The sequence below is a fragment of the Cupressus sempervirens genome, chromosome 9 (genome assembly GCF_028749045.1).
Source record: "Cupressus sempervirens isolate cs-2001-9-10 chromosome 9, ASM2874904v1, whole genome shotgun sequence".
NCBI classification, from domain to species: domain Eukaryota; kingdom Viridiplantae; phylum Streptophyta; class Pinopsida; order Cupressales; family Cupressaceae; genus Cupressus; species Cupressus sempervirens.
The window spans coordinates 578,470,272-578,542,360 of NC_143126.1; the positions used below are offsets into that span (position 1 = coordinate 578,470,272).

At 34.3% G+C, this 72,089-nt stretch overlaps 1 protein-coding gene across 2 annotated transcripts; it reads right to left on the reverse strand.

Annotated features, from left to right (window-relative positions):
- Positions 1 to 36,144: 36,144 nt before the first annotated feature.
- LOC149539981 (uncharacterized) lies at positions 36,145 to 57,804 on the reverse strand. Of its 2 annotated transcripts, XR_016356331.1 has the most exons (3): positions 56,861 to 57,803; positions 55,994 to 56,200; positions 36,145 to 37,253 (listed from the first exon to the last, which is right to left on the reverse strand). XR_016356331.1 is itself a non-coding variant. In XM_089801196.1 (2 exons), exons 1-2 carry the CDS (start codon positions 57,524 to 57,526, stop codon positions 37,197 to 37,199), a joined length of 723 nt encoding a protein of 240 aa, XP_089657322.1. In that variant the 5' UTR covers positions 57,527 to 57,804; the 3' UTR covers positions 36,145 to 37,196. The 2 variants fall into 2 exon arrangements, 1 of the variants encoding a protein (XP_089657322.1); XM_089801196.1 differs by lacking the exon at positions 55,994 to 56,200 and having other exon boundaries at positions 56,861 to 57,804.
- Between the last annotated feature and the right edge of the window lie 14,285 nt (positions 57,805 to 72,089).

The window sequence follows — 72,089 nt, forward strand, 5'->3', positions numbered from 1 at the left end:
AAACCAGTCTAAAGGGTTAAAAATCATGAAATATGTCATCTGACACATTCGGTGGGTAACATATCCAGATACTTGTCCTACCTCACTAGGACAATTAGTTTAAGGGTTTGGGATTTGGACTTGAGAATTTATCTCCCTTCTCTTATCATTGAGATAGTATAATAGGGTATGCTCATCCTAGCAATTCAGGAAAGTCGATACCCGGTACCTGCAACTTGCAAAAAAACTATGCATGTACATACAATATATATAATGCTAAGCTAAACAGGCAATGACAGGAAGTGGTGCATCATGTAGATCCTGACTAAGCAGGTGACTACGACTCCCTTCCTTAACCACATCAGAAATGCCATACAATAAGAAAACACACACACCATACACATGCAAGTATGGGGTAAGTATCCATAATAAAACACATGAGATAATAAACCATCTAACTAATCATCAACAATAACTGAAAGCAATGTAATGATCATCATGCATACATGAAATGTAAAGTCTAAATGATCTCATCATATATCTACTGAATCCATAACATAATGTCTGATAATCTCAAAACAATACCACTAATCCATCATCATAAGGCTAGTCTAACATAGTCTGATAATAATATCAACAATGTCCAGAAAAGATGTAAATGAGGGCAGGCACTACAAGGCCCCCAAGTTGTTTAAGGATGCATCACCACTCCCATTTAATACAATGTCTTCTTTTTGATCCCATACAATTAGACTACAAAAAATCTCTTAGAATTTTTTCAAGTATATTAAACTGAAATTTAGCAAACAACAAGGTAGAAGAAAAGTACATGCGATGAAAAGAAAGGACTTTCTAAACAACTTGCACTCTCCTAGCTAGAGAGAGGGAATGATTTTCACATCTAATATGATTCCTATTAATCTTATTGAAAATCCACTCCCACATATTAGAAAGTGAAGGCTCTAGAGAAAATGGAATACCCAAGTATCTAGTAATAGTTTTAGACCTAGTCCATTTCCAACCCATCTTGGTTAAACAACTAGGAGGAAAATCCATCCATCCAAGAACATAAGACTTGTGGGGGGGCACTTTGGCTTTAGAAGCTAAACAAAAGAAGTTAAGTCTGCTGAGGGCCAAACAAAAGTTTTCCTCAGATGATTCGAAGTAAAGAGCAATATCACCAACAAATTAGGCATTAATCAAATCCTCTAAGTTGGGGAGAGTAATTCCTTGATGGGAGGTACCAAAGAGGCATTTCTTATAATGGAAAAGAGAGCATCAACAACAATCACAAAGAGGGAGGGGGCAATAGGGAAACCCTACCTAATAGATCTCTGAAGAACAATAGGATCTTATAACTCCCCATCCATATCAATAACAGTAGAAGAGTCTTGAAACAATATTTGGATCCACTTAAAAAAATAAGGAGGGAACCCAAAAGTTTTAAGCATTCCAATGACAAAGGGCCACTCAACTTTGTCATATGTTTTCTCAAAATCTAGAAGAATCATAACCACATTTCATCCTTCAACCTTTACCCAATTCATAGCTTCCCAACTAGTGATAAGGTTCTCCAAAATATATCTTCCCTTTATGAATCCAATTCGAGTGATTGATACAAGATTCTTAGTAATATCTACAACTCTTCTAGCCAAAACTTTTGCTATAATTTTATAGGATAGATTAAGTAAGGTGATAGGCCTTCAATTCTTGACTACGAATTTATTCCCAGTTTTGGGGAGCAATTTGATGACCCCTTTATTCACAATATTTCCAAGAGAGCCATAATCAAAAGTGTCATTATAAAACATCAGAAGTTCTTCATCAATCCACTCCAAATTTTCTTTATAAAATTCAACTAGCAGCCCATCAAGTCTTGGGGACTTGTCATTATCCATATCTTTGATGACTTCTTGAATCTCATCTATAGAAATGTTCCTTCTAAATTTCTCACTTTCCAATTCTGAAATCTTTTTTAGGAATAATATTCAAGCATTCATTCAAAGCCTTTTGTTGATTCTAACCAAATTCTAATGAAAATAGTTTAGAGTAGAAACTAGAAAAAGCTTCCCTAATTACATTAGGATCATTAGTTATTCCTCCCTCCACTTGGATATCCTCTATAATTTTTGCCTTTCACTTTTCCCTAATGATGTTTAAAAAAATCTAGAACATATATCCCCCTCTCTTAACCCGTTCATTTTGGCCCTGATTCTTTGCCCATGGATCTTATATCTTTGCAAATACCTCAATTGGTGCTTTATAGAGACCAATTCATGTTCAAGCATCTGATCACCCTATTTATTTTAAAGTGCATTTTTTTCTTCATTTACTCTAATTTGCAGATCATTCTCCTCCTTGTTCATATCCCTAGCATTCTCCTTTCCAACAATTTGATACATTTTCCTCCATGTATCCACTAGTTGATTCCATTGCTCAACCGACCTTTGAAACTGATTGCACATTTTGGACAAGATTATCATCATTCTTATAGCATCCTTAGTGTCAGAGTCCTTAAGCAGAGAAGTTTTCAACTTGAATACTTTGCTCCTAGAGTTAGAACTAATTTCATTCCCATTCTAATTGATAATAATCCTACTATAGATAGGAGAGTGATCCAATATAGAAGTAGGTGAAACAACTACTGGAGAATGGTCCTCATTGGCTTGAAAGGAGAAAAAAGAGGACTCACTATAAACCCTTTCAAGTCTGCAAAAAAATCTATTGTGTCATCCTTGATTATTACACCATGTAAACAAAATATGTTTGAAATTGTCCCTTTTATTTTCAAGAGGATCCACCAAGTTGAAACATCTTTTGAATTTTAACCAAAAATATTGTTCATTACCTTTCCATGACTGTTTCAAACCTCCCTACTTGTCACAACTATATTCCACCATGTTAAAATCCCCTGTAAAGATCTAATAAGCTTTAGGCAACTCTGAAGAACACCATTCCCATAGCTTAGCTCTCTCCTTATTGTCATTTGTGGCATAAATGTTGAATATCCCAATTAATTCTCCATAATGCTTGATGGTCACCCAGAGTGTTGTTTGACATGGTGAGCATCCATGCCAAATAATGGAATCAGCCTCTGTGGGGCTTACCAAAATGGCAGTACCCCCTTTTCCTTTATCATGCTCAAAATGAAATCCTAGGGCTTTGTCCTAGAGAAATTTGATCATACAAGATGCTTGAAAACCAAGTACTTCATTCTCTTGGAGACAAATAATGTCTTTGTCCTAGATCTTGTTTTGATTACATAAAAATAGGTTTTAAAGGACCCGAAACCTTTAACAAAATATTAGAGAAATAAGAACATAAAAGTTCAAAGAATAGAAGGCCTCAAAGCCAAAAGAGAACAGGTAGAATAAGCTAGAAAACAAGAGGCCAAAATACAACTATGTACTAAAAGAAAGCAAAAGAAAAGCAAAAAGACAACTCCTGGACAACTACAATGTCTTTAAAAGTTCCGATGCTTGGTCTGCTAGGATGTTCATATTTTATGTAGAAGATTTCATGTCATCCAACATTTTTTCTTCCATTCCTTCATTCTTCTTGGAATCATCCCCTGTGTGCTTGCTCAGACCATGGTCCTCATTCACAACATGGGAGTCTTGGCCTTTACTCTATTCCAACTTGTTCAATAGGGTGTTGAAGTTTTCAGCCAAAGTCTTCAAAATAATGTAGTTTTGATCTGCTAGTTTCTTGACTATTTTCTCCATGTTACTCACTCTAAAATCCAAACCATCCATCATTTTTTGAAGATCTTTTCCTAATTGATCTAAGTTTCCATTCTTAGTTTCAATTTTTGGCACATGCTTCATCAATTTCTTTACCTCTTCTGCATTGCCAATGACCTCAGAGAGTCTATTAATGTGCTGACCCAGTGTTCTCCCCCCCCCTTGTCTTCTTGCTGAGCTGATCAAAGTCCCTTGATATATCTTGCATATGTTGTTTTAGCGTACCAGTATCCTTCATCATTAACCCTGGGTTACCCATGATTCCCTTTAGGAACCCTTGGTAATCCTCTTTACTATTATGCTCAAAGTAGTCCTCATGCCCCCCCTATTTGTTCCTATCTAGGTCCACCTCCTTGATATTATTCTCATCACCCACATCCTAAGCAAGCTCCTTTTTTCTTTTTCTTTCTACCCTCTTAATTAAGAGTTCATCATTAGAGGGGACATAATCTCTTTCAACATTCTTTCCCCTATTTCTTGAAGCTTTTCTCAACATTCCTCTCTTCTCAGCCCCTTTTTTGCTCCTCCTCATAATCACTATCTTGTTTCGAATCACTCTCCTTTTCCTTCATTTTCTTCTTGGAGAGCTTCCAAGATCACCTTTCTTCCTCTTCTTTATATCATCCTCATCCACCTCATCCTCATCAAATTTCTCCTCAAAATCACTACCCTCAGTCTCATAATCAAGCAATTTTGTACTCTGCCTGTGCTTATCCACATTTTTTTACTTTAGAAGGTTCATTATTAAAACCATTAACCCCTCATGGTAGGTGTGATCTCCCTCAAGATCATTTTGAAAGGAAAGAATAGAATTATCCAGAGATTGTCTGAGGTAAAATGGAAAATTTATCATGACACTATGCCTAAAATGGTTAACCAACATGAAATGGTGACCATATATCTTAGTGAAACAACCATCTAAAGTAAGATACTCAATCACCACAAACATAAAAAATCTCTAGGGGTGCAAAATGGAACTGGGGCTAAAGTAGGAATTACCTATTTTCACCAGTTTGTTGTGTTCCTTAGCCGAGTCTACAAACTCATCAACCGCCCAATCTGAGAACTTCCTATCCTGATATAAGTTAATACCCTTCATATCAAGCCATATTGCTTTAGCTATGATATCTTTAGAAACCTCCATCCTCTAATTCCCCACCAAAACACTCCTACCTTTCCATGTTTTGATAAATTGTCAGGTAATTGCAAGGTTGCTTCCTTTCAATTTTTCCATTTAACCAATAGAATTCCTGTGCTCCAGTATGTACCATATCTCACTCTTCTTCCTCCACTCTTTGCAACTTGCCAGTTCAATTCTTTTTATCCTTCCTACCATCTTCTTGTCTCTAAAACAAAGATTCTCTCCTCTCAAAGATACCCTCAACAAAAAAAAAATTGGAGTCAAAATTGTAGCCAAGGAAATTTGTGGGAAAAAAGACCCATAATCTATGTGGTATTGAATGATAATACACTGTCCTTCTCATAATAGCCTGTCACTTCCGAATTCTGCCCATATAATAATTACTCCTTACTTGCATAATTATCATTAATAAAACATTTTTTCTTACTTCTAGATTTGTCATGCTTAATCAATAAACACCCCTCAATAGGGATGATATCATTGTGATTCAAAATTAACTTTTCATTACTCTTGCATGCCACAATAGCCACCCAGTCAGTGACTTGGTTCGTTTCTCTATAGTTGTGAGTGACAACACAAATTTCAAAGGAGTTGATAAGATCTATGGCCTTACCTATAATATTATTAATATTCCAAGAAGGATTATTAACTTTATTAAGACAATTAATTATATTAAGAGAGTCCCCCTCAAGCCGTATCTTATTCAAATTCAAGCTTTTAGAATGGCTAATACCATAGAGGGGTACACTTGCTTCTACCACATGGTTAGTTTGAGCTCCAATAGGAATGACCATTGCACCCACTCTATCCCCATTCATATTCCTAATGATGATACCACAACCAACAATTCTTGGATTTCCCTTCGAGGCCCCATCAAAATTTATCTTATACCAGTCCATTGGAGGATAATCCCATCTTGCTATATCCCTAAGGTTAGAACCATTTTGTACTAAACTAAGACCATTCAAATTCCAATTCTAAAACACTGATCTTGTTGCACCAATTTCTAACAATGTATTTTATGTCTGCCTTTTCTAATCCTCTAATATTCCAATTGTGTAGATTAATCATCACAAGGGGGGATTATTTGGAGGGAGGACTTTGATTCTTATAAATTCTATTAAAATAGTTTGGGATAACATTCTTGTTACCATCACTAGCAGAAATATACCTTTTTTCATAAGCCTTCCTCTTTTTTCTAACAACATCAGTGAATTGCCCCTCCAAATCTAATTTCAAGGCCCTTTGAGCCACAAGTAAGGAAACAATGATCTCCTTAGGATTAAAAATAACACTTATAAGACCATGGCCCTTCTCATTAATGGACCTAATGGCTAGTTGCTAAGCATTTAATTAAGTAGGGATCCCACCAAGGTTAGCCTCCTTAGGGTTTGTTGGTGCCACCATAGCAAGGGTCATGGGATGAGTCTCACAAGAAATACAATTAGATTGAGTAGCTGGGATCACCTCAAAATCTCTATCATAAAGAGGGTTATCTAAACAAACAAAACCATCACTATCATTTGTTTCAACCTCTGAAGAATTCTTCAAGGGATGAGAAGGGTTAGAATTATGACGGTTATTATTTTTGGCTAAGGATATCCCCTCCTCGGCCATGACCTCCTCCTTATTAACCAACTCAGGAGATGACTCTTTAGCACTATCAATATTAACTTTAACATTATTAAAATGTTCTTTAAGAGCCAGACAATGATTTTCAATATGTCCATTAAAATTAAAATGAAAGCATGCATGGAGGTTTCTTCGCAGAGAGACTTCCCATGAGAAATTTTCACCTTCTAAGTCAAGAGAGATAATATCTAGAAAAACAATATTAGGAGATAGGGAAACTAGAATATGAGCATTCAAATGTAACAGAGTAACCCTAGATTCTTCAATTTGTAAGACATATCCTAGGGTAATCAGAATATGAGAAATAAAGGGCCAAAACTCAGCTTGAAGATTCTTAATTTCTACCCAATTCATCGTGGATATTTCTATAAATTTATCAAAATTTAAATTTGGTGATCAAGCATCTGTCTAAATAAGGAATGATCAACATTCCAAAACCATTTTTTTAGGATTCTTTCTTGTACATTATGAATTTTCAAAAAAATAACAAAAGCCCTTTTTGTAACATTATGCAGAAATTAACATGTAAGCCAAATTTCTTTCCCCAAACATCATTCAACCATTCATCAAGAAATTTATGAGATAGAAAAGAATTAGTATCTAAGAAAATAAAAAATATAGTAATATTGTTTAATAAATTTTGTTATGCTCTAATTTCTTTAACCATATCTTCATTGGGAGACAAGGTTAGGGTTTTCAAACTAACATAAGGATTCCTACCATCTCTTTCTCCAGGTGCGGCTCATTATCCATGTCTAGGATCCAGTATATCTCCATTGGTTGGGGATCTTCTCACTCCATAAAAACAATCTAAAACCAAATTACTTTCAAATTTTCCCTCGAAACAAGAAGAAGCAAGACAAACTAGAACTAAATATTCAACAAGAACTACTTTATAGGATGGCTTTTCATTCTTATTATCAGGGCCTGATTTACCAATGATACCATCATCAAGGCTTTTCTTGCCATCATCATTTGAACCCTTTGGTTTATCATTACTTGAAATATTTGAGTAAGATTACATCTCATCATTAAAACACATTGCATCCTCACCCAGTGGATCACCTGAAACATTATTGGTATCCTCCATCAACTTCGGTTCACACGTGCAAGCCAGTGAAGGGGCTGAACAAACCTAACCAAATTGGCACAAAAAATATTTTTGAAGAAGGAAAAATAAACAAGAAATAAACTTCAATCACACCCAATGTAAAATAACAATGACATGACATGCATAAAAGAAAAGGGACAAAGCCAAACAATGATACAAGGAGCCAATGAGGCTAGTCAACAATACCGCATAAACTTAGATGACTTGCAGTCGTACGGGATTGCAGATGGCCCACCTCCAGATCAATCTTCACTTTTCCACAATATCTTCAAGAGTCATTATTTACTATTCTTTGGAAAAATATAATTAATAAATATTAGGAGTAAATATAATTATCTACTTATTAATATTATTATCTAATTGGACTTTTATATCCAATGTTGAATTAGATTGTGTGATTGGGAATTAATATTTTTTTTTTATTGATTCATAATGAAGTTGTAAATGAATACTTAGATAAACATATCAATTATGTACATTTAACTAGCTTTCGAAAATATAAATTTTGCTTCTTGGGGGTTTAGGAAACCAATTAAGAAAGTAAACTAGAGGTCTAAGTATGTTTATGTAGTTAATTATATATATTCAATTACTCACTTCATTGTGAATTTTAGGTCTTCGATCATTAATACCAACCTTTTTGCTAAGTGCATGATAAGTAAATTATTAGAATTCCTTTTGATGTTTTGTTCTGGAATCTTTTTAGAACTTACAGTTGGTTATTATGGAAATAAATTGATCATCAAAACTTTTGAGACTATCTCTTGAATCATGAACATAGGGTAGGTTATCTAGATGTATAGAGCGGGATTGGCTTATAATGAGGGCTAGCCCATTAAGTGGACAATAATGAAAACTCATTGAAATTTATTTAATATTTAAGTAACAACAAAAAACATTAATGGGGTTCAAAATGAACTTGAAATAGATATGTTCCTCACCTATGCCTCGAGTACTCATAAAGGGTAGGATGGGAGTGGTAGAAGATGATTTACAAATGTCTTGCATAGCTAGTGACCTGGTTCATATGAGAGGTTTATTGATGCCAAATAGAGTCATAAGGGGAAGGGGTCTAGAGAGACTATTAGGTTACCTTACAGTTTATTCATTTGATGGCACATCAACATATATATTTTAGGTTTCTTGCATTTGTTGTTACCTCTTGAAAATTAGAGTTAGTATCTTTATTGTCTTTGTATATCTATTCCATAGAAAGCTATCACATATCTCATACTTTGTTACTTGGATGTATCTTGTGGATTGATATCCAAGAAGGACCTAATCTTATCTCCTTAGCATGGTGGGAGTGGACCATTTAGGTTCATGAGGTCGAGTGCTAGTAGATTGCTTACCATATGAGTTCCTAACAGATTTGTACCTATGTTAGGAGATTACATGATTTATCTTCTTATTAATGCCCACCTTGATTGGAGACATGTTCCTTTCTCTTGATATATTTAATTCATGTATATTATTTAATTGAGATCCTTATGGATATTATATTCTATGTGTACTTGGATTATTCTAGCACCCCTAGTAGCTTGTGTAGTGGATGTCATGTTGGGATTATTATATGGAGTCAATTAATTATGTAATTATATGTTTATAATGGTTCATGCACTAAAATGATGCATTTATAATATTTATGGTTATGTAACAACATTCTTATAATTAACTTAAACACCTAATCAAACTTAATATTTGTGACTCCTTATTTAGGACCTTAGAGAAATGTAATCTTTGTTGGTAACATAATTTTGTGGATATAATATGTTATCAATGAATTGATTCCACATTTTTAAAAATGATATTGTACAAACTTTTAGAAAAATATGTTTAGTTAGCTTAGTGACTTTATTAGGTTAATGTCTCTGAGCTCCCATGTAGAAATTACATCTAGTATCAGAACCAAGTTTCAAAACTTTGGGAACATAATGTATCATTAAATAAAATTTAGCCAACAGGCAACAAACTTGAACAAAAAATTTAGGAAAAAAACTTGAAACTCTTTAACATTTTCAATTAAAACTTGAATTCTTCGACTATTCTTTATAACTCATTGCTTGTGATTGATTGGGATATTGTTCACTTGCTTGGATGTTGTAGTACTTATGGTCATTGAAACTAGAACTATTGCCAGATGTTGTAGTTTAAGATAAGGTAGGGGTCATAAGGGATGCAAACCTCAAATATAATCCATAGAGAAGAAGTTATGAAAGAACAAAGCATAGTGGGAAATACTAGATAGCAACATGTTGAATCCAAAGAACTCAACACTAGGCAATTGCTTTAGGAAATTATGGAATGTATACCTATACTCAAGAGAGTGGATCATGGAGCATCCCAAAATTTTGGAAATGAAGACATGGCTAGATCAAAAAGTCCTAAAGACATGGATATAGATGATAGATGTGAGTCTATCAAAGCTTCTCAAATGAAGGATCTTTTGAGAATTAATCCTCCTAAACTCAATGTTGTTGTAGTATGGTATAATGTGGAAAATTGGATTATAGCATTGGATACATATTTTTATATACAATATTTTGAATCTTATGTTAAAGAAAAATTTACCATTATACACCTAGAGGTGTTTGCCACTAATTAGTAGAAAATTGAGTTAGTGAATATTGGTTTATCTACGAAGAATTTCACATGAAAATACAAGAGTATGAGAGGAAGTTCTTCAAACTCAAGCCCTAGACTGGATATAATGATAGATCACCTCTAATGGTTCATCACTTTATTCGTGGAGGTATTTCAACCAAATACCCTTAAGGACACAATCCTTCAAGCTACTTTGGTAGAAGATAACCTTAAGATGGGACTCGTGGTTTTGTAGGAGCACCATCTATTGGACCTCCACCCTCAAGGTCCAGATGAAATGAGAAACAAGTAGATAAAAGTGGTAAGAAGCCCCCTTTATTTAAGGGTAATAAGGGGCAACTACAAAAGATATTTTTTTTCTCCAGCTCAAAATGGGGTTGGTGGTTCTCAATCTAAGAACTTTTGCTACTTTTAGTAAAACAAGTCCTATCAACTGAATCAACCTATACAAAGTACCCATTCAATCACAAGTAAAGTAAGTTCTCAATAGTCTAGTGCATCATAGTCAGGAAGGGGCTATGGTAGAGATACTAGGTATTTTTATGTGGATAGTTTGGGATCATTGCAGCCAACTTCCCTCAATGTACTTCATAGTATTCTAAACTCAAAAAAAAACATCTGAGCCTATAGTAGATGATGGTGGTAGATCTTATAAAGTCTTTGCAAGAATAGAGCTTCACCAAATAGAGTATCAAGGAACTAATTTTGAGACTTCAGGTGCTATGAGATATATTTATCTTTCTAGATTATTTGACTCAGAAGCTAAAAATTCATTCATATATCCTATTATAGTAGAGAAATGTGGGCCAGTAGCAGTAAAACAAGACATTGGTTGGAAATTGGAGTTAGCCTCGAGAGAAAAGGTAGCTACAAATTATGTAGTACACAAGTGTGAGTTGAACTTAGGAAAGTTCATCACTCTAGTAAATCTTCATGTGATCCCTCTTGGATCATATGAAATTGTCCTTCAAATGGATTGGCTTGGCTCTCATGGAACTAACATTGATTTTAGGAAAAGGAACATAAAATTTAAGGATGATAAGGAAAAAGACATTGAGATTTTGGGCATTCAACGATCTATATCTCTTCACATGATTTCTTCTATGCAACTTAAGAGAAACGTGAGAAAAAGGATGTTAGATATTTTCTATATCTATGAGTGGACTTGACAAAGAAGAATATAAGGAAAAGACTCTTGTTCACCCCATACTCCAGGAGTACATTGATGTCTTTCCTAGTGAGATTCTAGGAATTCCACTGAAGCAAGACATAAATTTTGGTATTGATCTTATTCTTGGAGCAAAGCTGATTTTAAGAGCTCCTTATTATACGCCTACTAAAGAGTTAAGTGAGTTGTAGCTTCAACTAGAGGACCTTTTTTCTAAGGGTTGTATTAGACAGAGTGTTCCCCATGAGAAGAACCTATACTCTTCATAAAGAAGAATGGTGGATCACTATGCTTGTGCATTGATTATAGATAATTAAACAAGGTAACAATAAAGAATAAGCGTCCTTTACCAAGGATTCATAATTTGTATGATCATATTAGGGGAGCCAATTTTTTCTCTCTCTCTCTAAAATTGATCTCAAATTAGGGTACTATCAGTTGCATATCCAAGATGCATATATTCATAAGACAATATTCTACACTCGGTTACTCATTATGAGTTTATAGTTTTCCAGTTTGGTTTGAAGATTGCTCCATTAGTTTTCATTCCTATGACAAATGGGATATTTTGTTCTTACCTTGACCTCTTTGTACTTGTGTTCTTGGATGATATTTTGATATATTCTAAATCCTAGGGAGGACATGAGGAACATCTAAGGTTGGTCTTACAATGCCTCAGAGAAATTAGTCATATGCTAATACTAAAAAGTGTGAATTCTTTTAGTCAGAGGTGCAATATTTGGGACATATGATCTAGGTGAGGGTATCAGTAGATCCCTCAAAGATTTAGGCTATTACATAGTGGAAAACACCCATGAATGTGTATGAAATTCATACTTTCATTGGTTTGATTGTATACTACTGTAGGTATATTTAGAACTTCTCAAAAGTTGCATATTCCATCACTTCTCTCCAAAGAAAAGGGAAGAAGTATGTTTGGACAGAGAAGTATGAAGAGGCTTTCTATAAGTTCAAGGAGCTTTTGACTAGCACAGCTATACTAGTTGTACCTGACCCATTGGTTGATTTCTTGGTGTGTATAGATGCTTCCTTAGAAGGGATTAGAGAATTCCTTATGTGGGAAGGACATGTGATTGCTAATGAGTCTCCAAGCTCAAGGATTATGAGGTGAATTATCCCATACATGATCTTGAGTTAGAAACAATTGTTCATGCCTAAGTTAGATGGAGACATTTTCTTTTGGGACATCTCTTTGAGCTTCATAGTAATCACCACAGTCTACGATATATCTTTACCCAACCTAATATAAATGTTAGGAAGAGAAAATGAATGGAATTTATTTGTGAATATGACTTTAAGGTCAAGTGTATCTAGGGTAAGGATAATTTAGTAGCTAACACTTTTAGTCCCAGAAAACATGTTATTTTAGCATTGACTCTTGGTGTGAATTTGAGTGAACCTATACTCTAGTCACTTCCTAAAAGTACTTGGTATCGAGAAGTGAGTGTAGAGCAATAAATTGATTTAGAATTTTTTTTAGAAGGAATATTCTTGGGGTATGTGTTGGAGTCATATGGTCTTTTGTGTCACATGGGATAGATTTATTTACCACCACTAGATGAGCATTGTACATTGATTTTATTTGAGGTACATCATACAACTTATTTGATACATCCAAGTGTCAAGAAGATGTATGCAGATCTTCAAAAAATGTTCTATCAGTTTGGTATGAAATGTAACATTTCTGATTGTGTGGTAAGATGTCTAGAGTATTAAAGAGTCAAGGAAGAATACCAACACCCTTCAAGAATCTTGTAGCCTAATCTCATCCCTTCATAGAAGTGGGACATCATATCTATGGATTTCATTATGGCGTTATCCATAAATCCTTGTAGACATGATCCTACCATGGTCATTGTTGATCGATTGACTAAGGTGGCACACTTTTCCCCTATGAGATCATCATGTATAGAAACTTTAGTAGCTAAAATATTTATGTGGGACATTGTGAGACTACATGGTATTCCAAAAAAAATATTATTTGAGTTAGGGATCTTGTATTTCCATTCTCATTTTGGACTTATTTACAGCATGACCTTGGGATACAACTAAATTTTAGCTTAGCTTATCAAACTCAGGATGATGGTCAAACAAAAAAGATTAATCACATGTTGAAAGATATGTTGAGGATGCATGTCATGGACAAATAGACTCATTAGGAGGAGTATTTATATTTTGTTGATTTTTCATTAACAATGGTTATCATAGCTTGATTGGCATGTCACCATTTCAAGAATTACATGGTCATCATTTTTGTACACCTCTAAGTTGGGATAGATTAGAGGATCACATTGGGTCTTGAGATGCTTAAAGATATAGAGCAATAGGTTGTGCACATCCAAGATAATTTGTCCAAAATAATGAATATACTGAAGAATTATGCAGATTCTCATAAGATTGATAAGTAGTTTGTAGTTGGGGATACAATTCTCCTTGAGAGTGCATCCATGAAAGAGTCTGATCCGTTATAGAAAGGGTTCAAAGCTAGCACCTTCATTTGTGGGATCATCTGAGATTCTTAAAATGACACATCCAATTTCTTACCACCTATTCTATCTCACATTATGATGTTTTCCATATTTATGTACTTAATTAGTATATTTTAGATGTGATGCATGTTATTGATAGGAATGCATTACATGAAGAGGAAAAACAACTAGCTTTGGACCCCATTCACATTCTACAATAGCCTAAGTTGACTCTCAGGGGTCAAACTATTGACCAAGTAAGAGTCCAATGAGACCCTACTGATTAGTTATCATCGACATGGTAATATGCATCTAGATTACAAAATTTATATTCCTACTTGTTTATAAGCTTCCAAGAGTAAGCCTAACTCTAGGAGGGTTGGATATAATACCCACCCCTACTTCACTTTTTGGTTTATGTTATGATACTCTTTTAAACTAAGTTTTCATATCTCTGAATCATTTTACTCAATGTTATTAAGCATATATTGTATGACAATATATTATGGATACTATTTATATCAAAAGACTTTTCTTATGCATTATATGATTCAATGGTTGATTATGATTGTTCTCATGATGTAGTTACTTTACATGCTTCAGTTAATGATTACACTTATTATTATGAATGTACATGTTTTATTGGTTATTGATCTCATATTTGCATTTGTATGGTTATTTGTATGTTTTACTTTTTTGATTAATGTGCATGTATGGTTGAGGGAGGGACTCATAGGAACCTTCTTGTAGGATCTACATGATAGACAACTCCTTCTCATTGTTTGTTATATATGGTATATATGTACATGTTTTCCCCTTATGTATGATTGTAGGTATTGGGCATCAACTTCCCTAAATTGCCAGGATGACTATGCCCTACCACTATAACTCTATGGTAAGGAAGGGGAGATAATAATCAAGTTTGAATCCCAACCTAAACTTTAGTTTTTCCTGAAATAGTGGACAAGTATCTGTTTTGACCACCTTACTGATTTTTCAAGTGACAGAATTGATAACCTTTCTCCCTTGAATGTAGTTTTGCATCATTGGACTTAGTCGGCTTTTGTGATTTGGTTTGACATGTACTTGTAATGTTAAATATCAAGTTATATTTATGAGAGTTAATTAAATATTTATATTTAATTAAAAGACTTGGTTAAATTAGAGTTTGGAAATTAGTTGCAATTTAGAAGTTTTCAATTTAAATGAATAATAATTCTAATAAGTAATATATTATATATTAGCTATTTATATCATATGACAAATATAAATATTAGTTTGAAATTCAAATTTGTGCACAAGTAAAATTAATTTTTAAAAAATAAATCAAATATCAACAAATGAGATATCTTAGGGGAAAAATTCAAAACTCAAAGTAAGATATTATTTAGAAAATTAAAAGCATTTTCCATCAAATAGGATATTTGGAGATATTTTGGGATATTTTGAAAATAATGTCAAAAATAAAATTATTATTTTATAAAACTTACTCTAATTAGGTTTTCAACTTTAAGAAACCCTAATGGTAAGTATTTTCGATAATAAAGGTATTATGCTTTTTTTTAGAGGAATAGAAATTTGGAGAGAAAATTGGGCAAGCTTAGAAGGAGAATTTGGAGAGCAAATTGGGTAAATTTGCAATGAGGATCCTAGAGTCTAGATTGGTGAACATGCCAAGTCTTCGAGTTGGAAAAACTTAATATTTGACTTGACTTCTTGATTATTCAGTTTTTTCAATTTGTATTTTGGAGGTAGGATCTTTGCCTTGTTGTGAATTTTTGCAAACTTTTCTTTCAAAAATATTATCTTTAGTGTGTTTGATAGTTTAGTGATAGATTTGTTTGTAGGAATTAAATTTTGGCAATCATATTATGATTTCAAAAAAACGTATAATTTTGTATATTTATTTTGTTTGAGAAACTTTGAAGAAAATGGGTTTTAGTTTTTTTGGTTTGAGAAATTTTGGGAATAGAATATAAACCCATTGTTCCTTTTGAAATAATAATACAGATCTTATAATAGGCAAGAGCCTACAACACAATGGTAAATTGTGAGCCTCTTATCGAAGAGGTCTTAGGTTTGAATCTACTCGTGCTTAATAAATAATAAAATCACACCACAGAATAATTAATCTTGGCTTTGACCTCTTACCAATAAAAAAAAAACCAAAAGATCTCATAAAAAAATTATATGCTTCATTTGAAATAAAACTTATTATTGTAAAAGGAAACCTAATTTAGATCTGGTAGTAAGATTATTTTTTTATTTTTTAAAAAATCCTATAACCTTGAGTTCATTAAAAAGAATATATATAAAATGTTAAAAAATAATTAAATTATTTAAAAAAAAATGTTTGTTTTAAAACGTTTTGAAAAAAAATGAATTAGGGAAGGGGTTTTACCCCCCACCCCCTAGGTAGTGTGCCGCAACAACCCTATCAAGGCAATCACATCTGTTAGGACATGTACGGGCCTACCAAGGTAGGCACATGGCCCACCATAAAAGTCATCCCCCCCTCCCCCCCCATTGACTTTACTAGAAAGCAAGGTATATTTATTTATTTTTAAATAATTTCATTTATTATATTTAAATAAATTTATAATATGTTAAAATATATTTAAAAAAATTAAAATATATTAATATATATAATATTATACAATTATAGTAAATAATTTTTTTATTTTATAAAATATGTTTTTCTTTTATTAAAGGTAATTTTAAATAATACTTTAATAAGACATATTATTTTTTTAAAAAGTATGATTTATTGTTTTTGAGAGAAATATAATTCATAAATGTTAGGATTAAATATAATTATTTATTTATTAATATTTAACTTAATGGGCTTTTATATCCAATATTAAACTACATTTTCTGACCGAGAATTAATATATGTTTGTTTATTGATTCATAATGAAGTTGTAAATGAACACTTAGATAAAAAAATGAATTATGTGTGTTTAACTGGCTTCAAAAAATATACTTTATGCTTTTTAAGGGTTTAGAAAACCAATTAGCAAAGTAAACTAGAGGCGTAGGTATGTTTATTTCGTTGATGATATGTATTTACCTCTGCATTTTGGACTTCTTTGTAGTGTGACCTTGGGGAACAACTGAATTTCAGCTTAGCTTATCACCTTCGAACAAATGCTCAAACAAAAAGGATTAACCAGGTGTTGGAAGATATGTTGGGGATGTGTGTCATGGAGAAACAAAATCATTGGGAGGACTATTTATATTTGGTTGAGTTCGCATATAACAATAGTTATCATAACTCGATTAGTATGTCACCATTTCAAGCATTATATGGTCATCCTTTTCATATGCCTCTTAAGTATTTTCTATAATAAAGGTACTATGGTTCTTTTTTTTAGAGGAATACAAATTTGGAGAGAAAATTGGGGAACCTTGGAAGGAAAATTTGGAGAGCGAATTGAGTAAATTTGCAAGGAGGATCCTAGAGTTTGGATTTGAGAACATGCAGAGCCTTCAAGTTGGAAAAATTTAATATTTGGCTTGGATATCTAATTATTCAGATTTTTCAACTCGTATTTTGGAGGTAGGATCTTTGCCTTTTTGTGATTTTCTTCAAACTTTTCTTTCAATAATCTTGTCCTCATTGTGTCTAATTAGTTTAGTGATTGATTTTTTTGTAGGAATTAAATTTGGAAATCATATTATGATTTCATAAAAATATATAATTTTGCATATTTATTTTGTTTGAGAAACTTTGAAGAAAATGGGTTTTCTGATTTTTTTGGTCTAGGAAATTTTAGGAATAGAATACAAACCCATTGTTCCTTTTAAAACAATCATATAAATCTCATAACAAAATTATATGTTTCATTTGAAAGAAAACTTATTATTTTTAAAGGAAAACTAATTTAGATCTCATAGTAAAATTATGTTTTTATTCAAGAAAAAATCCTAATCAATTTTGTTCATTAAAAATTAAAAAAAGAAATTGAAAAATTGTGTGTGTGTGTGTGTGTGTGTTTGTTAATTTTTTTAAATAATTAAATTATAGAAAAAAAAGTTCATTTAAAACATCTTAAAAAAATTGAATTGAGGAAGGGGGTTTACCTCCCATGCCCTAGGCAGTGTGTCGTTGCAACCTTGTCGAGGCAGCCACACCTACTAGGGTAGGTACAAGCTTGCCAAAGTAGGCGCAAGGCCTACCATAAAAGTCGTCTCCCACCATTAGCCTAGATTATTTATAATTCATTTATTATCGTTAAGATTATTTATTATTATTTGTTAATCTCGTGTACATTTGAATCCAAGACCTCCCCAATAAGAGGCTCACAATTTATTGATATGATGTAGGCTCTTACCTATATAATATATATTTTTATTAAATATGTTTTTCTTTTATTAAAGGAAATTTTAAATAGTAATTTAATAAGAAAATATTATTTTTTTAATTAACATTGTTTATTATTTATTAGAAAAATATAATTAGTAAATATTAGGAGTAAATATAATTGTTTACTTATAATCCACTTTGTTAAAAGAGGGAGATTAACATAAAGGAAATTCGAAACAAAGATCCTATTCTTCACACACTACTTCTTTTTGCGATAATAGAGAATGCATTCAGCCAGCTAGGGTTTGAATGCTCAAAAAATGTTAGTTTTTGAAAAAGGAAACAAGGAATAGGGTTTGTAAGTTATTCTCACTGAATTTAGAGAGTTAAATGGATTCAAATTTGGCGTCACAATCGCCTGATACATCGGATATCATGCCTTCATTTTGAAAGTCGTCAAATGAACCTTCCCATCGCAAGTATCACCATCATTCTCCTTTGTCTAGCTCTTCTTTGCCTTCATCAAGCACACAGAAAGCAAAAAATGAAAATTTCAATGCATGGTCTAAAGCCTCCACACAGACTACTTCTGGTTACAGACAAAACCCTAAAAAAAAGGATAAAACAAGGGAAACAAGGGTGTGTATCTTCCAAAAAATTTCCTACAACCTTCTCTATAGTGACTGCGAACACTTTTTCGACATTAGATTAATCAGTCATCCCAAATTCATGAAACAATGAAGGGTTTCTTCTCGAAAAAAAGACGGCATTAGGGATTCTCCAGAATGCTTCAAAATATGAAGGAAACAACTCGTTACAAGGAATTTTGGAGGTAAAAGAAGATGTTCTCTATTCCTGACCAATTGAATCTCCACTGATAAACTTGATAAGAAAATAAATTTCTACAATCTCACCAAATATGCAAATTTAGGTTCTTTCAAAAGTAAAAAACTTTGTTAAATTTGGATCCAAGTGCCATAAATTCTTCTAAAAATCAGCCATTTACCCATCATTCTCAAACCTACATCCCTCCCCACCGAAGGAAAGACGGATTAAACAATCTTGTCTCTGCGATAAAACAACCAAACAAGGATCAATTTCAGAAGCCATCTAAAACTGAAGAAAATGTCATTATCATCATCAATCAAAATAGAGAAGAGTGATGGCAGGAATGTCAAAAAGTAGGTATTTTTCTTTTTGGAATGGACCTACAACAGAACTCAACAATCTCATAGACTGGTTGGAAGACATTTGCGAACACCAAGTAAGTATATCTCACTTCTCTAATAGACTAGCATATATTCATTGCATGAACGAATATGTTAAAAAAGATTTTCTGTATGAATCAGATTGTTATTTTAAAGGATATGCTATTAAATTTTTTGAATGGTATCTAGATTGCAAGGAGGATAAGTCAAATTTTATAATCCCAACCTTGATTACTCTTCAATTTTTGCCTCCAGAACTAATGCACATATAAATAATTATGAAAATAGGATTTTTTATGGGAGATTTGATTGGGATAGATGCTTCTTTTGAATATTGTAATAATGTTAGATTATTGTTAAACTGTAAAGTAAATTCAATAAACTTTAACCCTATTAAAATCATAATAAATTCAACAATATATAAAATAAATTGCTTCAAAAAAGAGACTAAAATCTCAGAGATTATCAGATTAAATGATGAAAGGAAAACAATTTTTAAAAAGATTCAATTAACATCAGATCTTGAGGATATCTTTCCTATGATAAGGATTAGAAATCGGAAAGAACACCAAAAGAATGATATGAAGTTCTTGAGGGCAACTTTGGATCTAGAAAAGAAAAAAGAAGTAGACAATGGAAAAATTTCAATAACAGAAGATAAGTCTGCTCAATCTATTAACACCAATATTGAAAGTTCAAAAATAACTCCAAAGGAATTTTTTGGGAAAGTGGTAAAACTAACATATAAAAATTAGTAAGAACTAGCTACTAGGAAATTAGAAAGTCAAGGAAAGATAAAGGATTCAGACATTATTTGAAGGATCAGCAAGAATATAAGCCCTATCATATAGGAGATTGAAGAAAATAAGACCCTAAAAGGAATTTCCAGAAGCAATGAGAATTTAACTCAAAATACAAGCAACATCAGACAACAGAACTCCAAAAATGGCACAAAAAAAAGGAAGAAAAGTAAAAAGAAAGTACAAGAAAATAATAGAAACTCAACATCCATTTTGGAAAAAGTGGTATCAGATAAGAAGATAAAAGACTCAAATAAGGGCCTTTCCTCCAAAGACAAAAATGGAAAGAAAAATCCTCACATATAGAAGAAACATTAGAGGTTGGGAAACAATAGGAAATAGATCTAGAAGACAAAACTCTGAAGGATAAAGGAGAAAAGAAACTCACAAAATTCTAGCAAACTCCAGTCTTCTATAAAAGCAAAAGCAAAAATAAGGTTTAAAAAAGTGATCAAAGGAAATTGGAAATATAACACAAGATTTATATGATTTTTTGAACAATAATTCGAGTAGCAACAAGGAATTGGACAAGGAAATTGATGTCAAAGATAAGAAAGAAAATTTGGAACAACTTACTAAGGAACTAATTCAAGTATTCAGTTTCGAGAATTTAGACAAGAGCAGTGCAGATCAAAAAGAAAGCTTATTACAGAGAGTGCTCAAATCGGGTGGAGAGGATTACACTTATGAAGACTTAAAAAAAAGATATGTTAAGCATAGAAGAGGAAGATAAAAAAAGAAAACATATACAAAATGTTGAGGATAAAGCTAGGACAACACAAGGCATTGAAAAAGAAGAGATTTAGAATACCATGGTAGAACAAATCCTACAAGAATTAGAAAATGAGGAAGAAAGTGAAACAGAAGGAAAACATTATGATACTCTTGCAAATGCTAAAGAAAATATAGAGCAATTGGGCATTTTAATGAATCTAGAAGGGATTAAGGCTCCTAGATATGGTAAACTAAAAGTCAAAAGAGGGAGGAAATCCCTGAAAGAACTAAGAGAAGCAGATGGGCAGGCAAAAGAACAACAAAGATTAGTCACATATTTAACTCAGGAAAGGGGAAGGTCCTTCCCAAGTAAGCATGAAGATCACTACTTGGAATGCTATGGGCTTAAACACCCCTAGCAAGAAAATATTATTAATCCAAAATTTAAAACATTTTGTTTCTGATATAATTATGCTACAAGAAACCAAACTAAATAAGGAAGAAGGAAACAGGTTACAAAATAAATTGAGCAGATGGAATAATTACCTACAAGAATCCAGAGGGGCCTCAGGAGGTTTAGTCATAATTTGGAATCCTAGGAAAGTCATCCTCAATATCTTAAAATCAAGTCCTTCATGGATAAGTAGTAAAATTAAAAGTATTAAAACCAACTTGCAGTTTATTTTAATAAATACATATGGTCCAATTCATAATTCAAATAAAAAAGTTATTTGGGAAGAAATCAATTTATTTACTAATAAACATAGCAATGAAATCATTCTTCTAGGAGGAGATTTTAATACTATTTTGAATTTAGAAGAAAAACTTGGAGGTTCACAACAAATCTCTCAAGCATCTATAGATTTCAAAAATTGGGTGCAAAGTAACAATTTAACTAATGTTCCAACAAATAATAGAAAATTTACCTGGAATAACAAAAGGAAAGACTTCACCTAGATAGTTGAGAAACTGGATAGATTTCTCATTAAAGGAGTACTTAGTGATTTCAATTTCAATATCCATTCCTCTATCTTGCCTATAATAGGATCAGATCATTATCTAGTTCAAATTGTCTTTTTTGAACCAAATAAAGCATATAGAAATCCATTCAAAAGCAAAAAAATGTGGTTTTTTGACCAAAACTTCATGAATCTTATCAGAAACTAGTGGAAACAAGATTATTTTAAAGGATCCAAAATGTACATCTTTGTTTCCAAGATGAAATTGATTAAAGAAAAATTTCTCAAATGGAACAATGAACACTTTAAAAATATCTTTAAAGAAAAAATAGACGTTGAAGAAAAATTACTTAAATTGAATATGGAAGTAATTAAAAATGGAATGAATAACAATAGCGTCTACTTAGAAAAAGAATTGTTAGCAAAACAAGAAAGTATTTTGGCAAAAGAAAGAAACTTTTTGGAGACAAAAATCAAGAGAGAAATCGCTAGAAGAAGGAGACTGAAACACCAAATACTTCCACAATAGCACACTTCAGAATAGAGTAATTAAAAAAATAACTAAAGTAAAAGATTCCTTGGGCTCAATCATAGATAATCTAGATAAAATAGCGGAAACCTTTGTAAGTCATTTTCAACATATTCTAAATAATTTTGATAGTTCCAACTTGGTAGCTCAATTAAAAATGCTGGAAGCAATACCCCAAATTGTAACACTAGAAGAAAAAAAATGCTAAACAAACCCATCTCTACGGAAGAAGTCAAGACAACACTATTTAGCATGAATCTAGATAAATCACCAGGGCCTGATGGATTCCAAGCTTTCTTCTATCAGAAATGTTGGGATATAATTGGTCTAGATCATTGGAAAGCAATTGAAGCCTCAAGAAATGGTGGATCTTTATTATCTGAGATTAACTTTACCTTTCTAACTTTGATTACTAAAGTAGAGGACCTAGAAAGTCTAGGAGATTTTAGACCAATAGCTTTATGTAATACTATATATAAAATATTTTCCAAGATTTTAGCAAAATGGTTAAAACCTATACTTGCTAAAGCTTATATCTGAAGAACAAACATGCTTTGTTCCAGTAAGATCAATCTTAGATGGAATTTTAGTAATTCAAGAAACTATTCATTCAACAAATAAAAGTAGAATACCAAGCATGTTTATGAAACTTGACATCTAGAAAGCATATGATATGGTTGATTGGAGGTTCTTATGTAAAACCCTAGAAGCTTGTAGATTTTCACATCAATGGATTAATCTTATTTACCAGTGCATCTCAACAACCAAAATTTCAATCCTCATTAGTGGCACCCCAAAAAGTTTTTTTGAAACATCAAGAGGCTTAAGATAGGGAGATCCCCTATCTCCATTTCTATACATTATTATGATAGAAGCGTTTGGGAGAGCATTCTCTAAAGCTCACAATTAGGGAAGAATAAATGGTACCACAGTTATTGAAAATGTTCCCAATATTACTCATTAGCAATATGCAGGTGACACTATTCTTCCAAGTGAAAGTACAATAAAAGAAGCTCTGAATATCAAATCGATCATCCAACAATAGACGGAAGCATTAGGGAAAAAAGTTAATGCCACCAAATCTAAGATTTTCTTCATTAATACCAATCCTAATATTGAAAAATAGATTTGTAATATCATGGGATATAAAAAAGGAAAATTTCCATGTAAATATTTAGGAATAGAATTAAAAAATGGAAACAAACATAATAAAGTATGGAATCTGATCCAATAGAAATTAGATGCTAAAATAGGAGGCTGGAAGGACAAATGGCTAACAAAAGCCAGAAAAATAACCAAGATAAGAGCATCTTTGTCATCTCTACCAATCTACCCTCTATCATGTCTTTCGCTACCCAAGTTTATCAATAAAAAGTTAGAGACAAAATTTACGAATTTTCTTGGAAGGACCGCGAGGATTCTAAAAGATTAGCTCTTATCAAATGGGATAAGATATGCAAACCTAAGGAGCTGGGAGGGCTAGGAATAAAAATCTAAACCAGCAAAATGAAGCATTAGGTGCTAAATTAACCTGGCGCCTTTTTAAAGAAAAGGATAAAAAAATGGGCAAAAATCATGTACAATAAATATTTCAATGTAGATGATCCCTTTTCAATTTTAGAATGAAATCCCTACCCAAAGGGTCAGAAAGTTGGAATTTCATAGCAAAAAGCAAATCTCTTATTAGTAAATATCTCGCATGGGATGTGGTAAAGGGGAGGAGGATTTATTCTGGGAAGATTCATGGGATGGTCATCCCGCAATAGATAATATGAGCCTTCCAAAGAGTAGCAAAGAACTATTTATCAATCTTTGGAGAAGTAAAGTTAGTGATTATAAAACAATGAAAACTACTAGTGAAGGAACTAAGTGGAAATGGAAATTTGTAGAAAATTTGGATATAGATCTAGCAGTAAGAGAAGATTTTAGGAAAATTATCCATAAAAAGAGGATAAAGCAAGTAGATAGGAAATATAACCTCATCTGGGCAGCATCAAAAGAAGGTAGATATAGTGTCAAAGAAGGTTATAGAACCATAATAAACTCTCAAAAATGGGAAGAAGTGAATATTCCACTCAATCTATGCTGGGATGTCTCTTGTCTTCCAAAAGCAGGATTCTTTCTACGGTTTGCATTTCAGAAAAAGATTCTTACTGCTACTGATAGACTCCAAAAATGAGGTATGCAGGGTCCTTCAAGATGTGTCCTTTGCAAGAAAGAGAGTGAAGATGCTGATCATTTATTGTATAGCTGTAATTATACTCAATTTTGTTGGGAATGGATAAAAAAAATGATGAATTGGATTTCCCCCTTGCCTAAATCCTTAGTGGATCTCCTTTTAGGATGGCCAACTAACCATAAGTATGGAATATACAAAAAATTATGGAATATTTGTCCATCCATTCTTACTTGGGAAGTTTGGAAAGAAAGGAGTAGAAGAATCTTTAGAAATCAAGAAATGCAGTCAGTTGAACTTATCAAAAAAGTTGAGGCTTGTAGTTGAAACTCTTAACTCATATATTAGGAAATCTCAAATAGAAGAAGGATCTTTTTCAAACTAGGATGGTTTAATGAAAAATAACTAGGTAAATTTGATTAACCCTCCAAAAGTATACAAAATAAGAAATAAAGAAGCAAGAAACAACTGTAGATGGACCCCCCTACCCGTGGGCTAGGCTAAACTAAATTTTGATGGAGCTTCAAGAGGGAATCTAGGGAAAGAAGTTATTGGATGCATCATAATATGAGGAAGGTAAGTGGTTAGTCAAAAGGGTTAAATCAATAAATCCTACCACTAATAAACTAGCAGAACTAGAAGCCCTCCAAGAAGGACTTTAGTTATGCTTAAATATAAGAATATCTAAGATTATAATAGAAGGTGATTCTCAGATTATTATTAATGCCCTCAGAAAAAGAAAAACACCTATTTGGGTTTTAAATTAAAGACTAGAAGAAGTCCTTAACATCTTAGATCAATTCAAAGAATCTCAGATGAATCATATTTTTAGAGAAGACAATACAAAGGTTGACAAATTAGCAAATATAGGTGCAGATGGTAATAATTTGTTAAGATACAATGAGCAAATAAGAAACCAATCTATATTTTCAATAAATAATTAGGAATTCATTCATTTTCCTAGTCTTGGACTGAAAATTATCAAACAAAGAAAATAGACTAGCTTAAATAAGTATTATAATAATCAATCAATTCATAAAAATAGAATAAACTTCCACCTAAATTAAGTAAGTATGGATCCTTACAAGATTGTAAATGATCTCATTTATTTAGTTTCTTTCTTGAACCCCGAATCCATTCCTTTTAATGATAAGTGTCATTATTTAGCGAGAGCTGGCAGTTAGGTTTTAGAAGGCATTACATCATCTCTCTTGGATCTTTTAGATCTTTTGGTTTTAAATATCTTCTTATTTATTCTATCTTCCATGTCTCTTTTGATTTAACTAATGGCCAATATGGAAACCAATATCAGTCTTTTTCATGCATCGAAGGTCAGCAGTATGGCTTTCAAGGGCAAGGTTAAACCTGGAAGATGGAATAGGGTACTCAACCAGGTGGATGATATGTCCCACCTAGCTATTAGTCGTGTCTTAGGTGAAGGTATTTTTTATTATCAATTTTCTTGGAGAAAAAATAGTGACATAATAGGGGCATTCATAAGTTGCTTGGCCAGGGCCAAAATTGATAAATGGGATATGATAAAGCTGTGTTCTAATCTTTTTAACCTTGTTTGGTGTGTCGGCATAGAAGAAGCTATTATGAGCCTAGATGAGAAACTTAGGGTTCCCCTTCCAGAAATGTATATGGCTCATCCACCTGGTAGTTTTTACTTAGCCATTGTTCCTAGATGCCCAGCATTGGTAATTCGAGATAACACAGCCTTCTCTCAAGCTTGGCCAAAAATAGAAGCCAGTATTAATTTCCTGCTTAGATGGAGAGGGATTATGTATGACCCTGGTAAAGCTTGGCCCCAAGCTTATCTCAACATCTTCAAGTCGTATGTAGAGCCTAGAATTGACTTGGATGATCTAGAGGCCCTGGAATTCTACATTCCTAATTTGGAAAAGACCAGTAAGGAAAGAAACTCCTTTGTTTTTACTTTAAATTTCCATTTTGAAAATCCTAATGAGATAGCTAAAATAATCACGGTTTATCAGAAACATGAGTAGGTTTTTTTTTTCTTTTTCTTACAAGGCTCTAGTTTTGACTTTGGTATTAGATTGTTCTGGTTTCTCTATTTTGGTCATTCCCTTTTGATATTTTGGTTTTCTATTGGTTTAGGTCAGATTACGATTTTCTTTACTCATATGTAAATAATAGACTAGAAATACTTGTTTAAGTTTATAGCTGTCTAGTCTTATATGCTCGCATTTTCTACAAATACTTAACTTCTGAATAGTTTTAGGTGGTATGTTTCTTAAACTATCCTATATGTTTTATGTAACAAGGAACTCCTATTATTTGTCACTAAAAGACTAATTTATTGTGTCCTTTTGTCTGATATATTAATGTGTTTGTTCTAAAGAGTAGAAGATAGAATTTGGTAATATAGATGGCTTCTCTTCATATTAGAATCAAGGTATCTTTTCATTAATGAGGTAGTAGATATGAAATTTATTGTTGATAAAAGGAGGATTTTAGGTAATAAGATTAATCTTCTGAATAGTATCCATCTAATGATCTTGGTCTAATTTGGATAAGTAGAGAATAATCAAAATATAGATTTAAGAATCAAAATGTGTTCCAATTGTCTCTCAATAGAATTATATAATTTAGGTAAATAGATAGAACAATCTTATCAAGGAGAGATATTACACCATCCTCTCCCTCATGGTTAATCTTGACCCCATATGTAAGGATTACTTTTAGTTTATTTACCCTAACCAACCTAACGTGTGATTTAAGTGTGTTTCAGAACAAGTATATTACTAAAATGGAATCCAAGTCAAGGATTATAATATGATTTGAACTTCTTGTACTATCACTCTTCTTATAGAATATAAATCAAATGTATCAAGAATAAATTGGATTTCAATTAAGTTTGTAACTATCAAAACTAGGGTATGCCCCTTTTAATTTGTAATTATATAGGACTAAGGTCTCGGGCAAGATTGGAGGTTTTTTTCTCTGTTATTTCCTACCAGTGCCCATTTGAATAGAGTTACTTCATTGTAAAAAATTTCTATTAATAATATAAACAAGGCCTTGGCTGTTTACCGATCTATACACACACACACACACACACACACACACACACACACACACACACACACACACATTAATAATTTTCCTAATTGGACATTTATATCTAATATTAAATAACATTTTCTAATTAGGAATAAATATATGTTTGTTTATCGATTCATAATGAAGATGTCAATGAATGTTTATATAAACAAATCAATGATGTGTGTTTAATTGGCTTTAGAAAATATACTTTCTATTTTTTAAGAGTTTTGAAAATCAATTAGGAAAGTAAACTAGAGGCTCAGGTATGTTTATTTCATTGATGATATGTATTCAACTGCTTGCTTCATTGTGACTTTTATGTCTTCGATCATTAATTCCAACCAGTTTGCTAAGTTCGTGATAAGAAAGTGATTGGAATTCCTTTTCATGTTTTGTTTTGGAACATGGATAGAACTTATAATTGGTTATTATGGAAACAAATTGATCATCAAAACTTTTGAGACTATCTCTTGAATCATGAACCTCGGGTAGGTAATCTAGTTGTTTAGAGGGGGAGTAGCTTACAATGAGGATTGGCCCACTAAGTGGACAACTATTACAACTTGCTGAAAGTTACTTAATATAAGTGATAACACAAAACATTAATGGGGTTTAAAATGAACTAAAAAGAGATATGTTCCTCGATAAAAGCCTCGAGTGCTCATAAAGGCTAGGATGCAAGAGGGAAAAGATGCTTGACTGAGGTCTTACATAGTTAGTGACCTTGTCCATAAGGGAGGTTTACAGATGCCACATAGAATCACTAGGAGTGACGGTTTAAAGAGACTACCAAGTTACCTTAAAGTTGACTTATGTGATAACACTTCCCCATATACATCATAAGTTTCCTGCATTTTTGTTTCCTTTGAAAAATTAGAGTTAACATCTTTATTGTCTTTGTAGAACCATTGTGTAGACTATCGGGTATCCCATACTTAGTTATTTAGATATAACTTATAGATTGATATTTGAGAAGGACCTAATGTTATCTCCTTAGCATGGTGGGAGTGGACCATTTAGGTTCACAAGGTGGGATGGTAATGAATTTCTTACCATACAAGTTCTTGACACCTGTTTATACACGTGTTAGAAGATTACATGATGTATATGCTTATTCATGCTCACCTTACTTGGAGACATGTTCCTTTATCTTGATGTATTTAATTCATGTATATTTTTAAATTGGTATCCTTATGATATTATGTTCTATGTGTACTTGGATTATTTTGGCATACCTTGCAGCTTGTGTAGTGGATATCATGTATTGAGCTTATTGGAATCAATTTAATGATATAATTATATCCTAATAATGATTCATGCAATAAGATGATGTATATATAATCTTTATAGTCATGTAACAATGTTCTTGTAATTAACTTACACACTTAATCAAACTTAATACGTGTGATTCCTTGTTTAAGAACCTTAGAGAAATGCAACCTTTGTTGGTAATGTAATTATGTTTATGTAATATGTTATCATTGAATTTCTTCTACACTCTTTTAAATGATGTTCTATAAACTTTAAACACAAAACAAAATGTTAGTCAACTTAGTGACTTTATTAGGTTAATTTCTAAGTTCCTGAGTAGGACATTACACAACAAGAGTCTAACATCTTCAATTCTATCAACATAAATGTGCAATATTCTATGGTCTTGGTTTGGATATTGAGGTTTGCCTCTTCCATTTGAAAAAAGATGTGCAATAATATAACTTCTTATTTTGGAGATTGTGATGTTGAGACCATAAATGATGTTCAATTAGGAGATGACTAGCATAATGATCGAAGAGCCTAGTTACACAATGTAGCAAAGCTTTGGCAAAGATGTGGATTCGTCGCTTGACGATGGATGATTATCTACGTGTGTTTGGAGATGTTGATTTGGGTCTAGAATAAGATTTGTATTATGCTATGATGTATATTGATTACATATTAGAGTATTGATGTGATGCAAGTTCTCTTTAGACAATGATGTGCTCTTTGGACCATATAGTCATTTTTAGGAGATGTTAGATAAAAAAACTAGTATATTTTTCATGTTTCTAGAATTGGAACTTTTATGGCGGTCTTGTTGGTTTGGACACTAAAAAATCTTTGTTTAGGCTAAGAGATCTCTTGTTTATGGGATCATGTGTTGAGTTGGTCATTATCTAATGAGGATTCCAATATAAAGGCTAGGGAGTGTACACTTGGTCGTGGATGTGGATCCAATATGGACCTAAAGAGAAGATTATCCTTTATTACCAGATGTTAATGCTTGGTTTTGCGTGCATAAACTAATCTTGAATCCCACTCTTGGTTTCTTGATAGGTGAATGATTTGCAAGTTATTGATCACCTAAATATCAGATGTATTCTTATTTTGTATCATGTCTTCGTATATGACTTATATCTTTATTATAGAAATTTTGAGGACTTGTTAAGACGAAGATGCATGGTTTTATGCATTTTCCATTGTTCTTCTTGTCGTCGGTTTGAAGTTATGGATATAGTTCACATAACTTATTTGGAGAAGTATAGGAAGTAGTTTTTGGCTTTGGACATTATTTCCTATGTTGTGGGAATGATTGGCTTGTTTGATCTACCTTCGGTATATGAGACTTACATCCTTTGTTGTCATTTTTTCATTATACATTAAATATTTTTTATTAATGGAAAAACAGGTTTTGATCAGATCTTGGAACCCAAAAAAAAAATAGTCACAAAAGATTTTTTGTGACAACACACAACAAAAAATGGGCCACGACCAAAACGAGGGTTTTCTAACATGCTCCCTCTACCTGAGAAGATCAGTGCACAAAGAAACCAAAATGCAACAAAAAACCAAGAAGAGACTAGAGACAACTCCAACCTCACTACCCACAAAGAAATAAGTTTTTCTTTTATTCCAGTTTGTGTGGGAGCCAAGGGTCATATCAAAGGAGGGCAAAGAAGATTTTGACATTTTGCCTTTAATTGTGGTCCAACCCTCTTCTACCTTAGCAACCACAGCTTTCTAAACCAAAGAATCCAACACTGAAATCCCAACATGCAAAGGAGGGGGGACCCCAACAACAACCCCTTGAGAGATAGGGTCTACAACTCCCTAAGAGATAGGGATAGCAACAATCTAGAAGATAAAGGCAATGACCACTTGAGAGAAAAACCCAAAATGAAGAAAAGCGCCATCAACACACACTATAATGAGAGTACAACCATTAACCTTATCACAACCATTAGAAGACTAAAGAAAAGGTCGAGAAACATAACCATCCACCCTTGGAAGCGAAGCCTCCCTCACTAGTAACTAGCAAAGCATTAACCTTAACAATACGACCATCAAGTGGAAAACCGACAAGTGGAAGAGACAAAGGGATATCTTACACAACCTGTGAGAAGGTCTTCTAAGAAGAAATATTTTTTACTATATAATGTTGCACATAAGTACCTTTCTACCACGAGGCTTAACCTCTTCATTTTTTAGCTCACATTGATCCACTGCATCACCAGTTTTGAAGTATCTTTGACACCTATAGGGTATCCCTTTGTAACACAACTATTGAATCTACCCTTGGGAGAGATAAGCTTAGTCTTCATAGGCAACCCCTTAGAGACATTGACGTCAACTAAGATATTGAAAAATGTGGAATGCAATATATCAAAAGAATCTTTATCTACCATCACAAGGTCCCCAAGAGAATTACTCACAACCTCCATAAGAGAATCAACCTAGAGATGAAGGAGAAGATAATTGAGTCTGACCCAAATAGGTATCTTATTGAGCATTTCGAAAAAAGAGAGTAGGAATTAGGATGCCATAGTTTATCCATGAACATGAAATGATCATACCAATTAAGGTAATGGTCACACAAGATCTTATTACTATTCACATAATTTTAAATTTGGCTATAAAGAATCCCTTAGCCATAGGAAATATATGGACAATACCAGTGATGACAGGCTCTTGATTTTGAGGTATCCAAGAATGTAGCTCTAGTAGACTTGGCCAAAAACTCCTAAATCTATAAATCACCCTTGGGAAGAGAAAATAGAGGTTACCTATCATTGTCTCCCCATCTAAACCCACAACAATAAGTGTACTAACAAGAAAATGGCATTGCTCTCTCATCCCCGTAGAAGATGAAGAACCAAACCCCTACCAGTAGACATATGACCAATAGTAGTCGTGAATGGACAAGTAGAGATATCAGAAGATTGGGAAGCATCCAAACCCACAACCACGGGAAAGGTGGGGTGGAAGTGGGCGTAGCTTGAGCCAACCTGCAAGGAGGATGAGGCAAGAACCTTCCCTAACAAAAGGACACATGTCAAAGCTGAAGGAGATTAAGCAACATATGATGGCAATAAACCCTTGTATCTAACCACATTACCAACTAACAACAACAAACAATAATGCTTCCATTAAGCTAGGGCAAACAGGTGGCAGTAGACTGGTGTCAAGACACATAGGAGATTGAACCCTAATGATATGAAGTGAAGCGACAAGAGATTTGGGATGTGTTCTTTGTATTTGTGAATTGTTAAGTGTCTAGCAATCCATTATACTTTTAATGTTAGATGTTGATATCTTTTTGGTTTGGGAACGTTGAAGAGATTTTGCTTTGCACATCTTGGTATATATTAGTATGAAACAAGGATTTGATTTGATTTTTAGGGTTTCTATTGGGCATTCTTCTTTTAGAATGTTTGTAGTCACGACATTGTTGTTGAGAATGAATAAAGAACTTGGGGGAGTTATGGATGGTGATAGAGGTAGTATATCTCTGCACTATGTGCATATTGGTGAATGTTTTCTTGATACTATGCAACAAAAGTACTAACCACATCCTCTATGGGAAGTAATAGACTTGATATGTCTTGGTCTACTTTTCAAATTTGGTTTTACTTATATAGTGGGAGTTTCCATATATAAATGTTTGGTTGTCTTTGATACCTTAGTTTGCTAAATATTAATGTAATGATGAGTTTCCTTTTTTGAATTAGATTCGGATCTACAAGCAATGTAGGTGTATGGGTTGATCACACATTTGGTTGCAGTGAGATGACTCATATGTGGACTATCTATATCTATGAGATTATTTTGGTGTTACTAAAAACTTTTTAGTTAGCCTTTTTTGTGGTCATTTGTACATTGTTATGTTGCATTTCAAAAGAGTGGAGAAATGTACACAGACGTGATTAAAACTTCTGAGTTGATATGTTGATGACACAAAGCTTTATCCATGATGGTACACCTTAGTTTAAGGTACAATAAAAAAATCACAAGTTCTTCATTACATCGTAAGTACAACACATTGTGTGTGTGTGTGTGTGTGTGTGTGTGTGTGTGTGTGTGTGAGAGAGAGAGAGAGAGAGAGAGAGAGAGAGAGAGATTTCCAAGTTCTAAATGTAGGTCATTTGCAAGTTTTTGATTGTCCTTTGTGCAATGTAGTTCATCAAAGGTCCCAAATTTTAACAAATAAAGTGAATATTTGAAAATAGACAATGTTTTACTATATTCTCAAATGTTTCATGTTTTCCTCATTCACTCACAACACCTTCTTAACATTATTGCAAGTCATTTCTTGACTAGCTACATTCAATTTGTTTTCTCTTCTCTTCATTTTGAGCATATGTTTCGAAGGAATGCATTTGTGTTATGGATTTCAAATGGCCACATTAGGAGACATGCCTAATCGAATTAAGATAGGTTGGGTTTTCATTCTAAATTACTATATTACATTAAATTGGAGAGTAGGTAGAAAACCGTTAGAACAATGATATTCACAAAGGCCCTAGGGATCTAATTAGAGCTCTAAGTAAAATTATTTTAATAATTTGGATTTATCCTAAATTGTAATAACATTTGTAACCTTTGCAAATCATGTGATTAAAGACCAAAGAAAATAAATAAGCCTTGGTCGTTTCCTTATGTATGGTGAATGATTATAAAATCCTTGCAAACCTTTTACAAGGTATTTTCTCAAAAGATTGAATGAAATGTATGTATATGCTCATTAATTATTAGGTAGTCTCATTCAATACTTTCGAACCATCTATTGTCTTTCCCTATGGTTTTGGTTATTAAATTTTGAATGGATTTAGAGGCTTAGCCATTCAACTAGATAAAGGCATCATCACTATGTTATTGGCTTTTCTCCTTCTCATCATACCATTTAGTATTAAACAAATTAATATTGATCTCTTCTCAGTTTCATCATTTTAGTGGTGTTTCACTACCATGTTGAATGCACATAATTCCATAAAGGGTTACTATATAATATAAACACACTCTTTGATACTTAAGTGGCAGATTATTTATTTATTCCAATAAGGTGCTTAACCCTAAGTATGAATACCTGCACATAGACACATAAGTGACAAATGAAAAAGGGATGCACAACATAGGAATCATGGTTTGTGTTAGGATAAGTGTTTTGGTTATGTCACGGTATCTATTGCAATGTTTAGAGAAGCTCCATGATTTAGTAATTCTCAAATACCACCAAGCAATAAACACTATCAAGTTATTTGACTATAAATGAAATGGTTGGCAACATGAAAACAACAATCTTAACCTGCCAAGAATGATGATTCACATCCAATTCCTTATAATCCAATAAAGTTTGTCCATCAAAAGCACTTCGAAAAATGCAATAATTTGTTGTTATGTGGAGCCTAATCAGACTTGTAGGATAATTTTTTCCCACTTCATTTAGTGTGATTTCCTCTAGATTTTCTATGAGGGTTTGGGGGCAACGCCCCCATGCTAGGGGTCAAGGGGCACTACCCCTTGTGGGGTCCTAAAGTCCGTGACCCTAGGTGCGCTCCCTATTGCGATACATGGAGTCGTGGGGTAGTGCCTCCAAAGCCAAAAATGAATTTACTATTGTAAACAACATCAGGAGGTTAATTTTTTCTATTGAACACTATATTCTAGCCCTAATTTTGAAAGCGACAAAAAACTTCTATAAAATGGCTTAGGGTTAGGTATTTTATGGTATATGATGATTTAGTAGCTTCTTGCAGCGGTATTGAGTTACAAGGAATCACAGATTGTAATTAGGTTGAAATGGTTGGATAATAAGAATATTGGACTCGTTGTTTGGTGGACGTGGCCCAAGGATTAGATAAACCACATTAAATCTGCCTTCTTGTCATTTTTGTGCTTTATTCATTTATGATATTGGTTATATTTGAATGTAATTGTTCTTTTTGTCTCTCTAAACCTAACATAACTTTTTGTAGTCTAAGTAAGAAATAAGGCTATGAACTGCCTCAAAAAACTTTTGATTCTCGTCCCTTTTCATAGACCATCAACCAAGTGTTCGGACACATCTTGTCATTCTTGATTTGATTGGGTACACAATATGCTAGTCTCCAATCTATACAATGAAATAAAGAGAAGCCCTCTGAACCTATAGAATAATCACACAACAGAAATATTTTGTCATGAGAAGCTCTTATCCAACACTAACCATAAGTCTGAAATCCCGTGAATGCAGGTTCTACAACTAGACAGACTCAATTGCAGTAGTTTATTTCAATGTTTTCCAATTACGATCAATAAAAGCTTTGGATCAGATTCCATAACATGCCCTCCGAATCTGAAATGACTATATTAAATAATAAATTTATAGCCATTCGTCAGCTGGATAGACGCTTCCCTTGGAATCCTTGTGGAATTCCACGTCCATTTTAACGGCCTTAAATCAGAAGATCGGTTTACAGACAGAAAATTAAATTATGTCCAAGACAAAAGACAATTTCCCAGCATTAATGAATAATCAAAAGATAATACCAAAAGAGTACAAGTTCACATCTTCAGGCATTCCAAAGAAACAGACATCAGATCTTTGTAATACATGATAATGTCCAATGAAAACCTCTTGGTAAATTGTTCTTCCCTAACTCTACATTTCTCAATCCTTCTGAGCGTGGGATAATCTCTGGCAGTTGCATTCACAACCAGTTTATTAGGTGACTTCCCAATTTGATTATCATCATCGATGCCAGCTAAATCGTACTCAAATCATTAACCAAATTTTTTGGATGTCCCAGATGGAGAACCCTCTCAAACTTTGGGAGGCATTGAAAACCAAACCAAACAAATGGCTGTTCCCTTTCCGAATTTCCATGGCATCAAATCAATCAACTGCAAAGTACATAATTGGAAACAAACCGACTCCTTTAAACTACTTTTAACAGTATATGTTTTTTTCTACGCTATTATCCTACAGTATCCATGACCTAACTAATTTATAACAACATCATCAAGATGACTCGACGTTTCCAACATCATTAGCCCCATTTCAAAATCTTAAAATAGCAAGAGTTGCAGCTTCCACCTGCTGTTATTATCAGTCTAAGTGTACATCCACAACATGGTTATACAAGCCTTATCACGTCATTCATTTATAATATTATGTTGTTCTGAGAATATTTATTTAAAAATATGATATAGTAGGATCCATAAGAAATCACTCTCCCCAGAAAAAAAACAAAAAGAAATGTTATTCATTTATGATAACCGAGTAATAAAATAATCAATCAGCTAAATAATAAGATGGTGAAATGGCAAATAATGTCACAAAATATTGTTTTGGTAGCAAGAACTCCAACAAGCATCTGCACAAAATGGAGAAACCTTATGCAATAAGAAATTCCACGTAGGACTCAACCTTCAAAGCAAAGAGAAAGTGAACCCCTGAAACCACATGTTAGCTTCAAAGTATTTACATGGAAATGATTTCACAGTAGAGGTATCCACCTGGGAATATGCTCAGTCCTAGCATGAAGCCCTACATTCCACGCCATCTAGAAAGGGCTCTGATTATTGCACAGGAAAATGTAGGGTATTGCTACCAAAAGTGCCTGCATCCAAGTCATCTCTTGCCCCCAAGTGACAACATCTCTGCAATCAAACCTTGAGCGGCAAAAGAATTGTAGTGGATAGCTTCTTGCCCAGTCAATCTCGATATGGATCAAGATCTTTTGTGAAGTCAAAGGTCCACATATGCAATCATGGTAACCTCACCCCTATTGTACTTAAAAAGTGGATAACCCAACCTTGTATGTAAGAACACATTTTTCTTCCTTCCAATGACTCTATCCGGGGATGATTTAACAATAACAAATAGAGAGATTCAACGAGATAAACTAGCTACTCTGATGACCCGGTTGCATACTTGTTTAACCCAATGTAAAGCACCAGTTCTGGGTAAAATATTTATTTTCCTTCCTCGGCTGAATTGGTCCCTCTAATTACACTGGAAACTTTTCGCTCACAATCTCCTCCAAATCAGACAAAAAATACGAGAAGGATTTGAAGATGGTTATAAATCTAGTTGATGGTCCACAAAACCAATCTTATGAATAACCTTAAAGAGCTCCCACAGTTTAGGAACAAACTGCTTTCCTTTTTGTTGTTAGAATGGAATTTGCTTTGAATACATGAAATTCAAAGGAATATGGAATCAGACTTATATGAAAGATCTTGCGCAGACGAGTTCCTTCTTATCTTCTTCTGAGAGAGCGCCCACTACTACATTCTCCTTTCGATATTTGATTCCAAAATGTATTTTGAGCTAACATGGTGTGCTTTTTGTTTGCCGTTGACTAATTGACTCATCAAATCCAGGCACCTGATGAATTCCCAGTTCACATTATAAGAAGCACAACGTTAAAGCTACTCAGCAATTGGACGGTGGAAGTAATCTACTAAAAGATAAATTCAGTATAACAGATTGGACTCTTAATAAAAATACAGAGTAATATAGCTGGATTTAAGGATACACAGTAATTGGATGGTCGAAATAATCTACTCCGTAAAGATAATTGGCATAGCACATTGCCATTGTAATATGCTGCAATTTTTTGATGTGAGATGATGGATTAGATTTATCACCCAAATATTCATTTATCTGCATTAATGATTACCCAGGTATTTGCATATATTAAACATATGAAGCGAGTATTGGGCTTGTTATGCTAACAAAAAACTGATGATATTACTATTTCTTAAAATCAGAACCAAATTGTAGACCAGCCATCGGTCAGTAACCAAAACCTTTGCATATTATCAAGTAGTATACTAATGGAAAATAATCATTGCCAACAAAACATTCTCTATTAACCAAAACATTAATTCTTGTTCAGGAAGTCATTAGTCAGCACGTGCAACCAGGAAAAACACTTCATCCATTGGCAAATAGAGAATCACTCTGGAAGAGATAACTGCAATAAATACAAAACATTATATTTTGAGAAGATATAGTGGTATTGAACTAGTTTATCACTATATCACTGATCGCATTTGATTTGGAAGACCCCATATACAAAAGCATTTTGTCAGTTGAGACCAGTTATTAAAAAAATGAACATTGAACATTTCTGATTGAACAGATATGGCCCTGTCCTGCTCTAAAACATTAAAACTGGCATTTTATTGTTACATCTTACTTCGACAGTGCCTTTGGAGCTTCTGAATTATTTGTGCACATTATGCGTACCAAGAACAATTGGAAAACTTTATTTTGAGGGGTATAAAATCTCAACGTCATTTAATAAAGCATGTTGTATAAGTGTCTAATGCAGTTCAAATAATAAGCATACTGTAAGGCCAAATTATAGAAGAAGAAGAAAATTTTAATGTCCACAAGGCTAAACATAGCCTATAGGGCAGCCTGCCAAACTCAGTAAACCAGTTCTTTTCCTATGTAAGTTGATGATGAGTGCTCCTAACTTCTTAATGTACTCCTCGATGAACAATTCATGCCTAGAGCTAGTTGTTAAAGCATTCATAAATTTCTCCCTACTATCCTTGTAAGCAACACACTCAACAATAAAATCAAAATGTTGTTCAGTTTCCACACTCCCAGAATTGCAAAGTCTACAAACTCTTCTTCCCACACTTCTATTAGCCTTTTCCAATGCCTGGTTTCACAACATAGTTGATGAGAGTTAGTTCTACATTGATCAATAAGATTTTTTTGCTCTTCATGAGATATTGGCACCTATGTAAGCCTTTGAAGTTGATTGCATGTGAGATTAAACTTGTTTATATAATATTTTTCATGGTTATAGGGAGACCTGTCTTCCTCCCAAAACACACATCTTGGAGACTTCTCGCATCTCCGGAGACCTCAAAAGGGTTGAAGACTTCATGAAGAAGTCTCCTGAAGTCTCCTAATCCAAAAAGTGAAGTCTCCCCGAAGTCACCTGATAAAAAACAAATGTAAAATATAATATTAAATTATTTTATGTATTTTAGGACTCATTTTTATGTTCAATAACACATTAAATGATTAAATCACAACCTTGTGGAGTGGATGATAGTACCATCAACATGCTACTACTAGATAGATTTCTGGTTTTTGTTTACTGTACTAAATTTGTTCATTTAATGATAGTCTCAGCGATTATCGATGAATGATCATATGCAATATTCAGAAAACAAGTATGACTATCAGATACAGTAATCTGACTGTGAGTTTTGAAATATTTGACTATATTAATATTAATGTGACATACTATTATTATTTACTTTAGTCTTATAGTTTTACAATATTACTATTTTGTATTTAGTATTAGACTCCTTAAATTATATAAATTAAAAAATTGCCGTCTCCAAGTACCCCTATCTCCTATTTTTGAAAAATTGTCGTGCCAGTAATACCAGCACCAGAGACCTCTAGGTCTTTGCGTCTCTCGGTGACCTTGGTATTTTTTCTTCCTTCCTATCGCAATACCCCAATTTTTCTTGTAGAATTTATCCATAATGAAAACCTTTATTACTTTGTTATTCATGGCGCGCACACATTGAAATGAATATTCCATTTACTCTCATCCACTTCATGTTTCATTGTATTGACATCTTCTTGCTTTTGCACATTATATCAATGAAGACAACCTTAGGCCATCTACCTTCTTCCATTCGGTTTTTTTAAAATGGCTTATGGGACGCACCATAGCAATTGCTTCAATAAGGGCAACTCCCATTTCACTTAACATGATATCATATGGAATAGTGCTTTTGATTTGAACTTGCTTGTGATCAAACATTTTTGGATTCCCTCTATTTGCTTCCATTGTGAGAGTAACGTGTTGTAGGCCCACACCTCACAACTATAAAGAACAACTGGAAAACCTAAAAGCCCAAAAAAGAGTCCGAGTTGTTTTCCAATCCCAAACCTCTCCCTCTACCCCTATTTTGGAGAGCACAGAATGCCTTCCAACCTCCAAAAATTCTTTTCTATCTGAAACCTTCCCATCTCAGAATCTTGATGAGGTCAATGTTGAGATATTTGTAATCCTCAACTTCCACAAGAATATTACCTTAAAAATAAAACTTACGCCAATTTCTTTTTTTGTATTAGAGAAAACCATGACTTTAGTCTTGTTGATATTGACATGCACTCCCACCATACTACACAAATGTTCAAGTGTAAACAAATGTTATTGCACACCACAGACAGATTTGGCAATCAAATGAGATCATCCGCATAAAGTAGCAACTTTATTAAAAATTCTCTCAACTGAATACCCTCACCATTTTGCATGTTTAACCACTCTTCAAGTTTGTCAACATATAAGCCAAATAGGGTAGGTGATAACCAATAACCTTGTCTGACCCCAATATCACTCATAAAACATTCTGAAATGTTGGCTGAAGTTTTGATTTTGAATTTAACCTCTTCATACATCCTATGAATAGCAGTGCTAAGATGCATAGGAGTCCCAAGTTCTTCCATTCTATGCCAAAGCTTGTCCCTACGGATCATGTCAAAACCCTTTTTGAAATCAACAAAAGACTTCATCCTTTAGTAATAGCATGATCAATTAAATGCTTTGGTCTGAAATCAACATGCCCTTTGTAATGTCCCCTTCTCCGTGCTAGACCTTATGGCGTCTTGTTGGTTTGTCTTTCCATCCAGATAGGCTAACGACACTCATTTTGAGGATGCCAGCCAATCACAAGAGTCTTTTTGGTTTTATTGGGGAGATATTAAAGTGGGAACTTCCTATAGTTAAGCCCATTTTATAAAGTTGATTAAAAAAGTTACTTTATCATTTAAAGTCACTTTATGACAAAAGTAACTTTATGGCAAAAGCAACTTAAGTGACTAAAAGATGAATTTGGCTTTTATCCCACATTACCTAGTTGTTTGCATCTTCCCTCACATCAAGGTTATAAAAGCAAGGAGCTACATTGGGATTTAAACCATGAGATATGATATTGATAAAATACAAACATTGCTTAAATGTGACTGTGCTTACTTATAGATGAAACCCCTTAAGAAGTTTGGAAGGCTGGACGTAGACCCAGCTGCTCCTTGGAGATTCAGTTTTGATACGAATTAGTGTGGAATTATACTACTCATGTTAGGGTTTGCATCAATGAAAACCTCAGCTAAACATAAACGACATGGTGAAGATTGTTAATGCAAGTAGAAGTTTGTTTTGAATGTAGTAGTGCAAAACTGTGACCTTGATGATAGCGATACTGGGACTTTCTGCTATACACTGCAGAGATATTGGGAAGACAGGAGTCGTACTAACTAGGGAAGGTGCTCGGGTTTGATACCACATGACTCATAGGTAGTTTGCGAGTGGTGGCATCTATGGTACAAAAATTCAATGTTAGAACTAGACGTATAGGAGTGACGGAAACCAAACACATCGGGTCTGTATCAGCTGGGCCGAGCAGATAACATGCAATGTATGGAGTAGGAAGAATGGATGACAGAAGACGTGGATGTTGAGTTCAAGTGGGAATGATTGCCCATATTTTTCTATGGGCTAACAAGTGGGTTGCTGGAGATATCCGAGGATAGTGACTATCAAGGCCCCCCCTTGGACGTGGTGTTCACCAAGCTGGGTCACGCAATCTGCTATTTTTTCATTGCACAATTGCCAGGTTCTTCCCTTTTTACTATATTTTGGAGTGTTGTGAAAATGTGTACGGGTTTAGCTCATGTATTTAACTGTGTTTGGTATTGTACGAAACATTTTGCAATCATTCATAAATAATAATAGTGGTACAAGTGTCCTGCCATAACGTGAGTGTTAAACTGCTGATTCAAAAGCACATTGTCTTTTCTATATATATATAATTTTGAATTGTGTACTAGTGTTGTATGTTCCTCCTTGGGTCAAATTCTTACAGTGGTATCAGAGCCACACAACCTGTCGACTTGTGGGTAAGTTATTAAGTTGCAAGCTGGGTTAACCAGAAAAAAAAATGACAATTAGGCATGAAGAGGAAGCCTTATAAATTTAGTCACATCAGACCTGAACAGGCAGGATCTTCAGATTAGATTGACATTGAGGACAGTTACTCAGTTGATGAAGAACTCACTTTTGGGACAAACATACAGGTTGAACAGGGTGAACAGGTACAGACCATTCAAATGGCACACGAAGGGAATGAACAAGAATAAGAAGTGAGGGAAACCTTGCGGGCTATTAGAGATGGGCAAAACAAAATTGCTACTGCACTACAACAACTTATAGGTGATATGCAATAGTTAGCTCTGACTCACAAGAGAGCATTGAGTCATCACAGTAGATGTGGTAGTGTGGCAGGATCAACCCGAGCTGCTAGGGCCCCCACACAGAACATTGACAGGCCATTGATGCCAATTTTTAGTGTAGAGGAAGAGGTAGCACAATCCGCGGCACTAGGTTTACTTCCAAATAATGCTATGGCTATGTACAATGAATAGGATTTGTTCGTTGATCAGATTAAACAAAATTTGACATTTGTTCAATACATGAATCAGAAAAGGGAGACAGAGAGACCACAGCAGGACAGGAGGCCTAGGGCATAGAACAGGGACTTAAGCACGCCATGAACAAAATATCTCTCCCCATTTTTTATGGTAGCAGTAAGACATCCGCAAGAGCTTGGATTCACAAGCTAGACACCTACCTAACACTTAAGCCCATGTGGGAGATAGAAGCCATTAAATTTTCCACAATGCATTTAGAGAGAGCATCATAGATTGGTGGCCTCATGGGCTAGTCACCTTAGATCATGGTCTCATTACATCTTACAAGACTTTTAGCTCTATGTTGATCACCCGTTTTGATAGGAAGGACATTGAGGTCTACTATAGGGATTTGGCACAATTGCGACAAAGTGGATCTCTAGATGACTTCATTAATGAGTTTCAATGGATTTCGGTGATGGTCCTGGATATGTCAAAACAACGTAAGATAATGTCGTTTACTAAGGGTTTACAAGACATATATAGAGTTTTGGTCAAGGTCCTTAAACCAAACACTTTGGATGATGCTATTAAGATCGCACATGATCTAGACTCATCTTCTTCAATACTATAGCCTCCTAAGAAACCTTATAAGCGGTCTACTCCATTCCAAAAGAACAAGAACCAGCATAAGACTACCCCTCCCAAGTTGGACTTTGAGACACAAAATGAACTCAAGAGGAAGAAACTATGTTTCACTTGCAGGGAGCCATGGACACCGGATCACGAATGCCTTGGCAAAGGCAAAATACATTATGTCAGGGTACTCTCGGAAGAGGAGGATGAGCAGTAGGGGATAGCAATGTTGATAGCAGCGATGTTTCACTTGTAGGGAGCCATGGACATCAGATCACAAATGCCTTGGCAAAGAAAAAATACATTATGTCGAGGTACTCTCGAAAGAGGAGGCTGAGTAGTAGGGGGGTGGCAATTTTGATGGCAGCAATGAGGAAGAAAGTGAGGAGCAGCCTCCTAGAGAGAGAGAGAGAGAAGGAATCCACTCCAGGATAGTTTCCTATCATAGCTTCCCTTTTCAGCGATCCCACAAGTCACCCCTTTCACTTGAAGGGTGTAGTTAGAGGACAACATATTGTGTCTTTTAGATACAGGTGCATCACATAACTTCATAAGCATGCGCTGAGTTTCAAAGAGAAAGTTACAGATTGATGACATACCAGAGTTCAATGTTAGAGTAGCAAGAGGCGAGAGATTGAGGTGCATAGGGAAAGTGCCAAGGTTTCTGATTCACTTTCATGACTTTCTTCTTGAGGCAGATTTTTATGCGGTCGATTTGGATGGATTAGATGCCATGTTGGGAAGACAATGGTTGCAGACTATTGGTAGGTACACAGCTGAGAATTAATCTAATGCAACTGTAATTCTTATAGGTGATTCTCAAGGCTATGCCAGAGGATGAACCTAGGTTGATTTCAGCCCACAAGATGGAGGCTATTATGAGGCATGATGACATGGAGTGGCAACTCACTGTTTCATTTCCACTTGAGACTACTTTAGACTCAAGACAATGGATTCAGGTTGAAATTCAACAAGAGGGTTTTTGAGGACATACCCTCGAGCATTCCCCCAAATAGAGGGTTTGAATATACCATTGAGTTAGAGAAGGGCACCAAACCCGTCATCACCACACCTTATCATCATCCCCGACACTTTAAAGAGGAAATAGAAAGGACAATTAAGGAACTCCTGGATATGGGACACATCAGACCTAGCTCCATTCCCTTCGCTTCTTTAGTCATTTTGGTGAAGAAGGATGGCACTCTTCGCATGTGTATTGAGTAACGTGCTCTCAACAAGAGGACCATTAAGAACAGATACCCTATTCCTTGCATTGATGAGTTACTAGATGAATTACACAGGGCAGTTTATTTCTCGAAGATAGATCTTAGATTTGGGTACCATCTGATAAGGGTTCGTGAAGAGGATGTGCATAAAACAGTTTTCTGATGTCACTATGGACACTATGAATTCTTGGTTATGCCATTTGGACTCACTAATGCACCGTCCACATTTTAGTCATATATGAACCATATTTTTAGAAAACAGTCGTGCAAAAGCGTGTAGGTATTTTTTGATGATATCCTAGTTTTCAGTAAAACTTGGGAGGAGCATCTGCAGCACCTAAATGAGGTACTTAGTATTATGGAGGAGCACTCATTGTTTGCGAAGGAGTCAAAGTGCGAGTTCAAATTAACTAAGATTTTTTGCCTTGGTCACGTGATTGGTGCAAATGGGGTGAAGGTACACCAAGGTACACTAGGAAAAGATACAGGCAATCCTAGATTGGCCACCTCCGAGGAACGTATCAAATTTGAGGGGCTTCCTCGGTCTTTGCTAGGTTCACTAGAGGCTTCTCTTAGATAGTAGCTCCCCTCACCAATCTCACAAGGAAAGGGGCATTCAGGTGGACAGATGATGTAGAGGTGACCTTTGATAAGCTCAAAAAGGTGATGAGCACATGCCCGATTTTGGCAATTCCTAATTTCTCTCACCCTTTTGTCCTAAAGTGATGCTTCGGGGAGTAGAATTGGCACAGTTCTAATGTAGGATAGGCATCCAAAAGCTTATGAGAGCAGGAAGCTCAAGGACAATGAGAGATTGTACTCCACCTATGACAAGGAAATGCTAGCCATTATGCACGCTTTAGCCAAGTTTAGACAGTACTTGGTGGGTGGCAAATTCATAGTTAAGACAAACCACAAAAGTTTGCGCTACTTCTTAGAACAGAAAGATCTAAATGAAAGATAGCAAAAGTGGGTCAGTAAGATTCAGGCCTATGATTTTGACATCGAGTATGTCAAGGGTAAGAACAATATAGTTGCTAATGCGCTTTCTAGTAGACCTTGAATAGTAGAGTGTTGTGCCATTTCCAAGATATCGGCAAATTGGAAGTCCCAATTGTTGGTTGAGTATTCTAAGAATATTCAAGTGTGTCAGATTATGGATGGACAACTCCAAGACAACAAGCACAAGGTAGTTGATGATGTGATTTTTTATAAGGATAGGATCTATCTCATACCAAAATCTAAACTCAAAAGGAAAGATTATGGAGACTCTTCATGATGCACCATCAGCCGGATACCCAGGTTTCTTCAAAACTTATTGGCAAGTCAGGGAAAGGTTTTCATGGAAGGGCCTCAAGGATGATGTCCTTCAGCATATTAGAGAATGCCAGACTTGTCAGCAGAACAAGTCAGAGCACGAGTTTCCAGCCGGATTATTACAGCCTCTTCCTATTCTCGCACAGAAATGGGGGAGTATCTCCATGGACTTCATTACAGGATTGCCGAAAGTGCAGGACACAAATTCCATTTTCGTGGTTGTGGACAGATTGATTAAGTTTGTTCAATATTTTGCTATAGTAGCAGATTGGTTAGTCTCTTAGGTAGCAGAGTTATTTTTTCGAGAGCTTTTTCGTTGACATGGTCTCCCTCAAACCATTGTGAGTGACAGAGATAACAAATTTCTCAGCACTTTTTGGCAAGAACTATTCAGATTGGTAGTTAGAAAATTGACACCCAGCAGGAGTTACCACCCAGAGACAGATGCGCAGACTGAGATAGTAAACAAATGGGTGGAGGGTTATCTTTGAAACTATGTAGCAAGACAACAGAGAGATTGGTTAAATGGTTATATCTAGGGGATAACTGCTACAACTCCTACCACATGTCTCTCTGGATGACTCCATTTTGAGCTCTCTATGGCAACAAAGCTCTGTCGTTCATAGATTGTTGAGCAACAAGGCACCACTAGCTAGAGATTGGATACAGGATCAGCAAGACATTCCCAGATCTCTTTGGAAGAACATTCTATTGGCTCAGAATCAGCAGAAGATGTATGCTGATCGCCATAGGACAGAGCGGAGTTTTGAGATGGGTGACATGGTTTACCTTCATCTCCAACCTTACAGGTAGAGTTCCTTGAAGAAGAGTGGGTCCAAAAAACTTCAGCCTAGATTTTATGTTCACTATCGCATTACTCGGAGGGTTGGAGAGGTTACTTATGAGCTAGAATTGCCAAATGACAGCAGAATTAATAACATTTTCCACATTTCTTGCCTCAAAAAAGCGATTGGTCAGCATATAGTACCCTCCATTGGATTGCCCCCACTTCATGTGGAAGGGAAGCTAGTATTGGTCCCAACAGAGGTGACTGAGATCAGAGAAAGGAAGCTGCGTAGTAGGTCCATCAAGTCCATCAGGGAGTATCTAATTCCCTCAAAGGATTTGCCATATGAAGATGCCACTTGGGAGGGTGAATCAATCATGCAACATCCGACACTAAGATTGCTTGAGGGTAAGCAATCTCGAGAAGGGAGGACTGTAATGTCCCCTTCTCTACGCTAGACCTTATGGCACCTTGGTCTATCTTTCCATCCAGATAGGCTAACAACACTTATTTTGAGGATGTCAGCCAGTCACAGGAGTTTTTTTGGTTTCATTGGGGAGATATTAAAGTGGGAACTTCCTATAGTTAAGTCACTTTATTTTATAAAGTTGATTTAAAAGGTTACTTTATCATTTAAAGTCACTTTATGACAAAAGTAACTTAAGTCACTAAAAGACAAAATTGGCTTTTATCCCACATTGCCTAGTTGTTTGCATCTTCCCTCACATCGAGGTTATAAAAGCAAGGAGCTATATTGGGATTTACACCATGAGATATGATATTGATAAAATACAAATAGGTTGGTTAAATGTGACTGTGGTTACTTAAGGACGAAACCCCTTAAGAAGTTTGGAAGGCTGGACATAGCCCCAGCTGCTCCTTGGAGATTCAGTTTTGATAAGAATAAGTGTGGAATTATACTGCTAGAGTTAGGGTCTGCATCAAAGAAAACCTCAGCTAAACAAGTACGACATAGTGAAGATTGTTAATGCAAGTAGAAGTCTATTTTGAATGCAGTAGTGCAAAACCGTGACCTTGATGATAGCGGCACTGGGACTTTCTACTAGACACTGCAGAGATATTGGGAAGATAGGAGCCCTAGTAACTAGGGAAGGTGCTCGAGTTTGATAGCACATGACTCACAGGCAATTTGCGAGTGGAGGCATCTGTGGTACAGAAATTCAACATTAGAAACAAACATATAGGAGTGAAGGGAACCAAACACATCGGGCCGAGTAGATAACATGCAATGTATAGCGTAGGAAGAATGGATGACAGAAGACGTGGATGTCTAACAAGCGGGTTGCTGGAGATATCCAAGGACAATGACTGTCAAAGGCCCACCTTGGACATGGTGTTCACCAAATTGGGTCACGCAATATGCTATTTTTCCATTGCGGCAATTGTCAGGTTCTTCCCTTTTTACTGTATTTTGGAGTGTTGTGAAAACGTGTACGGGTTTAGCCCATTTACTAAGTCTATTTTCTATCACGCTGCAAAACAGTTTTGCAAACAAAGGGCTAATCATTATCATCCTATAATTGGATGGGTTGTTCATATTACTGCTCTTAAAAAGGAGCATTGCTAAATTAGTTGTCCCCTTTAGGAAACCCTTGTTGGCCGATATTATTGAAGATTTTCATAATATGCAGTGCAAGCATTTTCATGCCCCATTTAGATACTCTACTTGAAGCTCAACCAAGTCTTTTTCTTTTGCCAACACCCAACTTCTTAATACCTATCTCGACCACAACAAAAAGATTTGTCATATTGCAGACCAAAGGTTGTGGTTCCACCTCACATTCTTGTTCATAAAGTTGCCTTACATGATCATACCACTAAATAGCCATGATAAAATTTTCAGTTTGCTTCTTGGTCGAAGTTCCTTCCAAAATAACTTGGGGTTATTTTTAACAAAAAAAATTAGCTCTTCCTGCCTTGTGATCATATGATCAGCTTTTTTCTTCTTGTAAGCATTATTTGATGTCAACTTTCTTATATTTCTCCTAGCCATTTGACATTCCTCATCAAACCTTGCATTGGATGTAAACCAATTTGTTTCAGACTGCCTTTTTTCCTCTTAAAACGCTAAGTTGCCAGTTCGGATTCTAGTTCGTATGCAAGTTTGATATTCGGGTTTGACATTTGCTCAAAATTTTTTTGGGCTGGGTGGGTTGGGTTCAGTTCGTTTTGGGTTCGTTTGTATAAAAAAAATTTTAAATAGAAGAATTATATATATGTAAACATATGCTGCAGAAAATAAATTTATACACCACTATGCTAATATTATAACAATTTAGCAACATAAACCACCATATATATTCATGATTTAGTTCGAATAGCATGACAAAATGTCAAAATACACTACTATATCAATATTTCAATTCAAAAACAATAATGCCAACATTACTAATCACTAATCAGTAAACACTATTAGTCATGTGATTAAAAATCATCAAAGAATTCCTCATCATTAGGAAGACGTCGATTAGAAGCACAATTAGTGCCACTAGCATCAGAAGTCTCAATTGTAGTCTTAGGATCAGCTTCAACATCACTATGTATCTCATCATTATATTCACCATCATCAATTGTTAGTACATCAAAGTGGGCTTCCAACTCCATAGACTCTGGTTCAACATCCCATTATTTTGCCTCCCCTTTTTTGTAAGTGTTCTCTTTGTGAGTTGTGAGCCTCAAGTTGGAATGAACAAAGACCAAGTTATCTTCCTTCTTGGAGTTTAGTCAGTTGCGTTTTATTGAGTGGATAAAGGAGTATGTGCTCCAATTTCTCTCAAATGATGATGAACTAGTAACCTATCAAGAGTTACAAATTTGAAATTATAGAGTGAAGAGTTTTAAATATTTATTATATTTATGAACAAGAAATTACATATTAGAATCTTAAGATTAAAGAACTTACTTGTGATAAAATTTTGATGGCAACAAACTGCAAGAGTTGGTACTTTTGTCCATGGAAGTACCACTATTTATGAGCATTAGCATTGCTCTTTTCTTTAAAAGCATCAAGACCACAATCATCGGGTGCTCACAAAACTCATAAATTCAGACCTCACTGCTAATTGTAGGTGCTCTGCAAAGAGTCTTCAAAGGGCTGCCTTGTACCCTTCAAAAACTTCAAGATCTCTATACAGAGCAACTCTAGTGTTGTTCCCCTTGAGGACATCTTGGCTATAGAGCCTGGGGGTCAATGCAAAAGGGTAGTCATTTTATTCCATCTCTCTTCCATGATTACTTTTAGCTCCTTGAAGAACTTTTTATCAAGGTCTTGCTCTTTCTCATTTATGATGGCTCTAATATCTTCAATCATGGAGTCAATGCCATCATATACCTCACCCAAGCAAGGACTATCCATGTCAGGGTATCGGATCATGCTCAATATAGGCTCAATGAACTTCAGAAGGTACTCAACACGATCCCACCAAGAGTCTCATAATATCGTTTCCTTAACGACAGCTGCCCTTAAATTATTAGATTGCCTCCATACACTCCAGTTAGCACTGGTTACCATTCTAAACAATGCCTCTTTCACTTTGATAAGGCATCTCAAAACAATAGTGTTGGAGGCAAAGCGGGTCTCAACAACCTATTTTAAGATCAAAACAATAGTAGATTAAAAATTTAACATCAACTAATCTATTTAAATTTAAAAACATAAAAAGTTTACTAAACTAATGCGACTAGATTTCTAAACATGTTTAAATTTTAAACAATTGAACTTACCTTCAAGAGCTCCAATTTTAAGAATTGTCTAAATATGGCTTGTGTCATATGGTGGTTTGTGACAAACATTTAGGTAGCTTGTACCTCTTCATACAATTTTTTAATCCACTCAACCTTAGTGCCAATTTTTTGCACCATTAGGTTGGATGAGTGCACAACACAAGGTGTCCAAAAAATGTGTTCAAACCACTTCTCAACCAATAAGCCTGCAACCCTACAATTCTTTGCATTGTCGGTTACTACTTAAACAACATTTTGAGGGCCAACTTGCTTAATGGCTTTGATGAGAATGTTTGCAATGAAAGGACCGTCCTTTACCTGACCTTCACAATAAACAACTCTCAAAAACATTGCACCTCCTGTAGACATTGCAATAACATTCCTTTCCATCCATCTAATACTATTGTGACACCTGTTTTGGCCCATGAATCTTTGATGGACAGCATGGCAGCATCTATACGGGCCACCTCATCATCAAGTAAAGTGGTGTGTATCTTCTCATAACAAGGGCCCTTGAACCCACTTGGAGCCTCATTAACTGCTCTCATCATGTATTGCCTGCCAATATGGTGAGCGAACAACATTAAATGATAGTCCATTTGCATATTCACATCTTGTAATGGCTTGATCAGAAAGGTCTCTAGCTTCATTTTGAAATGATGCTTCCAATGGTCCCATTGCTTTCTAATTTACAAGTTGTTGTTGAGGAGCATGTAAGAATGGATGACCCTCAGCCGGTGGTTTATTGGTAACAAAAGTTGAAGACATTAATGAGATTTTCCCTTGCTTTGAAGGCCTACCACTTTGCAACAGATGAGCAGCACTTGCCCTTCCAGTAGCTTCATCTGCTTGCTTTTGTTCTTGAACGTATTTGTTCACAATGTGATTTGAAAGGAAGGTTTTAGGTAGCTTTCTGTTTACTCTTGGCTTCCTTGTACAAAATTTAATGACTTTCTAAGGAATAAAGCACAAATGTGCTTTCACTCTACTACAGGAACTACTTAATTCCTCTTTGCAATGGCTGCAAATCCATACACAACCTCCTCCACCCGGCATTGGTCGAACTATTTCCATGTATTTCCATAACGAGGAGCATCTGTTGATTTTGAAGTGGGGGTTTCCGGTAACAAAATCACTTACAGTTGCAGCCATTCTTAGAATGATAGAATCTAAAAATAGTAAACAACAAAAAAAAAGTAAATTTCTTTGATTTGGATGTGCAAGAAATTAAAATTCAAGATCCCCTCACAAGAACCTTTAAAATACACTAACACAATAAATTTGCATATGTAAATAAACGGCTAAATAGTCTAAGTTTTATATGCAACTTGGCTTCAAAGACAAATAATAGTATAATACGCTCAGATTCACAAATTGAAATAGTAAATACATTTCACTATTTGAGAATCTGAGATTGATTGCAGTCACATAGGCCTATTGTGTTTGCAACATCTTAAGTAGTTAGACTGGTGCATCCCATCAACAAAAAATTGAATTACAAATATAAATATTATTATTAGATTATGATATTTATTAAATTATTTATTAACCCGTGCCTCTGCCATGAATGGTGAATGGTGCCTTTGCCGTTAACCTGTGTGCCGCTGTGCCGCTGCCTTGAATGGTGACTGGAGCCGCTGCGTGAATGATGACTGGAGCCGCTGCCTTGAATGGTCATTGAAGGTAAGGACTTTACAAATGACTGGTGCCGCTGCCTGGGTATTGTGTTCTCAGTTCTAACGTCAGGCTTCAAGATCAATCACGAGTCAAACATTGAAACATCTAATTGCATTTTCCTTTACAAGCCATGCTTTTTGGGTTTATCGCAACTTTAGTCTTTACTTTGAAGTTTATAATATTAATAAAATAAATTAAAAATACTGTCATTGAAGTCAACCAAAACAAAAATCATTTAAAATTCGTTATAAACTTGTGCACGTGGTTTCACATTCGCTCAAAATGGAGCTATATTCGACCCGGGTCCGCAAAATCGAATTACCATCGACTTTTAGCTTCAAAATGCGAATTCGAACCTAATATGAACCGACTTAGCATACACATTGAATTGACTTGCGACTTTCAGGTTGCCAAGCCGAATATGGTAACATAGTTAAAAATCAAGGTTGCATGGGTACTCGTACCCACACCCCTGGTACTCGTACCCACATACCCAAGTACCGGGTACACGTATCCCACGTACCGGGTACTTGGTGGAGAGCATCATAGCTAAGGACATTGATTAAGATTCTGATTTTTTTTTTTGTATTAGCTTGTTGTTTATCAAACTTAATTCAATACCAAATCAGTTTGAAACTTTGATACTCATTAACAATAAACTTTATCACTGTTCAAGTCAAAAGTTTATCATTTGCAATATGTCATATGGTTGAGGATCTTCTTGTTCATGTTTAAAGTCTGCCTTCTTTGTTATGCATCTAAGCATTTATCATGTATTATTATTTCAAACATATAGGAAATCTGAAACTGAAAACAGTACGTTACATTTGCAAACTTTATCACTGTTCTTGTTTTAAAAACCCATTGTCATGACTCATAAAATCAGATTTTTTATAAATATAAAAGTGTAATTTTAAAATAAGTTTGACATACCCAAGTACCTCCCTCCCCTATTATGAAAAATACTTTAAACATTCAGCAATAGCATATATATATATATATTTGACTTATGGCTTATATTTTCAAATATCTTGTTTTGAATGCTCAATGTCATGACTCATGACAGATATTTTGATTTTTATATTTTCTATAAAATATTAATTATATAGAAAAAATTAGGCATACACACGTACCCCCGTCCCCTATTTTGAAAAATATGCGCTCTCGTACCCGCTCCCGTACCCGTTCCCGTTCCCGTACCCACGTACCCATGCAACCTTGTTAAAAATCCTCATGAATCAAATTTGTCAACTCATGACTATAGATACTATGCAAATATATTTTCTCTTCCTCACAAAGCCTCTCAAGCATGACCATGGAAGTATTATCATTTTTTTTGAGTCAGTAGAATTCTTCCCTGTAAAAGTGGTTGTTGAGAGCACCAAGTTTTATCCCCAGGCTGCTTCTTTTTTGCCCACAAAAAATTAACACACATCGGTCTGTGATTTGACTTCAAATCCCATGTGTTCACCAATCGCAACTTCCTCAATTCTCTCATATTAATTATGCGACCAGATTGCATTATATGCCACACTTTGCAACATTGTAAGTATTGCAAGTGAAAATACCCAACTTTGATCTTGCTAAACCGTTGCAAATTATTAGATCAAAAGAACCAAATAAAGTAAGCAATTCTTCTCCAAATGGTTACAGCCTTCAATGTCTTCTGAGACTCTTTCCAGTGATGTTCTATCTTTTGTGAGCCAAATACGATTACAATTTTCTTTATGGCTGAGTATACTAGATTGTTTACTTACAGTCCTAACATTAAAATCCCCAATAAGGATAACATCACCTTTCTGTGAGAACACTACAGCATCCTTTTTTCAAAAGGGTCTTTCTGGTCTATACAACACTTTTTTATAAGTTTTGGAGACTTGAGGGGCAAAGTAACATGCTGCAATCCTATTAAGGTTACTGTTTTCTAAAATTTTAGACCATATAAACTGTTTCTTAGCATCCCCTTTTTCAACCGAATGAAAAGCCCTTCTATTTCTCTTACAAGAATCATGACACCTCTATGACCTTTACCATTACTTGCTGCTCCGTTCCAAACTACCAATTTCAAATATCCTTCAAAAAAGGGACACTTAATTCCTCCATGCTCATTTGTCTCTACCTTCCGCAATAGGTCTTACCCCAGGCCCACGGCTCCAAGGATAACCTCTGTTGTTCCAACAAACTAAAGGAAGCCTGAGTAGAATTTGATTGTTATTTTTTATGACATTGAAGTTGAGTCTTTATCCCTATGTGTGTTGACCTTGTTGCATAATTGCTTTTTGAAGAGTTTGCTGCCAAATCTTTGCTGCCCACTTCTTGTTCTGTCTAGGAATGGTGACCAAAATGAGCAAATAACATCTCTACCTTTAAACAACCATGCCCTTTTACCTTCATTTCTAGCTGCTCTAATTTTTGCCACTTCAAACCAAACCTTCTATCCTCTTTCTGCCTCATACTTGAACGATAATCTTCCTCTAAGAAGAAACGGGAACCCCTCGAGTTGTTTTTTTGCTTAACAAATTTCACTTGTAATGAATGTCAGACATAACTACTTTTATGGGCCTATCCCTTTCATCAAATAACTTACCAACCCTCCATACTTGGCAGATTTGGCCTTGCCAAAACAATACTTATTTGAGAAGTCTCTTGTAAGATCAAGTGTGTTCATTTGTTCCATATTTTTCACTCCTTTGATAATTACATTTGCTACTCTTGTCTTTCCTTGATCTCTCTATCCTGTGTATTGTCCATAGACTCTACACAAATATTTGCTTCCACATCTAATGGGCTGAATAATTACTGATATTGTCCCAAGTTTTGATAGTTTGTGAAAACTTCATTTGTCATCTTGAACCTCCATCTTTCTAAGCAATCTTGACTAATGCTGCAATTTCTCCTTATCATGGAATGTGTTTGTAAGTCCATTTTTCTTAGCTGCTGCTTTGTCTGCTGTTTGAGTTTTATCCTCGATGTTTTTGGAAACTGGTATTGTATAAATGTTGCATTATCTTTCACTTTTGTTATTTTGATTTTGTACATTTTGATCTTGTTCAATATCAGCAGTATCCAAAGCCTAACATCATTTTTGATAATTTCACAGCAAGTTTTCCTTTTCTTGCATACTTCACTAATTGAGTCTGCCTACACCTTAGGATTCCTTAATATTGTTTCCAATCGGCACACCCATGTCTCTCCTCCAAATTTGGTGCGTTAATTTGAGGGTAACCTAGCACAGTTGGCCCCTGTGTGATGATTTCTTTCTCTGTCAGATTGCTGAAGCTAGAGTTCCAAAACCCCTTTGGAGTGCATGTTGGGAGGTTCTCCAAAACTTTGAAAGGTATTAGAAAACCTCCCTGTGTCAGCATTCCAAACATGGGTTTATGTTCTAAACTATCCTCATGAAACACTTGCACTACTTTCAACTTGTCATCTGTTTGAGTACCTGAACCTAAGTTGTTATACCTATCTGTGGCCATGACACCTCTGTTTGAACTGCCAATATATCTCATTTATTTGAGACTCACCAGGCTCTGGTGAAGGTGAATCTATTTCATCCTTTCAGTTCATTGAAGCCACCCTTTTTGGGTTTACAAATAGTTTAATGGGTGGTTTTGCAGTTATACGTTTTACGTTTTGCACAGTGTAAGATTTTAGATAGAAGAAACAAAGAATACAAATAAATGACCCAAGAAAAAACATGGAACCTCAGTCCAATGCTTCCCTGCCTCGAAACCCAAAATTCTATACTCGAAACCCTATCTGTTTTATTGCAAACATCTGCTCAAGACACCAGACACTTTGCTTCCCTGCTCGGAACCCTAAATTGGATTTATTAACCCTGCTCTGAAAGAAGATGATGCAAAATAATCGTGATTCTCAACTCCTTCGAAGGAGCGTGTAAGAAAACCTATAATAGAATCTTCAAAATTTTGGACTGCCCGTGGCTTCAGGGTTAATGCCCTCCTCAACGTTTTCTTCTGTCTACAGTTGACTGCAGTTTCTTAGTCCTGCTTTACATGTCGGCTAAGAATCAAAGATAAGGACACAAGAAAGGACCAAACAATTCCACAATCTAAATGTGACAGAATTGCAGCGGCCGGAGAGGAGCTTGAACAGGCAACATAATGTTTATTAGATGGTTGAGCATCATGATAGTAATCTCGTGGTCAGAATCAATTTTAAAGATCACACTAAACCACCAAAAGCTGAATCCTGAGTGCGTTATCTTCTAACAGTAGGAGACCGTCAAACTGAGAAAGAAAAAATGCCAGGCTTAATAATCCCACCTTCCATATGTAGGAAGCTCTCTTGACTGATGGAAGTTGTTTCAATCTTCTAGAATTATCGCCCCTCCATGCTGAAGATATATTTCACACATCGAATGCATTAAAGCTGTGAGAATTTCCTTAGCAAATGCCTGCTGGATTTTCTTAAAAAATTAGCTAGTGCAGGGCACTTAATTGTACCGTCAAAGTTCAGGCCCCCTAGATTGCCTGCAAATAATTAGAAAGCAATAAAAATTCACCGCATGGTTGAAGACCAATAAAAGGAAAAACAATCAAGAAACCCAGAAAGGAAATTAAAACAACAATTCAAGGATATTATATATTTAAATTCTTCTGAAAGCCTACAAGTTCTCAGCTTTTACAAGTACCATTCCAAAATTACGATTATTATACCCAAAACTGGAAATGAAAAAATTCACTGGGTATGAAACCAATTGTGTTGCAAAATGAATTAACCTTTTTATAATCATTAATTTTGGTTTAGCCATCCATTTTTTTACCATATTCACTAAAAATTTCTCGAGTCCAGACCCGGGTTTAATAATATTATTTCTAAACAGAAGAATTCGCTGTACATGATCATATTTAACCAATGATTCCTCTTTTCAAATCAACTGAGTAGGACAATCAATGTTGTGCACATATAATAGAAGTAACTCGCATCATATGTCGGTACTATAATCACCATTAACAAAAACCTGATACATCTTTAATAATTGAACAAGGAAGCACCCATCCAGAACCATTTAAAACACCGCAACAAGCAACTCTCAAATATATACATGGATGTAGGCAATCAAAACTAAACGGTCAAAAAACAACAAGGAGAGAAAAGAGGGTGAAAATCAAGCAGCAGGCATAAGCTACCAGGCTTCGCTGTTGGTCGACGTAGGGTGTAAACGCCACTAATAGAGTTGTACAAGTCCTTGTGCACCAGATGACCGTTACTCTTGCCATGACCATTAGAGCAATTCTTGAAGTCTGGGGAATTATCAGGCGCAGAGCAGAAAACACAAGCAGTGGCAGCAAACAGTAGCCCACAAAACTGAGGCATCTATAGAGATCCAGGTTTCCATTTCTTCCAGCCAACATGTTGATCACAACATAAAGGAAAAAGGAGGCCAAACATACCCAACCTAAAATTACTCCGAATTGGAGCTTCCCTGAGAGCAGCTGGCACACTCCCAAAGCCATACAAATAATGAAGGGCCCTGAGAGCTCGGCATCTTCATGCAACTCAGTTTTCACTTTAATAGGGTTTAGTAAGCTCCTTGTTTTCTTAAATATCATCTGGGTATTTATGCCCAGCTCTTCCAAAAGGGGGGCTTCTTCTTCGGTCCTGACAAAAGGAGGAGCTGAGTACAGTGAAGAAGATGGGAAGGCCATGTTGCCCACATCAAACGGCATGAATGGTAAATTGGCATGGTTGCTGGGGTGGAAGGAAGGAGAAGAAACAGGCAGAGGGCTCAAGTTAATCTGCTTTCTCTGTTGAGGCACTGTGATGCCCACATGAAATTGTGGGTTGGAATCCATTCCAATTCTCTAAAGATAAACTCAAATTAACAAACGTCCATTACAATTCTCCTCTGTTAAAACCCAGATCGAGAAGAGCACACCCTTGCTTCGTACCTACGATTTCGATTACTTCTTTATTGGTTTTCGCGTGGGCATATTCAAAATCCATTGTGGGAATTCTTGACGCTCTGGAGCTGTATTGGCTGTCCACGTAACAGGCCTGTTGAACTTTCGTGTGCTACTTTCCTTTTCCCCTTTCGAAGCAACACTATTAATATTTACCATAATTTATGTTAGAAGACTTATTGTTGGTTTTTTGTTAAAGAAAACTTTCGACGTGGTATCTAGAGGTGAATTATGAAATATAATGGAAGAGCTAAACATTCTACAAGTTTTTATTTCGACGTGGTATCTAGAGCTGAATTACGAAAACTTTCGACGTGATATCTAATGGAAGAACTGAACATTTCAAAGTTTTTAGAGCACTTGTAAGAGAAGTTTGAATTAGGGAAGGGAGTGTTCTATAAAGATATTAGTCTAATGCTTGTAAAAGTAAGATGAAGTAGAGAAATGTAGATTTAAGAAATTAATATTGCATTTCATTTATGTTTTTGTTAGTTTCTGTTGATTAAAGAGAGACTAAAGTTTTTGAGTCTCCATTGTGAATTAATTTCTGCCTTAATTTTCATGAACACGTCCAAATATTGGCTATACATTAAGGTGGAGAGATTATCACCGATTAATCCAAAAATTTTGTTTCAATTTCTCATTTTCCTCATTGGTTACTTCTTATTTTCTTGGCCATCTTTTTAATTTACTTTACGAAAAATTGGGGACAAAACTCATTTATGGATTCGTGGCAATTGTGGCACCCATGGCAAGTGGTGGCATATTTGTGTATGGAAATTGACACATGTAATTCTCACATCGAACCCATTTGACATGTCTGAGCTTATTACTACAAACTACCACTCCACTCAACTAAGCAAGCACTGGATGCATTCCGCTTTTTGTTTTGACCACTATCATATCTGGTTTTGATTTAGAGGTAATGCTAAATTTATTTTGCCTACTTCATTGTCCCACGTTGCATATTTTTGAGCCCCAATAGTGTAAGTTTGATTTTCTACCTATTTCCTTTCTATGCTATATATATATATATATATATATATATATATATATATATATATATATATATATATATATATATATATATATATATATATATATATATATATATATATATTATTCCATGTTTGCAATGACATTATTCTCCTTTGATTTCTACATTGTATTTTCAAAGTCCACAAGAACAGTGTGCTTGTCACCAAAACAAACCCTGGTATTTCCCATGACATTTGTCTACCAGGACAAGAATTCTGAGTTGTTGCAAGACAAGGGTTCTCGATGTCTCTTCATTCTACAATGTTCAATTTTACTTGACTATTAGTCTCTATTGAGGCTTCAAGGATTTGAAATTATATGCCAATTTATATTTTGTAGTTAAAGATTTCCACAAACACTTATTGTTCTATGCCATTTTCTTTTGAACATGCAGATTTGTGTGATTCCTTCAATTGCCCTATGGTTAAAATTGTTGTGTTATGTATTATTATTTATACCCTTTACTATTATACAAATGAGCATTTAGAGTACCATCAATTGAATCTTAACTGGAGTTGTATATTATCTTATTTATTTATGATTTTTAAAAAGTTTTTGCTTATTTGTTGAAAAGTATTTAACTTAATGGGAGAGCACAAGTTTTAATTTTGGAGATGATTTCTCCCTTGCTAATTGTTTCCAATAGCTCAGTCCACCCCAATTGTTCACCAACTGGCCATAAATTACTATCTTTCATTTTGCACCACTTGAATCATTTTGGATTGCCTTATTTGCAAAATGACATCCTTATCCATATTATGCAATGTGATTTTAGACTTGTTGTATATGCAAGATTGCAAGTTAAGAAATGGACCTTCTATTAATCAAGGGATAATGTAATAATTTGTGATGACATATCAAAATATAGTATTATTATCCGCAGGTTTATGAAGCATTTAAGTCCTTTTTTGGATTTGAATCTCTCAAATTGACACAAGATTTATATGTTTATCCCTTCTAACATTCAGCTACTATTTCAAATTTCAATCTTGATTTCCTTGATGTGCTTTCTACTAGCTAGTAACTATAGGTAAGGAAAAAATCTCTACATATGATTTTTGCAAGCTTGTACTTTCATATGGCTCATTATTTTCAGGCAATGTAATTTTAATGGATTTTCGTTAAATTATATTTGTTGTTTTGCACGATTCCATAGCTTTATCATAGTAATTGTAACATTTCCATCAATACCAATCCAACTAAACTAACAAGCTAAGTATGACAATAGAATACTTCATCGATTGTGTGTTAGGACTGGTTATGTACTACATTAGTGTTTCTCCCCTCCAAACTTCTACCATTTCACAATAGATAGTAGACGGTAAATTCTACTTGTTGTTTTGCAAGATTCCATATCCTTAACATGGTAATTGTAGTATTTCCATCAATACCAATCCAAAATAACGAGCCAAGTGGGATAAAGGAATACTTCATCTATTATGTCTTAGGCTTTGTATATCCTCAATTATTTCTTTAGGCTTTGTATGTCCTCAGCACTGGTGTTAGTGATTTTGTACCATATTAGTCCTTCACTCCTCAAGACTTCTACCATTTCACAATATTAGGCACTAATATTTACAACAATCTCTACATTTGTTCAAACAATTCTTATTCCAAATTCCCATTTATATTTAGTTTTTAGAGTTTCTTTTATTAGTCCAATAAATGTGTAGCTTTTAGGAATGTGAATTATGTGTATACTTCAATGTCCATCCACCTTGGATAATTAATTAATTGAATTCTTCTTTTATGTAGAGTATCACTAGGTTCATCTCAAACACATTTTTATACTTGTCACTTCAAGTTGTAAACGACTCAATTCATTTGTTCACTTTTTTTTGTTGGTTGTGTTTCTTTGAAGCAGACTCTATATAATTCTCAGCGTACAGTAACTAGAATAAGCTCTCTTCCTCCAATGAGATTTCTACTAGCTATCATCAATGTCTTCAGACATAGCAGTAAGTACTATGCCACTTTCTTGAACCAAGATGATCTAGTCTATAACTATAAGCTTAACAACACAAGAAGACATTTTAGGAGCTAAGCTATCAGGGCTACCAAGATGCCAGGGCTAAAATGTATAGTGTCTGACATGTCCACTTCTTTCTTGGACATTATTAAAAAAAAATTAAACATTGATTAATATTACCAATTTAAGACCCATTTTAATTGTTAATTTCTCACTAGACTTTGCTAAAAAATGGCATGAATGTGATAGGTTCCATCTAAATACCTATTTCACTTGTTACTTTCTCAAGAGATTTTCGTTAGAAAATATTGTGAATAAGGTAGGAGAGGGTTTTCAAATTATTAGTTTCTCAAGAAAATTATGCTAAAAAATGATGTGAATGCAGTGAGAAAGGGTTTCTAGAAGATTAGGTTTGACTAGAGAAATCATTCCATAGTCTCCCAACTATCTTTCACCAATGCTTGGTATGTACAATGATAATTCCCTTCGTAGCCCTTGTTGATGTAAAATGCATCCATAGGGGAAACAAACTGAAACAAACTCAGAGGGAACACATGTGAGCTCTCTCCCATTTCTTGCATACCTAATGAAGGGGGTTGCATATTTGACAGAGCCAATTGAAGTACTTTTATCTCTAGAGGTTATTTGATTTTCTAGTATTTTTTATTGACTACTCATTGTTCTACTACCTATAATAGTGTCAATCAATGAACTTAGAGTTAAGTCAAATGTGGTAGCTCATATGTTGCTTGGACCTGGATGCTTTTGTGAGCCTCAAAATGTTTGGCTACCAAACTACTCAAAATTAATAATGTTTACCATATGTTTATGATTTGGACGTTCCTGTCATAACATGTCATGAAACCTATATGACATATGATTGATAGATGTGAAGTATGTGAAATCTAGTTCCTCCTATCGATGTCATAATCTTGTCGCACTATAGGTAGGGACTAGAGTTGCATGCAACCCTTATTTATTATAGAAGACCTTTATTTCTATAGAACTAAAACATAACTAGAGGTCATAATGTGAAACAAAAAACAATTAAGTATTTAGACAAAGTATGAGTTATATGATTGATCAAAATTCATTCATATTGGAAGACATGCCAATAGTGATAGGAACTCTAAAATAGAACACAATGTTAATGTTGAACTTAGAAACTTGAAAAAATCCATTAATTTTTATAGTGAAACACATTCCTCTAGGTCATCAAGTTGAAGATTACATTGGATGCAAATTAGAAAAAAAAAATAGCAGCATGTACAACAATTGCTTTGGAAAAACACAAGCTAAAATAATAAAAGGGAATCATAGCCTTGAGAATAGGAACTCATTCCAATCATTAGTTCCTGCCACGAACTATTGTGTAGCCTTAATTGTTAAAAATTGATTATTCTTTGTAGAATAGGCCAATTAGATGCAATACATAATTGAAATAACCTCCATTCCTAATATTTTTAGATACACAAGTTGCACATTGTTTAGCTTCTTTTGTAAGGCAGAAAGCTCTAGTGGCTTTGAGTGAGGTTGCAGTCCTGCATAGTGACCCATAATGGAGAACACAAATAACAAGACTATTTTATGCAAGGTTTTCTATAGATGGAATTTCAAGTTTTTTACATTCTTATAGTTTATGACCTAGAGCAAACATTTCCAACTTCCAACACCAGGGCAACCATTCCAACAATAGGAAAAAGAAGGTGTTGTCACTTTATCTCCCTTGTAGATTTTACCACTTGGCAATTTGACATTTTCACTAGCATGCATGAGAGTTATCTATCTTGCTTAGTATATTCTCTTGCACATTTTATGTGCACCCTTTATATAAGTGATGGTGCATTTAGAAACCATTTCACCTACAACACCCCCTATACAGTTATCAGATACATAGATCATGTGAGATTAGTGATGGTACACATTTTAGCATAATCTTCCTCCTCCAATATTTCTTGTCTGATTTCTCCAGTTTACAAATATTATCAGGGACATTTAATAGCAAGGGTTCTTTAGGTTTAAATTAAGGAAATTTTGTTTGTTGTAGATATTAAAAATATGGAGAACATAAAAACACACAATTTCAATATCAAGGTGGAGAATATTTTAACAAACGTAAAAGCTATTTTCCATTCAAATGGTTCCATCATGCCTCTTTAGAAAACTTTTCATAGCTTGGGACTTTACATTGATTCCCCTATTTTTTAATACAATGATTTATTTTTATTGTAGCTTATAAAATTATATGATAGTCTCATTTCAATAAGAAGCTATTGATACAAAGTATCCTACACATAAAACTAGAATACCTACTAACACCAAGCAATTTTTATTTTCTTTACAACAGATATTTTGCAAAATATAGATCTACATTGAATATTGAAAGAACCTCAATTGAAAAGTATGAAAGGCATGGCAGTCAAACTCAAGTCTTAGATCCAAAATAGAATAAAAGGATCTTCAAATCTACATCATTAATCTTCACTTGCTCCTTTTCACCCCATATGACTACCTTGTTGGTATTATCTATAAAATGTGGATGAAAAGATAAAGAAAATAAATTATAGTAATAGACCTATTCATTTAATCTTCTATTCAGTTAGGCCTAGACATGGACTAGCACAAAATGAAACCTAGCTTAAGTTTCTCCTTCGAAAATCTATTTGATATGCACTTCCTGTAGCAATGGACGTATTTGTGAGCTTTGAATACATCGGTTTTTTATTTTTTATTTTTGGAATGGCATTGAAAAGGGCAGGTTTGTTTCAAAACAACACTAAATGATTTCTTCAAATTGTTGTGTGTTGGATCATTTATACCATTAAGATCGATGATAAGTACACTTTTCTGATGGAACCTTGGTAAGAGGATAAAGGTGACTACAGTTGTGGTTATGGACACATTGATTCTTTCGTCCCCTCCATCATCAGGATAGTTTAGGGATGGAATTACAAAGACTACGATTAAGTTGATTCTAAAATTTCTTTCCAACTCAAAGTCCTTCTATTGTGTCAATGTTATTGGTTACCCATATTTGCATATTTCATCCAATGCTGATAAAATACATCTAAATTATACTTTGTTTGGAGAAGTTAAGACACTAGTGGAGGATGGTGGATTTCAATACATTGGCATGTTATCTGCTCAATTGGATGCCAACATAGCTTCTATGGCAAAGTTGGGATACTCCAAAGTTAAAATTTCTATCAGTGGAATAGGTTGGCCTACACCAAGAGATGTAGGTCCAAGTGTTGATCTAGCGACCACTTATAATTTAAGCTTCATTTCTTGAATGCTGGAAAATCCATCTTTAAGTACTCCTAGAAGGTCCAAAGTATTCATACCCACATATATCTTTCCCCTTTTTAATGAGCACAATAAGCTTGGTCTTGCCATTGAAAGAAACTGGGGTTTGCTTTACTCAAATAGGTCTAAATTACATCACACATACATGATTGAAAAACTTGAAGATTTAAAGTTCAAATCCCTCAAGTTTGGTAGGCCTTTTCTTGCACAACCTATTTCCTTCCCTCGTCCTATCTATTGATCTATAAGTAAAACATTTCCCAGAACTAGCCAAAGGCCATCCTCTTATAATTCTATTGCCCATGTTTCCCAACCTTCTACTGGTTTCTATCTACCTAATGCACCACCAAGCTCTCTGATACGTTAAATTTTTCCTTATCCTCCTCCACCTCCCTTATAGATCAAAAATATTTTGTAATATGTTGGATGTGTCATTTAGAGTCACACATAAAATTCTAATGATGCAAACTATTTTTCATACTACTTTATTGTTAGTTCTATGTAGACTTTGTCAATGGTTGAGATTTCCTCACCTGAATGCTATTTAAAAAAAAGTTTTCTATTGTCCATGCCAGTTTATTTCATATCAGTTATTAAAATTAGCCTTAATTTTGACATTGCTAGAGTTGTTACCTGTGAACATTGTCATGCCCAAACTACGAGGGCAAAAACACACTCCAATTTTTTTTTTTTTGAATAATAATTAATAATTAAGCATGCTCTAAGTTGAAATGATAGATAAAAGTTTTAGTACAGGTTCTCTACATTAACCTTCAACAATAAGATACAATTAATTTAAATGACAATGTAATGTATTCAAGTTTAGATTAATTGAAAGTATCTAATCAACATCAATTAAAAGAATCTCTTAGACAATTATCGATTGACAAACTTAATCGATATAGGAAAGTCACTCTAAGAAAACAATTAACTAAAATCAAATCTGAATACATATATATCTAAAATTTATTAACTTAAACATTCCAACTATTTTTAACATATTAATAAACCATCAAAATTTTACTAAATTTAAATTTAAAGAAATTGGAAACTAACTAAATATAAAACAATCATACATTTAAACTAGTTAAAATCATATCAGTACAACACTATTCGTTACACTAATTTAAATGATGGTAGAACCTATAAATTAATATTAATTTAACATCATACTTAATTCCTAACAAAACTAAATGTATCATTTTTAATTCTAGTTCAATCGCAATCAAATACTACATTCTATTAACACTAAGTTCCAAATTAAGAACAATATGGTTATTAATACTAATTACTAATAGAATGGTTCCAAATTACTTCTTTAACGAATTGAATAAGTTAACTATCTTAACTTTAACCAACATATTTACACCGATAACAAGACTAACTAATTTTAAAGAAAACTTTATTCCACAAGTAATTCTTTTAATCTAGAAATACTTTAATACAAATAAAATGACACTAAACAAAATTGTATTAAACACTTCAAATTCTATCTATTTAAAAACATACTTAGTTAAAACTAGATACTATTTAACATTTCAACTATCTGAATAAAGCAACTAGAATTGCTAACATTAATTAAAATCTAATATTTAAAATATATAAATCAAACAATTCTACTCCCTCTTATTGATTGTATTAAATCCTAAAACTTACTATTATAATTCTAATAAAATCATAAATCAATTACCAACTTCAATTATTACTAAAATAAAACTATATTAGCAACAATTCTATATTAAAATATATATGCATATAAAAATACTAACTAAGTAAAAACTAAACTATTTTACATTATAAAAATAACAATTTAATACTGAACTAACTAATATAGTTAAACAAACAAACCTACAATTAAAACAAACTAAATTATAAATAAAAAAAAACTTAACTAATCCACTTGACAAGTGGATTCCCTTACACACCTACCCTAGTCACCCACCCCTAAACTCCCATCCCAACTAGCCTGGGATGGATTCCCAGATTCTCCACGCAAACTCAGGTCTGCAAAACGCTGCCCAAGGAGACTCTACCCAGGGTACGTGGGCAGTACAAGGGGCAGCTCACCAATCAGCGTACCCTTCCAAGGAAAAAGGCAAGAGGTTTTAATTTTAAACCACTAAACAACCATTTTCTCCAGCACAAGCAATGATCTTAAAGCTAAGACAAGGGTAAGATGACGTCACCAAGTGCAGCAATTTTGACTTTGCAAGATTTAAACACATTTTTAAAACCCTCCTGCCAAACTGACGTCCAAGGGAGGAAATATAGCATTAATGTTAAAAAGTTTTATTGGTAGCCAATTTGATATTTAGGATATCTACTAAAACTATAATATTTTTGTCATAATGAATAGAATTTGGTTATAGGTTTTATTTTATTTTATTGTGATGTGAATATTTTAACTATCTGTAATAGTATCAACCAAATTTTGTGTTTTCCATACAATTTCCAGAATGAAAATGTGCTTCTACAGGCCTCTTTTATATGTATTTTTGAAACTTACTTGATGGTTAAGGTCTTACTATGTAGTCTTATAGGATTGGTGTTTTAATTCTTAAATGATATTAATCTACCACCTTTTTATGCATTATGCTCAACAAAATCAACTATTGCAAGATCATCAAAATCTATGTAAATTTCTTATGAATTCCTGCTTAATAATTTTCATGAACCTCAGATGCTATGTATTTCAATGATACCTACATTACAAGGAACAATCATCTACAACCAACTACAATTACATCTTATACAATCGACACCATCTATTTGGTTTCCTACTCCAATAGTCTAAGTTACTCATGATAAGTTATTACAATGATAGCGTGAGTTACTCATTGGACTAAGTATAGTTTAGGATGGTAATTCATATAACAATCAACATAAAACTTAATGCAGCCGATATACAATACATGGCAAGGTTAAAGATAAACTAACTGATTTATGCTTTAAAAATTTAAGGAGATACATAATCTCTTAGCCAATTTATTTGTTCATAAGGAAATTTAACAAAGAAGAGATAATTTGAGTTCTCAAGGTAGGAATCCTAATTCATCTAATAATTATACATCAACTTGGAAATTTCATTCTATCAATTTGTTCTTCCTTAACAATTTAAAAACTTGAAATATCACAATTCATGACATTATCCGTTATTCTATTTTTAATGTGCAACCATATTAAATTTAATACACAATTAAATCACATGATAACCAAGTATGCTCAAACACCAATTTTATTGGAAAACCTGATTCAAAGGCTCAGCTGGGAAAGAATCAGGAAGAAAACCTAGCTTTGTTGCCCATCCAACAAAGTTTGAAATACCAATTTACATAGGATATCAATCCCAAATTCAACAATATAACTTAATTTTCTTCATGACCCTCATCCAGGGATTTATAATGTTTTCTACAACACATCTCTAGAACCATGGAGGAAACAAATATCTGATCGGGTGACAACCAAGCATAATCCAGAGACAATCAAACATGCATAATCATACATGGTATGCACAATAGGATTCAAAATGAATCAAAACTAGGAAAAGGTGGATTCTTCCAACTAGGAGAAGCCAAGCACAACACCAAACAGATGCCCAATCGGGGCTATATACCAAGAACTTCCGTTCTTCCATTTCAACATACCAAAATCATACCAGGTTTGTGCTGACAGGTAGGGGCCCATAACACCCTACCCTTTCTCCCTCTTCTCATCCTGAGAAGAGACTCTACACTGGTTGGAGTCCAACTAAACAGACCTTTCCCCAAATTGGTCACTTCTGCCCTATCCAAGGGTGAGTAATACCAAAACACCCATGCAAGAAAATCTCAAAATTTCAAACATAAACATGAAAATAAAACCTCCAAAATAACATGGTTCTCAAATCTTCCCAACATACCCACAAACATACAACACTGAAACAACAACAAGGTAGCATAAGCATGAAACTAGAAGGAAATTTGAATAAGGGAGATGAGAATTCCAACCTTCACCAAGAGGTAATGGCAAATGAACAAGTTTGAGTAGAGTTTCCTTCTCCTTCCTTCAATCTTCAAGAACTTCTCTCTAAATGTAGAGATTAGGTAACAACCCCCACAAGTCTAAGAAGGGCCTCTAAAATAGCCTCAAACTCAACCACCAAAAGGAGCAATAACTATTTCCACCCACTAGCAATTCTAGAAACTCCTAACTCAACCTACACTATGGTTAGGCACTAAAAGGAGGTGGGGTAAGACAACTCATGATGATTACAAGCAATTTTCGCACAAAGGCAAAAAGAGACTTTTTGAGTGGCCTCAAAAGTCAACAAAAGGGGCTTAGGGGTTGGAAAAGACCCCTAACCCATACCCATACCCCTTGGGTATAATTATTTCATGTTTTGAAGCCTTAGGAAAAGGTTTAGAGCTAAACAAAGCTAGGAATAAAATTAAGACCAACTAACAATTCTAACAATGCAAATTAAGCACTAATTCAGATTAGGGATGACTAAACTCGATTAACAACTCAATTAGAAAACTGACACTAACTTAAATTGACTTAGGTCCATGGGTTACACAGCTAGCCCTAACTAGCACGCTGAGGAGCACAAACAATTCACAAGTGTCAAGCGACACTAACAAAACATAGTTACGAACATTAACATTTATTGAACATAGAAAGATACATACCTACATCTCACAGTGCAATACGTGAATTACGAACAACAAGGTTTCCAAAAATTAGCACAAAGAGATCAGTTCTGTTCCTCCATAGGGTTTCTCGGCTAAATATCTGCACACTCATTGCACACATCAGTAGTCCCATAAAATCACATGTACATATATATATGTATCAGAAATTCACATAAATGAAAACATACATCAATCAGGGTTCCTCTCATCCTATTCACTTCTTAACCATTTAAAATCTCTTAAATCAAAGTAACAATCCTACATTTACTAATTTCATCGACATACATATACATGAAACATTAAATGACAATCATCAAAAGTATCTGAAAGTAACATCACACAACATGAAATAATATAGTATAATATGTTCTAAGCATCAAACAATGTCTCGACATCTCGAGTCGTGAGTAACAAAAAGGTAAAGTAACAACTAGGGCTACGGAGGGTCGGGGCGAGGCCTCACAAACATTGATGATTGATAACTTTTGAACTAGATGTTCTTTTCTTGTAAATTTCATATTGGTAAAGTTGGTTTGATTTGTTTTTTATTCATAAAAATGACTTCATTTGTAAACTAATATGTTAACATATGAGCTAAAGATAATATGAATTCTAATGTATTAGATTTCATGAGTAGGTAATTATTCATAGTTTATAGACCTTGTTTGTATGTTTTGCCCTAGTTTTTTTAGTCTTGGGCTACAATGTGTTGTGTGGTAGGTATTCTACCTTTATGAATAGTCTCAACTAGATTGTGTTGTGTGATTAAGTTCGCTTGTTGTTTAGTGTGAATACTATCGATTTTGGTTTCATCATCAGGACTTGTTTAGGAAACACAATGGCTCTTCAGGGTTTTTGAGTTGATGTATATTGACACACATATGATATATTTGTTTTTTTATTGTGACAAGAGTTACATCCAACAATCAAGGTAGGTCATATAATTGAAAAGATATGTAAGTTAGTGACTTTATACACAAGTATTTGAATGCAGATGATCTATTAGTTTAAAGGTCATGCCTCTATGAATGGTTTTGAATCTTGATAAGTAGGAACTATTATCCACAGAAAGTCAAATTGTGATATTTCTATTAGGATTCAACTATGTAGTTTGTTGAGTCAAATACTTAATTGCAAAGTTTCCACCATGGAATTATTGAAGTATTGAGTGCTAAGTGTTCCATTTATTCTCATGAGAGTGAACAACTACTAACAAGAAACTGGTAAATGAGTTTGATTAAAGAAAATTCACTGTTGAATCTTGATAGCAATATCATAAGTTTGAATATTGTTTATTGATTATACTATTTATATTGATTTTAAGATTTTATTTACCTTCCAATTAATTCACATTTTTTCAATCTAAATTAAATAATTTAATATCTATGAATTAATCCTCTTGTAGCTCATGACAAACAAAAAAATGAAGTTCAACTTTAGAATTGTTTCAGAAGATTACCCTTAGTCATTGGGTTGATAAAAAGAAGTCTCTATATATCACTTTGGATCCCCCAGTCAACACATAGAAGAAAACAAAAATAAATTACATCTTTGGAGGTAACCCAAGGGCTAAAGGGATAAGTAGTAAATTAGTTTTCTCAACTTCAATTTCTAATAGTGGTTGGAAAAGCACTAAACAATACAGTCAAAGCTATTTCAATTCATTAAGGACTAACATAAGCTATCCAACTCAAACTTTAGAATGCAATAATAGATGAATCTTGCCTCAAAACTATCATATGCAATGAGAAGATAAATTACTTTATTTGTGGCATCTATGGCCTTCTCACAAGGCTCTAGGGAAATCATATCTCAAACTTTTCATATACAATGAGAAAATAAGGTCACTCTCATATGCAATTAGAAAAGAATAAGGTCACTAATGATTTAGTAAAGTGTTCCTTGCTTTGAAAAATGTCTTAAGAGAGGAAAGGGAAATCAAAGCCAATAAGTTTCTTCATTCCAAGATTAAATCACACTTTTCAACTATCATCAACCAAGAATGCATGAACTAAACATAAAAGGGTTGGTCTCACCTCAAGTTGGAACTCTAACGTACCTATGGTATGAAAAGATATAGTGATTCAAATTGAGTAGTACAATGGTGACATGCAATCTAGTTGTCCACAAAACTTGTAATTTTCTCACCCCTTTCACTCAAGGTGGTAAATCCTTATGCCATCCCCACCATTATTATCATGAAAGTCAACTCTTTAATGTGAAAAAAGAAAAGATAGGACAAAAAATATCCCACTCATGTTATTAATACCTAAAGGATGAACTTTTCAATCTTTCATCAAACCTTTTCCATTTCAATTCTACTATTGATTGTGCATTTTGTTTTTTTTCTGTCCAGCCTATTCTCAACTCTATTTTTCTCTACATCACTTTCTAGGTAGTAGATAAAGTGTGTTGCTTAATCTTGTTGCAAGTTTAATCAATTGTTTAACAGATGGCACATAATATGCCCAGAGTTCCCAATGTTGAAACTCGAGAACCCAAGAGAAATAAACCTAACATGTTATAATGTTTACTAAACTATTTATTTTTAAGTTTAAACAACACCAAAGTAACAATATGGAAGCAATATACACAAAAACAACAATTACACATATGAAATTACAATACAAATTTCATTCCTCAAGGGTTCCTCCACATTGAGTCAAGTTTAATAATTTTATATTGATTAGTTAGAATCTCAAGTACAATATTCTTGATCATAAAAAAATAATAGATACATCATCTCATAAGAAAATGTACAAATACAACTGATACAATGAAATACATCTGATGAATAACATTCATTGCACATGTCGCAAGGTATGCAAGAATAGATACAAGTACATCAGAATACAAGATACATGGTAACATATATACATCAACTTAATAGAAGTCTCCAAGATAAGATTAAGCATAGTAATGGTACAATTGCATCAACAAACATCCAACATCTGCCAATCTAAGGGGGACCCAAATGGTAAGAAATCACTACCTCCCATTCACATGGTCACGTAGTCAGGATCTCACTCCCACTGTGTAGGGAAGATAATGAATGATCCACATATGATTAATCAAACTATAAGACAATCCTAGACAAGGAATATTGAAGCCAAATCTACCTCAAGTGTACAAAAACTATTGATGAAGAAAAGATAATAAAACATAAAAAGACACTCAACCAATATCAACACCACGTACCAAAGTCAACCATAGATGCCAAGTACAAAATGAGTATCAAAATCAAGAGATAACATCAACGAAAGATATCCACTTCAAGTCAAAAGCCACATGTCAAAAAGTACAATAACCAATTGAACACCAACAACCATTAATGAAAATAAATCATCAACAACAAATACACGACTAGAGGGAAATACAAAATCTACAAAGGAGACTCAGGCTACATACTAGGGAGTTTCATCACATGTTCAAACTACCTGAGTTACCTTGGATTGGTCTCTTACTAGACCTC

Bases quoted from the DNA above. Each gene is read 5' to 3' on its own strand.
- LOC149539981 (XM_089801196.1), bottom strand. From the start codon at position 57,526: ATGGATTCCAACCCACAATTTCATGTGGGCATCACAGTGCCTCAACAG. The intron at 37,254-56,860 runs GTAGCTTATGCC...GGAATTCATCAG, and splicing joins TCGACCAACAGCGAAGCCTG to GTGCCTGGATTTGATGAGTC.